This window comes from Peromyscus eremicus, chromosome 15 (genome assembly GCF_949786415.1).
Source record: "Peromyscus eremicus chromosome 15, PerEre_H2_v1, whole genome shotgun sequence".
Lineage (NCBI taxonomy): Eukaryota > Metazoa > Chordata > Mammalia > Rodentia > Cricetidae > Peromyscus > Peromyscus eremicus.
Window position 1 is genome coordinate 58,387,679 of NC_081431.1, and position 60,966 is coordinate 58,448,644.

The 60,966-nt window shown below is 44.6% G+C and overlaps 2 protein-coding genes and 1 non-coding gene across 4 annotated transcripts; all 3 read right to left on the reverse strand.

Annotated features, from left to right (window-relative positions):
- Nucleotides 1–1,737: 1,737 nt before the first annotated feature.
- Nucleotides 1,738–15,320, reverse strand: Rabif (RAB interacting factor). Its single transcript, XM_059280893.1, has 2 exons — nt 15,052–15,320; nt 1,738–2,540 (listed from the first exon to the last, which is right to left on the reverse strand). The coding sequence occupies exons 1-2, from the start codon at nt 15,175–15,177 to the stop codon at nt 2,295–2,297; spliced, it is 372 nt and encodes a 123-aa protein (XP_059136876.1). The 5' UTR covers nt 15,178–15,320; the 3' UTR covers nt 1,738–2,294.
- On the reverse strand, nt 13,091–13,160 carry LOC131925886 (small nucleolar RNA SNORD19). The gene has a single exon (XR_009383385.1). It is a non-coding gene; the product is annotated as a small nucleolar RNA SNORD19 (small nucleolar RNA).
- A 3,194-nt stretch (nt 15,321–18,514) lies between the features above and the next one.
- On the reverse strand, nt 18,515–55,678 carry Klhl12 (kelch like family member 12). 2 transcript variants are annotated; one of them, XM_059280889.1, is made up of 12 exons: nt 55,580–55,678; nt 52,489–52,727; nt 47,809–47,962; nt 44,720–44,937; nt 37,872–38,021; nt 32,846–32,960; nt 24,857–24,963; nt 23,247–23,442; nt 21,134–21,292; nt 20,758–20,856; nt 19,154–19,340; nt 18,515–18,876 (listed from the first exon to the last, which is right to left on the reverse strand). In XM_059280889.1, exons 2-12 carry the CDS (start codon nt 52,681–52,683, stop codon nt 18,750–18,752), a joined length of 1,707 nt encoding a protein of 568 aa, XP_059136872.1. In that variant the 5' UTR covers nt 52,684–52,727; nt 55,580–55,678; the 3' UTR covers nt 18,515–18,749. The 2 variants fall into 2 exon arrangements, with proteins under 2 accessions (XP_059136872.1, XP_059136873.1); XM_059280890.1 differs by having other exon boundaries at nt 52,489–52,689; nt 55,580–55,672.
- Nucleotides 55,679–60,966: the final 5,288 nt, after the last annotated feature.

Below are 60,966 nucleotides of genomic sequence, written 5' to 3' on the forward strand. Positions count from 1 at the left end.
ACACGTTACCACTGGCAAGACCTACCCAATGGAAGTGTGAGTTATGAGAACTCTATACTGATTTTTTTTTTTTTTGAGACAGGGTTTCTCTATGTTGCTTTGGAGCCTTTTCTGGAACTCACTCTATAGCCCAGGCTGGCCTCGAACTCACAGAGATCCTCCTGCCTCTGCCATCCGACTGACGGGACTAAAGGTGTGAGCCGCCACCACCACCTGGCTACTGATTCTTACTTCGATATACAATTAACATGTATTATTTCTGTGGTTTAAAAAGGGGGCGGGAGTTAAAAGCCTAGTTCAGTTTAGGTCTCTGAATTGTGAAGTGAAGGGTCATGTGTCCCTAGAGGCATCTGCTTGTTTTGTTCCTCTGGACCCCAGCGGGTCAGCCTTGGCTGTTTTCCTGAAAACACCATTCTAAGGTGTGCTCACCTCTTTGTCTGGAAAACATGGTCTCTCCTTTGCCGCCAGAGCCCCTTCAGACTGAGTGAAAGCCACCTAAGTGTGCAGGGTGCTGGCAAAACTGCCCAGGGCCTGTACTTTAACAAACTTCAGTGAGGAAGGAACAGCCAGGAAACAGATGCAGAGGGAGTTTCTCTGTGTAACAGCCCAGGCTGTCCTGGAACCTGCTTTTTGTAGACCAGACTGGCCTTGAACTCACAGATATCCACCTGCCTCTGCCTCCCCAATGCTGCTGGTTAAAGGCATGCACCACCACCGCCTCGCTGGAACTTTTGTTTTTTAATTTGTAAAATTTTTACTTATTTGTGTGTGTCTGCTTTTCTGTATGCACCCCACACGTGTGCAGGCAACCGTAGAGGCCAGGGTGCAGATGCCCTTGAACAGGCCTTACAGGCAGCTGTGAACCCCCCGATGGAGGTGCCAGGAATTGAACTCAGGTCCTCTGAAAGAGCAGCGAACACTCTTAACTGCTGAGCCATCTCTCCAACTTCTATTTGTTGTTTTTTGTTTGTTTGAGACAAGCTCTCAAGCAGTACAGGATGGCCTTGAATTTGATATGTAACTGAGGCTGACCTTGATCTGCCTTGACCCCCAGGTTGCCGGTATTATAAGAATAACAGGGTCTCTACTTACTGTACACTCCAATGTTAGGTCCCCAGAGGAAGGGATGACGGCAAAGTATTTGAACTGTTTATACAGAGTCCTTTTAAACTACCGGGTCACTCCAGAAGAGAAATGATAAAATAACCGGAAATCACGTTGAAGTTTTAAGTTGGCCAATGAGGAAAGGTGGTACCAACCCCGTAACAATGGAAATCTCCGTAGAAAGGGTTTGGATCCTGGGTACAGACAGTCCAAGTGAACCAAAATCCCGAAGACCTTACAACCTACATTTATGAATGATGATAGCAGCCATTAAAGAAATCTTCCCTAACAAACCCAGAGGTGACTCGGCTAAGCAATCCTTGGTATATCCTCCACCCTCCACTCCGATTCCAAGAGAGCCTGGTAAACAGGGCTGAGGTCCCTCACGGTTAACAATGGAGGCTGAAGCAGGGAGGCCCCTAAAGAAAAGAGAAACCTAGTCAAGATCAGCGGGAAGAAGGGCCACATTCATCTTCACTACAAATGTCACTATCAACCTGGAACAAAGGGTCTCAAACACAGCATTGAAAACACGTCTAAAGTAATGTGTTTCTCATCAGTGGTTTAAACATTGACATTTGTAAATGTTTTACTTTTAAAAAGAATAAATTGCTATAGACAAGTACAACGAAGTCACTCTCAAATACTTGTATGCTTTATGTCTTTTGAGACGTCTCACATAGCCCAGGCTGGCTTAGAATTCACCATGTAGCTGAGGCTGGCCTTGAACTCCTGATCTTCCTGCTTCCACCTCCCAAGAGGTAGGACTGCAGGTGTGCGCCCATTACACCGGGCTTCTTGAATGAGAAGAAGGTGGAGCTTCAACTATTAGCAAGTGAGCATTTTTTCCTGTTACCATGGCTAAAAAGTTGACCTCTGCTCTTGCCGAGCAGGAAGGGAGCCCTGGACGGCGCCCAGGAGGAGTGCCAAGGACCAGACTACACGTGTAGAGTTCTTCCATGTTCCAAAACGGGGGTGGGGGGTTAGGACAGCTGTGATGCACAGAGGACTAAGTGGGAGGCATGCACTGAGGCTTGAAGGAAGCAGGACGGCCCTCTGCAAGTTCACGGGCAAACAACGGTGCTTATCGTTTGTATTAGTACCGAGAAGGCTGCCAGCACGGCAGCTACCACAGGTTCAGCGTCGGCTCTGGTGGGCAGAGCTTTACAGCCGGCGTGGAGTCCCCTCAGTCACTCGTGGGAGACTCGCTCCAAGGCCACGTAGAAGCTGTTCTTGTCGTCCAGGCAGTGCCAGCCAATGGGTCCGATCTCACAGTCCGCACAGACCAGGAACTTGATGTTGCCCACGTCCTTGGTGAAGCCCACATTCTCAAAGATGAACATGTCATTCACCAGCCAGTGCTCCTGGAGGAGATCACCGTCGGGGTCGCTGCCGTCGGCCAGAGCTGGCTTCTTTCTCATGGAGGGGAGGAACAGCTGCAGGGGGAGAGAAGATAAGAACCGTGAAAGCTGGACTGAGTCCGGTCCCTCTTCACTCCCACTCTCCCTACACGCGACCTGGATGCCTAGCAGCTTTCTGGACTGGGAGAAAAGAAAAAGAGACAGCAGCCAGCACATCAGGTCACACACTCGGATGCTCTTCTGGTGCCTGCCTTGATTGTCACTATTATCACTGTTAGTATTATTTTGAGACGTGTTCTTCCATACCTTTGTTGGTCTGTAATTCATAGATACCCGCCTGCCTCTGCCTCCTGGGTGCTGGGGTTAAAGGCATGCTGCCACCCCACCTGGCTTGCCCTGGTTCTTTGCTTAAATTTCCACTTTCTAGTCTTTACTGACTCAGCTACATGGGCAATAAACCACACGGCACAGGCCAACAGCTTCCGCTCTCAGAGCTGTCCTCTGCCTGCCCCTTCCTTCCCTTGCCGTGACGCTTTTCCAATCGCAGGCCAGACCACATACGAGGGCCTCTTCACTGGCTGCACAACTCTAACAACCCATCCCCAACACACACAGAGGAAACCGAAGAGCTACCACTGCCCAGAACTTCCCATTCATCTTTAATTCTCAGGCTGTCCCATCGTATCCAGTGTTGGGGCTTGTCTGAATCCGGCCCTGCGATGACGTCACTGTGAGACCAGTCAGTGCCCTCTTCTTCCTTTATGACCACCAAGCTCAGCATCAGGTTCTGACGGGAGAGATAACCCGGGGGTTTGCTCTGAGTCTTAAGAGATATGGGAGAGGCACTTGGGCAGGCGGCTTCTCTGCTTCACCGTCCATGGAGTCCAAGGCACGGCGTGAGCTAGCTTCCCCTTAGCTTCATGGCGTATCAGCCACACCTGGCCGCCCTGCTTCCTCAACAAGCAATAAGATGGTTCTGCCTGCAGACTTGGCATGGCTGGCCCCTTGTTGGTATTCAGGAACAACAGTCTCAGGACTGTTTTTTGTTTTTAAATAATTTTTTTTTGTGTTTCAAGACAGGGTTTCTCTGTGTATCCCCGGCTGTCCTGGAACTTGCTTTGTGGACCAGGCTGGCCTTGAACTCATAAATCCTTCTGCTCTTGCCTCCCGAGTGCTGGGATTAAAGGTGTGCACCACCACCACCTGACTTATTTTATTTTTAAAAGAGAGCTTTTAAAGAAGAATCACTGTTGCATAACCAGCACATATTTAAAGTGCACCGTCTGCCACATCTGGGCACATGTACATGCTGAGGAAAATAGCATTCTTAAGATATGAATGTATTCATCACACCTGACAGTTTCCTCATACTATGATCACATTTTCTGAAAAACGTCTTACTAGATTTTATGTGTATGAATGTTTGTCCACATGCATGTATATATGTGCATCACATGTGTGCCTGTTGGATCCCCTGGAACTGGAGTGATAGTTGGTTTAGAGCATCTATGCTGGGAATCAAACCAGGGTCCTCTGTAAGTGCAGCCAGTGCTCTTACCCACTGGGCTCTCTCTCCAGCCCCTAAAAGTGTCTTATTAATTTCTTGTTTGTCTTTCGCCATGAGAATATCTATTTGTTCCTGGATTGGATTTATCTTATTTTTAAAAAAGGAAATCTAATTTTAGAATTTGCTATCCTCAAGATTTTTTTAAACTTTTATTTGTGTATGCATGTGCTTAAGTGTGCATGTTAGGTTTGGGGAGCCTGTGGAAGCCAGAAGAGGGCGTCGGATCACCTGGAACTAGCTACAGGCGACTGTGAGCCACTGGACACGGCTGCTGAGGACTTAGGTTTCCTGGAAGAGCAGCAAGTGCTCTCATAAGAACTGAGTCATCTCTCTGGCTCCTATCCCCAAGATCTTGCAAACGTCAACCTACCTATCTTCTCAGTTCCTAGGAGAGAGCAAGCCTTCGGTGCATGTATGCACATGCACACAAACAGTTGCTTTCATTTCCTGTGTGGGTAGTATGCATATTTTCTACTGCAAAATGCAACGCCAGCAAACCCACAATACTTTTATTTTGAGACAGCGTCTTGCTATAGCCCTAGCTGTTCAAGTCATGATCCTCCTGCCTCACAGCTCCCTGAGTACTTTGATTAATAGGCAAAACATATACATACATACATACATACATATTTCTCTTCTCTCTCTCTCTCTCTCTCCTCTCTTCTCTTCTCTTCTCTCTCTCTCTCTCTCTCTCTCTCTCTCTCTCTCTCTCTCTCTCTCTCTCTCGATAGGTGGGTCTTACTATGTAGATCTGACTGACCTGGAACTCACCACGTAAATTAGGCTAACCTCAAACTCAAGAGGTCTGCCTGCTTATGCATCATGAATGCTGGAATTAATGGTTTGCACCATGCTCAGCTTTTTCTTTTTCCTTATTCTTTCTCCTCCTCCTTCTATTTATTTACGTGTACGAATGTTTTGACTGCACGTATGTATATGCACCATGTGTGTGCCTAGTGCCTGCTGAGGTCAGAAAAGGGCAATGGATCACCTGAAACGGGAGTTCCAGATGACTGTGAGCTAATATGGGTGCTGAGAACCAATCCTGAGTCCTCTGCAGGAGCAATCAATCGATCAAGGACTGGTCACAGTCTGAGTTCATCATCATGTGGACAGAGTGGCAGGGCAACGCACATCAAAGGGGAGAGGAAGCAGAGGAGGTAATCACAAGAAGGGGCAGGACAGGACAACCAAGCACAACACCCACCCCCGACCTCCACCACGACCGTTCAAATACCTCCTTACAGTCTGCGCAGATCCAAACCCATCAGTGGGTTAAACCATCATCAGAGCCCTCCTTGGCTACACTCACAGAACAGACCCTGAGAGACTCCTTATTAATCTCCTAGGTCTCTCTCTCTTTTTTGTTTTTTTGAGACAGGATTTCTCTGTGTAGTCCTGGCTGTCGTCCTGGAACTCGCTCTCACTCTGGGATTGAAGGCCTGGCTCCTAGGAGTCTCTTAATTCAGTCAAATTGACAAGCTTAGTCATCAATCATATCCAGATGTTGTGGGGCTTGCCTTTAATTCTAGCGCTTGCAAGGTAGAGGTGGATGGATGTCTGTAAGTTCAAGGCCAGCCTGGTCTAAAGAGCTAGTTCCGCCAGGGCTGTGGTGGTGGCGCATGCCTTTAATCCCAGCACTCGGGAGGCAGAGGCAGGCGAATCTCTGTGAGTTCAAGGCCAGCCTGGTCTCCAAAGCGAGTTCCAGGAAAGGTGCAAAGCTACACAGAGAAACCCTGTCTTGAAAAACCAAAAAAAAAAAGAGCTAGTTCCAGGATAGCCAAAGCTACATAGAGAGACTATGTCTCAACAAACAAACAAAAAACTTAAAGGTTGCCAAGAAGCTAAAATCTAAAAAAATAAAAGAAAAAGAAAAAACAAACTGCCCATCACATGAAACATTGGCATGTAAATAGGGCACAGCTCATAAACCAAACATCTCACAGTAAAATCCACATTCAGTTAGATAAGCAGATTTTTCCTTAACCTCAAAGAGCAGCCAGCCAACCCAATCTCTTTGTCTGGGAGGGGGGGGGATTAATAATCACATTGTTAATATTAAAACAACACTACTTTACATAGCCGAGATTCATGTTCCATTTGATTGTGTGTGTGTATGTGTTAGTGGTAAGATTACAGACAAGTTACCACTTAAAAAACATATTTTTATTTATGTGTACATATGTGTATGTGTGTCAATGAATGCCACTTGTGTGCATGCCTGTGGAGGTCAGAAGAAGCCCTTGGATCCTTTGGAGCTTCGGTTAGAGGGGGGTGTGAGCTGCCCAGTGTGGGTGCCGATACCAGACTCAGGTCCTCTGGAAGGACAGTAAGTGCTCTTAGCTGCTAAGCCATCTCTCCAGTTCCCCACTTAACTGCCTTCTTTTCTGTGTACAGTCCAGTACGTAAGAATGTTCACATGAGGGGCTGGAGAGATGGCTCAGAGGTTAAGAGCACTGACTGTTCTTCCAGAGGTCCTGAGTTCAATTCCCAGCACCCACATGGTGGCTCACAACCATCTGTAATGAGATCTGGTGCCCTCTTCTGGCCTCTAGACATATATGCAGGCAGAACACTGTATACATAATAAATAAATCTTAAAAAAACAAAACCAAACAAAAAAAAGAATGTTCACATGATTGTGCCGCCACTGCCTACATGTCACCAGAGCCTTCCCGTCTTCCCAAACCGAGACTCTGGTCCCACTGAAGAAGTGTCTCCCTATTCACTCGCCCTCCTTATTCTCCCTTCGCTGGCCTAAAGAAGAAGGTATTTCACATAGGTGGAATCATACTGCATATGTCCTTTTATGGCTGGCTTGTTTCTTTTACTGTCCTCACAAGTTCACATTTAGTTGTTGTTTCTTTAATTTATTTATTATGTATATAGTATGCCTGCAGGCCAGAAGAGGGCACCAGATCTCATTACAGATGGTTGTGAGCCACCATGTGGGTGCTGGGAATTGAACTCAGGACCTCTGGAAGAACAGCAAGTGCTCTTAACCTCTGAGCCATCTCTCCAGCCCCACATTTAGTTTTAAGAAATAACACAAAGGAGCTTGGCATAGTGGCATACACCTTTAGTCTCAGTAGAGGCAGGAGGATCACTTCGAGTTCAAGGTCAGCCAGGGCTACACAGTGATGCCTTCACAGTGAGGCCTTGTTTCAAACAAGGCTGCCAACAGCAGCAGCAGCAACAACAACCACCACCCCAACACACACACAAAACAAAACCCACAAAAGGACTGGAGAGACAGCTTGGCAGTAGCTAAGAATACATGCTATTCTTCTCATCATTCCTTTGGTTCCCAGGACCCACTTCAGGTGACTCAGGACTCCTGTCACTCCAGCTCCAAGTGACCTGGTGCTTGCTCCTGCAATCTGCTAGAACTTATTATATACATGTGCATAACACACACACACACACACACACACACACACACACACACACACAAATAAGCATAAGCTTTTAAGAAATAACCGAGCCCTTTCATCTCAGCACCTGGGTGGGAGGCAGAAGCAGGCAGTTCTCTGTGAGTTGGGGCAGCCTGATCTAGGCAGACAGTTCCAGGACAGTCATGACTACATAGTGAGACCCTGTTGCAAAAGACAAAACCAGAGCAAAAAGAAGTAACACAAGTCCCTGGAGCCTTTACCGTCTCCCCGAAGATAACATCTTAAACAGCTGGGGTAGCTCTCACAGCCAGAGTACAAGAACTGAGTCAATCTGGAGATCTTATCCAGATCCCCCCAGCTTCCTGAGTGTCGCTGTTGCTTTTCCTTTAAGGGCCTGTTGCCCAGGGTGGCCTTGAACTCTGATCCTCTTGCCTCAGCCTCCTGGGTTCCCCCTTTGCTTGTGCTCACTTGCCTGCGTGTTCAGTTCTGTACTATTTGTTCACCTTTACAGTCAGGATAGTGAAGAGCCCTGTCACAAGAGCTCTGCTGCTCCCTCCTAACCACATTCATCAACACCTTGCCCCTCAATCCCATCTGAGGGCAACCAATGAGTCCTTCTTCATTTCTGAAATTCTCTCATTTCAAAAATGTTACACAAGGTCCAGTGTAGTGGCGCACGCCTTTAATCCCAGCACCCAGGAGGCAGAGGCAGATGGGTCTCTGTGTGTTTGAGGCCAGCCAGGCCAGCCAGGGCTACACAGAGAAACCTACCAAAAAAAAAAAAAATCTATCTATCTATCTATCTATCTATCTATCTATCTATCCATCCATCCATCTATCTATCCATCTATCTATCTCAAAAATAAAATAAGTTGTACAGACCTGGGCACAGTGGTGCTCACCTACAGTTCCAGCTACTGGGATGCTGAGGTGGGAGAATCATGAGTTCCAGGCTGGCCTGGGCAAACTCTCAGCTTACAGAGTTGCTTGTCTGGCATGCACAAAATCACCCTATCAACTGAGCTTAGTGGTCCACGCCTGTAATCCCAGCACTTAGGTGAAGGCAGGTAGACTGAGAATTCAAGGTCGTCCCCTCAGCTACACAAGGCGTCAAGGCCAACAGAGTTTACATGAGCCCTGTCTCACATAAGAGAGAAAAAAAAAAAAGGAAAAAAGACCTAGCGGTGTGGTCCTTGACTTTAATCCCAGCACCTGGGAGGCTTAGGCAGGTGGATCTCTGTGAGTCTGAGGTCAGCCTGGGTCTACTAAGTGAGTTCCAGGGCTACATAGAGAAACTCTGTGCCCTACCCACCCCCACCCCCCCAAAAAAGGTGGCCTGGTGATGGTGCATTCCAGCCCTGGAAAGGTCAAGGCAGGGAGGTCTTCAAGACCAGTCTGGGTAACAGAACTGCTGGCCAAACCTTCCAAACACAGTGAGCCTACGTCAAGTGAACGGAGACTGGGGGAGCGAGAGAATGCTGCACCAACGGATTCATCAAAGCTGATCATCATCTTTGGCTTTCTCACCAGCAGAATTCTCTGCAGATCCATTCAAGTTGTCTGGATCAAGCTGGCTGTGGCAGTGTGATCCCCACATTTGGGAGGCAGAGGCAGGAGAATCAGGAGTTGAAGGTCATCCTCCACTACAGAGTCAATGGGAGGCCAGTCCGGGTGACATGAGATGCTATCTCAAGACAAATCCAAAAGAACAGCCTAGTTCATCTGTGTCTACTGCTGAACAGTACTCCATTCCCTCCTGAAGGATGGTTGTGCTGCCCACAGTTTGGTGCTGTGTAGTGCAGCCGCCACACACATTCATTACAGGTCTGACATGAATGTAAGGGTTTTTTTTTTGTTTGTTTGTTTTTGTTTTTTTTTCTTTTCGAGGCAGGGTTTCTCTGTATAGCTTTGTGCCTTTCCTGGAACTCACTCTGTAGCCCAGGCTGGCCTGGAACTCACGAAGATCCGCCTGCCTCTGCCTCCTGAGTGCTGGGATTAAAGGTGTGTGCCACCACTGCCTGGCGAATGTAAGTTTTCACTTCTCTGAGAAAAATGCCCCAGAGTGCTGCTCGTTTGTAAGTACATGTTTAGTTCTATAAGTCTTGGTTACTGCCCTCAGGTTCTCTCCTCCAATATGCTTAACCCAATACTATTTTCTTTTAAATTTTTTTTTTTTTAGATTTTAATTTTTATCTTATGTATGTTGGTGTTTTGTCTACACGTTTGTGCATGCCTGGTGCCAGTGGATGCCAGAAGGCGGCATTGGAGCCCACGGAACTGGAGTCACAAATGGTTGTGAGCCACCACGTGGGTGCTGGGAACTGAACCGGGGTCCTATGCAGGAGCAACAGGTGTCGTAAGAGCTGAGTCTTCTTTCCACTCCACCCCAACACAGTTTATGCTTTCCCTCCTACAAGCCAGTCTTCTGCTCTTCCCCAAACACCTCTCTTCTACAGTATCATCTTCTGTCTAATTTCCAAACTCCACGGACTTTCCCTTTTTCTTTACACAGGGATGAGGCTCTTGGTGAGGAGAACACAGCCATGCTCCAGCAGTCTACACCTGTCAGACCTGGAGAGGAAGAGATGCTCCTCTTGCTCCCAGCTGCCCACCCCCCATTACCTCTGCAAGGTTTCTACCATTTGGGAACCCACCACGCTCCCCTAAGGAAGTTCTGGCCATGCTGCTCTTGCCACTGAAGACTTAGTGGCACCTGGCTCAGCCTTCCTTTTGATCCTGTATCCTCACTTGACCACGAGCCTCCACTCGCACGGGGAGGATTTATTTATCCCCATGGCTAAGGGAAACTTTCAAAGTTTCTAAAACACACTACATTTTTAACTGGGTGTCTCTACTTAGCTTAACCAACAACTTCAGTTAAGATGTTCAGAAATCTGGGTTGGAGACATGTCTCAGCGGCTGCATCACTTACTGCTCTTCCAGAGGATCCAGGTTCGGCTCCCAGGAGCCACACAGTGGTTCACAACCTCCCTAACTCCAGTTCCAGGTGCACACATGTAAGTGTCTCAATCCCCAAATCCCACCTGAAACACTCCAATGTTTGAAACTTTTAGAGCACGGCCAGGACGTGAGTGGAAAATTCCACACCTAATGTCATACCATGGGCAAAATGTTGTGGGCAAAATGCAGGCTCACCAAAAATATATCAAATTATCTTCAGCTTATTGTGGACTGGAGGATTTTTATGATGCAAAAAAAATTCCATGTTTAGACTTGTCTCCCAAACCTAAAATACTTCATTGTGTAATTGAAAAGATTTCCTCCACTGCCCCCCCAACCACCACCACCAAAATCACACCTCTGAAATCTAAAACAGTGTGATCTGAAGTGTGCTGGATAGTTTTTTGTCAACTTGACATAAGCTAGAGTCATCTGGAAAGAGGGAACTTCAATTGAGAAAATGTCTCCCCCACGTCGGCCTGCAGTCAAGTCTGTGGGGGCATTTTCTTGACGATTTATGTGGGAGGGCCCAGCCCACTGTGGGTAATGTCACCCCAGGCCTGGGCTATATAAGACAGCAGGCCGAGCAAAGGATGGGGGAGCAAGCCAGAGGCAGCACTCCTCCATGGCCTCTGCATCACTTCCTGCCTCCAGGTTCTTGCCTCTAGTCCCAGCCATGACTCCCCTCCATGATGAACTGTAAACTATTGCGGTGGAATAAACCTTTCCCTCCCTCCCACACTGCTTTTGGTTGTATTTATCACAGCCACAGCGGTCACACTAGGACAGAAGTCGGTACCAGAACCCGGGCTATTGCTGTGATAAACATGTTGTTTTGGGGAGGACTGTGGAAGCGTTTGGAAGCTTGCGTTGGAAAAGCCATTGAGTGCTCAGACCTTAAATGGGCCGTGCTGTGGGAGCGGCAGAATGCTGAAAGCAAGCCAGTAAGCTCCCTCATGATCTTGGCTTCAGTTCTTTGCTCTGCTTGAGTTTCTGCCTCGGCTTCCCTCAATAATGGACTGTGACCAGGACGTGTAACCCAAATAAGCCCCCTCCTCTCCGAGTGCCTTTTGGTCTGGTCTTTATCATACCGTAGAAAATAAAGCAGGACAGCAACTGGTACTGAGAGTCAGGACTAGTCATCCCACACCAGCTTCAAAGGTAAGAATAATTTATATATGAAACTGATTCTCTGACTAAAAAGAACACACATCACATGCTGAAAACAGTGGAATAAAGGTGCCAATCAGAATACTGAGCAGGATGTGGCTTAACTGGTAGGGTTCTTGCCAAACAGGCATGGAGTCTATCATATGTCATACTCCCAGAAAGCATAAACTGGGGTGGTGGTACATGCCTGTAACCCAGAAGGACTGTAAGTTCAAGGTCATCCTCAGTCACATAGGGAGTTCACAAGGGCTACATGAGACTGTCTTTTTATTATTATTTATTTATTATATATGCAGAAGAGGGTGCCAGATCTCATTACAGATGGTTGTGAGCCACCACGTGGTTGCTGGGAATTGAACTCAGGACCTCTGGAAGAGCAGTCAGTGCTCTTAACCTCTGAGCCATCTCTCCAGCCCAAGACTGTCTTTAAAAAAAAAAAAGACTAATAAAACCATAAAATATTGATCCAGTATATCAATAATAACCTACTATTTACACCAGACTAATAGCTTTTATTCATTAAGTCCAGATATCTCCTAAGCGTTTACTTATGTACACAGTCTAGGTATAGGAGATACATACACATGTGGACAGGACAAGGGCCTGAGTCCAGTGGTGTAAGTAGCCACAGGTACCAGGAGGTGGTCAACTGAGGTAGGTGCTGAGGTGTCAGAACTTTGCGATGTAGGCCCAGGGTTTCTGGACCTTGGAACTCCTGAAAATTTGGGCCAAAGAATTCTTTGCTGTGAGGGCTGGCCTGGGCATCCCAGGATTCTAAGCAGCAACCCTAACTCCCACCTACTATATGTCAGTAGCATCCCTTCTCAGTTTTTACCACCAAAAGTATCTATGTATGTCTCCAGACTTTTTGCTTTGGAGACAAACTCACTCCCAGTTGGAAACCTACTGCCTAAGATTATGAAATGGAAGGCAGAGTCATCACTGGGCTCTACATCACATCAAAGGTGGGGTACATGGTTTGGCTTTCATAGCTTTCCCATTCAGAGACTGTACTAGTGTACCCTACAGAGTGGAATGAGAGTGCTGTGGGCCACCTCTAAGCATTCCCTCCTACGTCCTGCCTCTCTCCAGGTTCACTTAAGAGATGAAAGATCCTGATTTTGTTTCCCCAAGACAGGGTTTCTTAGTGTAGCTTTGGCTGTTCTGGAACTCACTCTGTAAACCAGGCTGGTCTCGAACTCAAGAGATCCACCTGCCTCTGCCTCCTGAGTGCTGGGATTAAAGATGAGCACCACCACTGCCAGGCCAAAAGGACCTTATTTTTAATTTTAAAGATTTGTTTATTTCTCTTTACTTTAGGAGTGTTTTGCCTGCATGTATGCATGTGTATGACATGCATGTCTGGTACCCACAGAGGGCAGAAAAAGGCGTTGGATCCCTTGGAACTAACTGGAACTACAAAGAGTTGTGAGCCACCTGACATGCACTTCAAGTTCAGCCAGTGCTCTTAACCACTGAGCCATCTTTCCAGCCCTGGAAGGGTATCTTTATTTGTTTGCTTCTTTACTTTTTTCTATGTTGAGGTCAGACTTGGACCTTATCAGTCTGCAGTGAAAATCAGACTGCTCAGATATTCTCCTCCAGGAAGGACATCCCTAAGAGAGATGATATCAGCCCTGAGATACCCAGACTGACCTGAGAGCGGGTTCTCAACAATTCCGGGTAATGATCAAAGAGCTACGCTGGAGATTCAGTGGAAGAGTGTGTTACAAACGGTTTGTTCTCTGTAAAGGTACTCTGTTGAGAAACTGTAACATATAATTCAATTTGCTTCTAGTTTCCCTCCTATAAAACATCAATTTAAAACGTATAAAATGGGCTAGAGAGATGGCTCAGTGGTTAAGAGCATTGGCTGCTCTTCCGGAGGTCCTGAGTTCAATTCCCAGCAACCACATGGTGGCTCACAACCATCTGTAATGAGATCTGGTATCCTCTTCTGGCCTGCAGGGATACATGCTGGCAGGATACTGTATGCTTAATAAATAAATAAATCTTAAAAAAAAAAATAAAACATATGAAACAAAAACTTTATATATAAACTATAAAACTCCTTTAAGGAATTTCTTGATTTTTAAAAAAGTTTTATTTAATGAATAGACAGGTTCTCATTATGTATTCCTGTTGGCTCTGAACTCACTGTGTAGCCCTGGGTGCGAGGATCATAGGCACTCACCACCACACACCACTCCCCAACCTTTAAGTTTCTGTCAGTTTACAAAAGCGGGCAAGCTGCCATAAAAGGATACCAGAACTGACCTAAAAACCAGCCTCGGTTCTGTACCACACCAGAGGCACAGAGCTCAGTTTTCACACAGATGCCTGCTCACCATCCTCACTTTTTCAGAATGAGCAAGTGGAAGCTCATGGAGGTTCAGCACCTCTTCCAGTGGTAATAAGTGGTCAGATTAGGATTCAAGGCCACGGTCAGTTCCATCCCTCCACGAGGCCCCTAACTTTATAAAACAAACGGAGAACTCTAATTCCTGCCCTCAGAATTCCTATTAAAATAGAACTACAGAAAATCATCAAAACACACAGGACCAGGGAGACACTACCCCCCCTTTCCTTCTTTAGAAAAAGGATTCTGCTTTTGTAGCAGATGCTACAGTGCATAGCACTTCACCACCAATCCTTCAACCACATGAAATAACACTGGCCCCATCTTCTCACAGACCATTTATATAGTAAGGGTCTGAGTAAAATTACAGTTTGCACTATCCTATAAAGTAGGTATGCTACACACACACACACACACACACACACACAAAAAAAAAAAGCTTAGAAAAAAAAATCTCCTCACTGGCGTGATGGTAAGAAGGTTATTAAAAAAACCTTACTTTAAGGCGGGGTGTAAATGGTGCACGCCCTTAATCCCAGCACTGGGGAGGCAGAACAAGGTGGGTGGATCTGAGTAGAGGCCAGCCTGGTCTACACAGCAAGTTCCAGGCCAGCCAAGGCTGTAACACACACACACAGTCCTACTTGATTTTGGAGCGCCTTTGAGGAGCAGCAAATGAGACAGAAAGTAGGGACTAAAGATGGGTGAGGGCTGCGGTGGGACAGGAATCTAGTCATCCTCAGGTGCCCTGGGGCGACACCGAGCGGCGGCCGGAGATACACCTGCGAGGCGCAGCACGTTGGCCAGAGCTCCAGGAAGCTGGGGGCTGGGGTTCCTCCCTCCCTCAGCTCGCGCAGGGTACCCGAGGCCTGGGGGAAGGTGGGCCGCCCCAGACAGGTGCACCCGCTGAGCCAGGGCTTTGCTGCAGAGAGAGGTGCACGGCGATCAGGCAACCGTGCCCGGCCACTGGGGTCCGAGTCGCCAGCCGCACCCGCGGGGCGGGGCCTCGCGAAGGTGGGCGGGGCTAAGACGCGCGAAGAAGGGCGCGGTCTCCGGAAACCCGGGAGCCCGGACCAGTCTCGAGCCTCGGTCGCTCCGGACAGTAAACCTAGTCAGCTCTACGTATTCCCCTACCTGTCGGCGAGAGAAAAGAGCAGTCCCCGGCTGCAGCACCCGAGAGCCGCAACGCTGGCACAGCACCGCCTTCCGGTTCCGGCCCTCGGCTGACACTAGCTCGTTCTGCAGCTCAGCCGGTTCCATCGCCGCGCCACCACAGCATAGGCCACCACGGCGCACGCGCGGTCTGGGTCCGCTCACCCGGAACTACGCTGGCGCGGCTCCGCAGGGGCGGGGCGCCCGGCGCTCCTCGCTGGACCTCTGCGCAGGCGTCTGGACTCTATTGCGCAGGCGCCTTTATTTCTTTGCCGGCCCGAAGTGTCAGCGTGACTTTGTGACAAACCCTTTTTCTGTGTATCTACCTGGTCACCGCGCCTCCCTTAATAGTGGCCTAGGCAAATCACTATGGCTGCCTTACCACTTAGTTCTGGAACATTTTCATTGCCTCGACAATCCGGCCCAGACCACACCTCAACAAGATTTAGCTATAATACACTCGCTTCCTAAGTAGCAAGCCATGTAGAATGCTGAGGATATTTCGTGTTGGAAAAGTTGCGTGGAGATCTTAAGCCTAGTGTCTAACAGTGGACATTTATGAGGCACCAAAGCGTTTTTTTACAGTGCTTTTGAAAACGTAGTCGTCATCTTTGAGGGTTTGCCCCCAGGCACAGTGCACGAAGAAGGCAAAGATCAGGTTAGTTTGCAGTGTCTACAAAAGTCTACAAACGAACAGGGCGTTCCAAAGCCACGGCTCTTAACTTTCTAACTGATCTTTGTAACCTATTAATTCTAGTTATAGGTTTCCCAAGACCAGAAGGACATCAAAATGAAAAGCAACTAAGCCACCTTATTGTTTAACATGCGCAGCCTTGGCTCGCTTCATTAGTTCCACATTACACGATGGAATTGTGTATTGTGATAATATAGCCCCAGAAGGTCGCAGACTCTAATCTCATAGGACAATAACAAAGTACTGCCAATGAACCATGGATTAGGGAGTAGCTCTGTTTAGGGAGTTAGGTCTTTATCTGTGACTTTTTTTTTTTTTTTTACATTTTTGTGTTTTGCCTGCATGAAGTGTAGCGTGAGTGCTGATGCCCGTGGCGGCCAGAAGAGGGCACCAGATGTCTGGAACTGGAGTTAAGTGTTGTAAGCCGCCATGTGGGTGCTGGGAACCCAGCCTACATCCTCAGAGAACAATCAGGCCCACTGGCCCACCTCTCCAGCCCCCACCAGGTGGCATTTTTATTAGGAATTAGGATTGTCAGGAGAGCAAGACTTCAAAATGAGGTCACATTCTCCAGTGACTGAAGAAAGACTGTAGTGGAAGATCAACATAGTGGAATAAGCCCCTCAGCACCATGGATCTGATGCATGTTAAGAAATTTGAACTTTCTAGTACATGAAATGTGAATCTATGGAACTTGAGGACACAACTTCAATATTGACCAATAATTGGCTGTATATTAAGTACTGCCATGGTCACATCTGAATTTCAGAAAGAGCCGATGACAGAAAAGCTATAGTTCAATAAGCAGGTACAATCCATCTGCCAGACAGGCTGAAGGACTTTATCCTCTTGTCCTGCTTTCCTTTGGCTCTGGGACCAACAGTATTGTGGTTTTAGCTGAGTATGGTAGAGTATGCCTTTAATCCCAGCACTGGGGAGGCAGAGTCAAGTGTATTTCTTCCAGTTCAAGGCCAGCCTGGTCTACACAGGAGTTTCCAGGACAGCCAGAGATACACAGTGAGATGCTGTCTCAAGAAATCTTGCAGTTGTGCGGCAGGCCCTTGCACAGGTGTTTGTATGATCACACGCCATTCAATGAATCAAAGACAACTCCTGGGGTGATGGAAAACCTACAATTCACACAGGTGCTAAAATGTGCTCAAGGCTGTTGCTTCTGTATTCCTTTTGTTTGTCTTTTGGGTTTTCAAGACAGGGTTTCTTTGTGTAGTCCTGGCTGTCCTGGAACTTGCTCTGTAGACCAGGCTGACCTCAAACTCAGAGATCGCCCACTTCTGTCTCCTGAGTGCTGGGACTAAAGGTGTGCGCCACAACCGCCTGGCTCTTTCTCTTTTGTTTTCAAGTAGATTCCAAGTGTGAAAGGGGCCAATAAATCGGGCAAATTCAGGCAAGCACTTCACTGACGTTTCAAATCTACCAAAGCAGCAGCAGAGTTCATTAGCAAGCACAAGGTAAAGAGGTTGGAAGATGAGGCCAGGAGCTGCTCTTTACCCTGTCCTCCAACATGTCTGCTGAAGGCAGAACCAGCCACAAATTCTCTTGAAGCCATTTGAAACAGTCCATTTTTAATATTTTCTTAAAAAAATACAAAGGAAATTAACTCTGTAGGCCACACAATTAGGGGAATGAGGGAAAAGTGGAATTCCAGAGCAAAGGAAAATAAAATGCAACCCAATTTAGGCTACCACATTCCCACACTTACTGCACCAATAATGCAAGGATTTCACTCTATGACACAGAGGAGCCTTGAAGGGCAGCTCGGAAATGTTGGCAGAGGCACGGGAACTAACAAAAGAGTCTCAGTTGTCCTTGATTATTCTGTCCCAGGATGAATACAACCCACTCTCCAGACAGGTTGGGAAATGTAGCGGCAGAGAACTGAATGTAGCACACGCCCCAGCAGTAAGCACTCCTTAGCAGAAGTGTGCCCTTCAGACAACAGGGCAGTGACGGGAACCTCAGCTACCAGGCTGCAGCCACCCACCCCAGCCCCGAATAAATAGTGTGGAAGTGTAGTCACGTGGTAGCACTTGAGTCACCACCAAGCTGCTCTTTCACCCAGTCAAAGACAAACACTGCCACGGCTACACCAGCCTGGCAGGGACTAAGACGGTTGTAAAGTCACAGGTACTTGTTTGCCACAGGTAGATTGAACTCTGCACATTTACAGCATCTCTTATTCTAACTCCCCCCCACACACTGTTAATCTCTCAGTCTCCAGTGCCAAGATGGTACATTAGAAAGACCCTGGGATCAAGTATGTCCTCTCCAGCCTTCCAGTTTACACTTCAGTGATCTTCTGGGTTCACTCACATTCCATTCAGTTCGTGTCACTTTTCAAATCTCTACACCAACCATGTCCCCCTAAGTGAGAATAGCATCAATCTCTCCTCTTGGCCTCTCAAATTTTAACAGTGATCTCTTGGTTTCCTCCAGAAAGGGAACTGTGGTGGCCGGAGCTACCTTTGTATTTAGAAAAGATATTTTTGCTTCTGGGAGTTGGGGGGAGGAAATGACTTTCATTTTACCAAGCTTATGTAGTTGATATCCTTCCAATCACCTAGGATGGACAATGCCCACACCTAGCAGGCCATACTCACCTTAATTCTCTACAATATATGAAGCACAACATAGATACGCGCGCGCACACACACACACACACACACACACACACACACACACCATTCGTCCTCCCAAGCACTTGATAAGTTAGGAACAGGAAGCAAATGCTCCTCAGGTCTCGCACATCCAAAGGTGCACTCTTCCCTTGAGTACCTGTTGTTACCCGCCCTTCGGAGCAACAGTACCACTGCGAAGGAGAGTGTGTTCAAACAAGTACAATCGTCACAGCACTGGTGCCTGTAATCCCCATGCACACAGTGAGATAGAAACATTCCGGAAAGGATCCTTGATTCTCCCACAAACTGTTCCTTGGAGTACTCATTGGCTCCAGCTGGTGTTCAATAAGTTACTTTTCTCGAAGCACGCACACCCCAGCATCGCAACGCTGGGTTCCCATGGAGGCCACTACTTCCCAGCTGTCGATGATAGGGTCGTAACACTCAATGCTACTCAGCAGAGAATTCCCATCGTATCTAAGTGGGAAAAAAAAAAAACGAAAGAAAGAGGTCATCATTCTTTACATACCAGTCCTGTATTTAAAGCAGTTCTGTCCCTGGAGCTGGTAGTACAGCTCAGCAAGGGGGCACCTGCTACCATATGCCAGGTTCAAGTCCCAGCACCCGGGGTAGGAGTGAAAACGGCCCCAGTAGTTGTTCCCCCACAACACACTATGCCTCTTTCCAAAATGGAGATTGAATCAAATGGAATCTCCCCTTGGATACATGGTTCTACTCCTTCCCAAATTCTCACCCTGCAATTGCATAGAGCCTCCCCCGAAGCACTGTGGCCCCTACATAGCACCGTGGAGTGGTCATACTCGTGACGGTTGTCCAGGAATCAGTGCGAATGTTGTAAGCTTCAACAGAAGAGAGGTGGGCTGTGCCATCAAAACCCCCCACCACATAAATATGGTCATTCAGTAGGGCTACTCCAGCACCTGGGGGAAAAGAGAGAGGAGTAGCAAATGAATGGCCTAAGCCTAGCATCTGAACCAGTAACGAAACACGTCACCAACGGCTGAACTGTGGGGAAGATGAGGGACGCAGATGTAAGCAAACCAGGCCTAGAAGAGTGTAATACAGCGAACATTACTGCACGCATTTGGTAAACCCTTTGGCTGGGACTGGAAATTATATCCCAGAGACTGACACAGTTCTCTGTTTGTTTTCAATAACTCACAGTCCATCTCTCCTCAGTCGGCTGAACAGAGCAGTGGGGAAAAGGTGTCAGTAAATGGGGAAGCAGCAGAGGACACGGCCATGGCTCTGCACAGTGTTCGCTCTGTTACATCACAGCCTATTCCCTATCAGGAGCTCTCAAGTGCTGTGGGGATGTACCTCTACGGTGGCGTACTTGCCTAGTACATGCAAGGTCCTGTGTGCAGTTCTCAGAATTAAAAAAAAAAAAAAAAAAAAAAAGGATTTCATTCTTAGGTATTAAGAGATCTTAGGTGATTTATTGCCGTTTATTTATCAGGTGTATGGCACACATCTGCAACCCCAGTCAGTGTGTACTACATACTACATACAGTGAGAGCTTAGCTTAAAAATAAAACATCGATGTGGTGGTGAAACTGGAAGCCAGGGCAGGGAGACCACCTCACAGCAAGTTGTACACCAGCCAGAACTACACAGTAAGACCCTCAAAAGAAAGTCCAGGAAGGCAAGGTGGTGGTGCACACCTTTAATCCCAGCACTAGGGGGCAGAGGCAGGCGGATCTCTGAGTTCAAGGCCAGCCTGGGCTACAGAGCAAGTTCCAGGATAGCCAGGGCTACACAGACAAACCCTGTCTCAGGGAAAAACAAAACAAAACAAAAACCAATTCCAAAGAGTTAAAAAAGCAAAGACACAAAACTCAACACAACAGAAACATTTATTTAAACATGTACTACACATACAACATTATGCTAGATAGACAAGAATGCAAGAATAGAAAAAAATACTAAAGAATGAGTAAGAAATTTCTGTCCTGTCCTCAAATTTATAATCTAGTTCGAAGTTTAAACTATCTTTGTCCTAGTATTTAGAAAAAAGAGGTGAAAGAGAGAGGAATGTGCCTCATGTGTACAGCGAATCTGGTGCAGTGAGAACTACAGTTCTACCCAGACCACCACTGTACACGTCAGGATTGTTGTGTACAGCGAATCTGGTGCAGTGAGAACTACAGTTCTACCCTACCGACACCACAGCCTGTACCCAAACCACCACTGTACACGTCAGGGTTGTTGTGTACAGCGAATCTGGTGCAGTGAGAACTACAGTTCTACCCTACCGACACCACAGCCTGTACCCAAACCACCACTGTACACATCAGGGTTGTTGGCACTTTGATCCCGCCTGAGACTTGGTCTTACCAGAACGTTTGGTGGCCATGGGTGTAACGTTAGTCCAGTGTCCTGTATGGGGATCATATTTCTCAACTGAATTTAATATATTCAAGCCATCATATCCTCCTGAAAGACAGAGCAAAGAATGAACATTCCAGGAAGAAAGGGAGATGCTCAGGCTTGTTTGAACTGGCCTTCTGTGAGTAATTCAACTGAGTCAGTGTAGTTCTTCCAGAGTTCCAACTCAAAGAATACCAAACACTCCACATTTTGCTTACAAGAAAAATAGAATCCTGTTCATGGACAACATATTGGGACAGACCAGAGTTCTTGCTGACGCAAGTGTATGCACTTAACTCTGGTAAATTGATGCCTCTCTCCATCCCACACCCCAGACTCATACCGAGACAGTAGATTATTCCGCTGGCCACTACTAGTCCTGCACCCTCTCGAGCTGTCTGCATATCTCCCAGCATGCTCCACTGATCAATGTTTGGGTCATACCGCTCCATACTTGTATGACGCCTGCTTCCATCAAAGCCTCCAGAGACATAAATCATATCTGCTTGATGAATGAACAAATTAGACTATTAAGAATGAGAAATTTCTAAAAACCACTGTCTCTACCAATTACCCATTACCCATTGTTAAGATGGGGGAGGGGAGACCCACACATGAATGTAATCACAGCTCTGGGGAGGTTCAGGCAGGAGGATCAGGAGTGCAAAGCCATTCTTACATTGTACCTGATCATGTCAATTCCCATTCCTCCCAGGTTCATCCTTCCACCCTCGTGCCCCCTGAAAAAAAATGTAAGGAAAAAAAAAATACACCAGGTACAATTTGTGTTGCCCATATACTCATTGGCAAATGGTCAAATTCCCAGTGGCCAGTCCCTTAAAGAAAATGAGTCCTTTCCCAGCCCTCTGAGAGAAGCCATCAACTGTGAAGAGCTACATTTCAGCACCTTCATTACAAATTTTTCAAAAATTTATTTATTCATTCATTTTTCAAGACAAGGTTTCTCTGTGTAACAGCTCTGGCTGTTCTGGAACTCGAGTGAGTTACTCTGTAGACCAGGCTGGCATCAAACTCACAAGAGACTCACCTGCCTCTGCCTCCCAAATGCTGGGATTAAAGGTGTGCACCACCACTGCCCAACCAAATTTATTTATTTTTATTTTATGTGCATTTGTGTTTTGCCTGTATGTATGTTTGTGTGAGGGTGTTGGATCCTGAAGTTACAGAAGACAGAGGTGAGCTGCCATGTGGGTGCTGGGAATTGAACTCAGGTCCTCTAGAAGAACAGCCAGTGCTCTTAACCACTGAGCCATCTCTCCAGCCCTTTTATCACAAATTTTAAGGACTCTCTTCAATGGTTTCCTGTCTAGATGGTTTCTTTTCTTTTTTGGGGGTGTGTGGGGTGTGGTCAAGTCTATTTTTGACTACAGACTAAGTTTAAGGCCAGCATGAGCTACATGAGATCTTCTCCCAAACAAATAAATTTCTTGGTATTTCTTCCAATTGATTTTGATTATTATTTCTTAAATTTCCCATTACATATATGAATTGTATATGATACTGTATGACACTACCTAAGGACATTATTGTAAAAGTATATTTTGTACTCTGCGCATTCTCCCCTTAGGTGGTAAGTCAGTTAAGTCTCAGAAGCAAGAAACACAGTACAACCAAGACACTTGAAGCCTGATATGGAGGCTGGAGAGATGGCTCAGTTGTTACGAGTGTCCACTACCCTTCCAGGGGACCCAGGTTCGAGTCCCTGCACCTACATGGTGGGTCACAAATGTAACTCCGGTTGCAGGGGATGTGACACCTGTCCTGGCTTCTGGGGCACTGCTGTCATGCGGTGCATACACAAAATGGAGCTACGCACACAAAATAAAGCCTGGTGTGGTGACGGCTCAGGCACGAAGACCACAGGTTTGAGACCAGGGTGGGCTACACAGAGGTATTTAGTGAATCCCGCCTCAATTAAAACAACAACAACAACAAAAACCCAGTGTAAGCCAGAAGGCCAGGGTGTGGTGACACAGAGTGCTGAAATCCCAGCACTAAGTAGGGCTGAGACAGAGGTGGGTGGATTATGAGTTTAAGGTCAATCTGAACTTTATCATATAGTGAAACCGTTTCAAGAGGAAAAAAAGAAAGAAAAACAGAAACAAAATGCAAAAATAACCAAAAAAGAAAAATGGCGTATAATGACATACTTAAAAATACTTAAAAGCATTTGAAGACTACCAAATGGAGTTTATAAAACTATAATCAGTGTCTAGTACCATATGGTACACTAGAACTTGAATAGTCAACTTTAGCCAGTGTTGACATGTCCACAAATAGTGCGTATGTCAGTTACCCTGACATACCTAAAGCAAGAATGAGCATATGAACTCAGATACTTCTCCTCATATGCCACGCTCCTGCCAGACAGTACAAGAGCTAAGAACACAATCAAGCTGAAAGAAGATGAAAACACCATTTGTCATCAGACCTACCTCCCAGTGTGGTAGCTCCAGCAAGGCCTCGTCGCACGTTCATAGGGGCCACAGAATACCAGACTCCATCTTCATCTGCTGTGTAGTCTAGACATTCCACTGAACTGAGGCGGGAGCGGCCATCATACCCGCCAATCACATAGATCCGATCATGTAAGGAAACCGAGGCTACATACCGTCTTTTTCGGGTGATACTCTACAGATTTGGGAGAGAAGAGAAATACAGCATTTCAGCTGGGCAAGTTCCAGCCCCTACCTTTTCTTTCAACACCCTGCCTGTTTTTAATCTTTGCTTCTTCCTTGCCACCAGAAACCTCCTTTTGGCTAAGGTTCATCCCAAAGGGGCTGGAAGGTGACTGCCTACAGAGTGAAATCCTTCTGCCTCACTCCAAGGTTTACAGAAGACTTCATGGCTTCCTGCTGTCTTCTCTCTTTAGGCACTAGCTAAAAGACTGAATATCCTTCCATAGGAAAAGTACTGGCAGATTGCTAATCTGAGAGCCAGGACTGAAATACCCTAAAGAGTACTCTCCTCAGAGATGGTTCTTGTTTACGCAGTACTGAGATACTGAAGGGAGATACAAACTTACCATTTCAGTTCGACTTAACAACCCTGAGTTCAGTCTAGTACAGCATGAGCAATGGCACAAGCTGTTCAGTCTACACTAAGCTGGGTGTGGTGGTGGTATACATGCCTATAATGCCAGCATTTATCAGCCAGCAAGACCCTAGCTCAAAAACAAGCCAGTTGCGGGGCTCACAAGTGTAACCCTGGCACTAAGGAGGCTGAGAAAGGAAGAAAGCCTGTAAGTCTGAGGCCAGCCAGGCTACATAGTGAGACTTTGTCTCAAAAGGGGGTGGTGGTGCTGGAAAGATGGCTCAGAGGTTAAGAGCACTGGCTGCTCTTCCAGAGGTCCCGAGTTCAATTCCCAGTACCCACATGGTGGCTCACAACCATCTGTAATGAGATCTGGTGCACTCATCTGGTACTCTGATCTGGCAAGTGGGTATACATGCAGACAGAACCCTGAGTATAAAATAAATAAATAAGTCTTTAAAAAAAGAAAAAAGACCAGCAAGATGATTTGGTGAGTAAAGGTACTTGCTGCCAAGGCTGATGACCTAAGTTTGATCCCTGAAAGATCTCTGACCACCACACATGCCGTGGCACAGGCATGCTCACATGTGTGAACACACATTAAAAAAAAAAAGTAGTAAGCCGGGCAGTGGTCGTGCCCGCCTTTAATCCCAGCACTCAGAGGCAGAGCTAGGTGGATCTCTGTGAGTTCGAGGCCAGCCTGGACTACCAAGTGAGTTCCAGGACAGGCATCAAAACTATACAGAGAAACCCTGTCTCGAAAATCCAAAAAAAAAAAAAAAAAAAAAAAGTAGTAAGAAATAGTAAAAAACCAAGAAACAACCACTACCACCCAAAGAAAAGCAAGCCAACCATTTATTGGATACCTAACTATACAGACAACATGTCCATAAGGGACATTATGCTGTCTGAAGCTTTTCTACTCTGAAAGCTGATCATTTATGATCTAGTGTCTAGTATCAGGAACCAATGACATTTAAACTCTGCTGAAAATGGTTCCACCATGACTTACTGGCAGAAAGCTCCACTCCTGTGTCTTGGGGTCATATTTCTCTACCACATCAATAGGAGACTGCTGACTTCCGAAGCCCCCAACCACCAGAAGCACTTCATTGGCTCCTAAGGACAAAGGCAGGAAAAGGCAGGTTACTTCATCCTGGCTGGGTAACTACTTACAGGGAAATGTAAGTAGAAAGGTTCAAATAGGTTACGGACGTTGTTTGGTGGCCCTAGGTATGTACCTAGGGCCTCAGTGTTCTACCACTAACCTGTAACCATTCCTACCCCACAACTAACAATTTTTATTTCAAGACAGGGTCTCACTAAGTTGCTCGGGCTGACCTTGGACTCACTCCATGCACAATCAGGCAGGCCTTGAACTTTGCAGCCTTGTCTCAGTTCCCACAGTTACCTTACAAACCTGTGCCACCTGGCCGAGCTAGGATGCCTTAGTATTTGCTTGGAAAATAATCTAAAATAGGGCTGTGTAATATAGGAAGGTATCTATTTTTATTCTGTGTATCCATGTATTTGTGTGTGTGTGTGTGTGTGTGTGTGGTCCTATACTGCTGTCTTTTTTTTTTTCTCGAGACAGGGTTTCTCTGTATCTTTGGAGCCTGTCTGGGAACTCACTCTAGCCCAGGCTGGCCTCGAGTGGATCACAGAGATCCGCCTGCCTCTGCCTCCCGAGTGCTGGGATTACAGGCATGTGCCACCACCGCCCGGCTTGTCTTATTCTTTGGGACAGTCTTAGCTCTGCAATGAGACTGAACAGGCTCCCCAGCAGGCTCGGGCTCCCTCTGCCCACTGCAGCAGCCGGCTCACAGGCCACTGTGCCTGCCGTTCCCACAGAGTGCTGGGAACCACACTCAGTTCTCCGCCTGTGCAGCACCTCAGCAGCTGAGCCACCCCCACTGCCACCTCAGCAAAGCGTTTCTTTCTGAGGCTGTAACTCTGCAGATCTGAATCTCTGAAATGCACTTATCCAGCATAAAATAAAATCCTGGGCCCCAAGACGGCTCCATGAGTAAGGACATTTGCTACTAGCCCTGATGACTTGAGTTCAACCCCCAGAAACTAGTTGGTAAAAAGATAACTGACTCCCACAAGTTGTCCACATGTGCACCCCCAACACACAAAATGTTAAAAAGAACAATGGGCCGGGCGGTGGTGGCGCACGCCTTTAATCCCAGCACTCGGGAGGCAGAGGCGGGCGGATCTCTGTGAGTTCGAGGCCAGCCTGGGCTACCAAGTGAGTTCCAGGAAAAGGCACAAAGCTACACAGAGAAACCCTGTCTTGGAAAAAAAAAAAAAAAAAAAAAAAAAAAAAAAAAAAAAAAAAAACCAACCCCCCCCCCCCGAGCCCCTCCCCCCCAAAAAGAACAAAGGAAGAAAGTCGCTTTATTTTCTTATGGAAAGTAACAGCCTATATATCAAACGTTCCTTCCCCTATCGTCTTATTTCTGGCCATGGCTTGCTTTAAAGGGCAGTCTTGGCAGAGTTCTCCTGGGCATCTACTCTATAAACTCACGAGGAGAACAATTTGTTGTACTGGACAATTCAGTGATTAAGTGGGCTTGTAAACATGATGTTAGGCTGGGGGGTGGTGGTGGCAGTGGCGGCGCACGCCTTTAATCCCAGCACTCCGGAGGCAGAGGTAGGTGAACCTCTGTGAGTTCGAGGCCAGCCTGGTGTACAGAGCGAGTTCCAGGACAGGCAGGGCTACACAGAGAAACCCTGTCTCGGAAAAAAATGAACAACAAACGTCATGTCAGTGTTAGAGGTGACCAGGGACTGATGGAAAGTATCAGGCCTGACAGTTAACCTGTTTTGCTTGGTTCCTCTCCACCCCCACCTCTTTCAATTCCCAAAGAAAGAAAAACCAAGTTTCGCTGTGTTCCACAGGCTGGTCTCCAACTCCTGAACTCAAGTGATTCTCCCACCTCAGCATGTACACCTCACAGCTGGCTAAAACATGTTAAATGACACTATAAGGATATGATCAGAAAAATACAGTAAGTTTTCCATTGATTTTTCAGCCATTACTTATGTTACACTATGTAATTCCCACATTTAAAAACAACACAAACAAACCATATCAGAAGCAGGCAGACCTCTGTGAGTTCAAGGCTAGCCTGGCCTGTCTCAAAAATAAAGAAAACCAATCAAACAACAACAACAAAACGCCCCAACATTCTTTTGATGTGACTTCACTCAGGTAGCTTGTAAAGTATAGAAAACCAAAAGCAGACAGGAAACAGATGTTGTTGCAAACCCTGGAAAATGACAGCAGGGTCTGTCAACCTAAAACAGCTCCATAAATAGTCAAGTTCACAGTAGAATTGGGGCACAGACGTCAGGATGAGTCACTTTAGTTTTTGGTTGAGACAGTTTTGTCACGTCGTCGAGGCTAGTCTAAACTCACCACCCTGCTTCTACCTCTCAAGGTCGGAGACTGTAGGCATGTGTCACCATGCCTACCTACTTAGGTATTTCGTGGATTTACATGGTGAGGAATCTGGATGACTGGGCCTCAAACTCTGCTATAAAGGATGTCACTATTTCCACAGACAGAGTCTGTTTTAAGAACTGTCACTCAGGCTTCAGAGATGGCTTAACTGTTAAAGGCTAGGCTAGGCTCACATCCAAAAAGATAAGACAGCTAACAAGGTAAGCTCTGTTAAATTCCAGTAACAGCCAGCCAGCAAAACCTTTTTCTTGGGGGAGAGGTAGGAAGGAAGGAGATGGACAGGGTCTAGGTATGTAGCTCAGGATGGCCCCAAGCTTGTGATTTTCCTGCTTCAACATCTCAAGCACTGGAAACACAGGTGTACACTACTATGCCGGGTGGTTTTGTTGTTGTTGTTGAGGACAGGTCTCTTGGTGTAGTTCTAGGTGGCCTGGAACTCACTATGTTGACCAGGCTGGTCACAAACTCAGAGAGATCCCCTGCCACCACATCCGGTGTCCGATGATTTTTATCTTTTATTTTTTGGTACTTGGGACTGAACCCAGGGCCCTCACATATGCTGGGCAGGTGCTCTCTCACTGAGCTACATCTCCAGTTGGATTCTTGTTGCTGTTGTTTGTTTGTTTTGGTTTTTTGAGACAGGGTTTCTGTAGCCCTGGCCATCCTGGAACTCTCTCAACAGACGAAGCTGGCCTTGAACTCAGAGATTCCTTTCCCTATGCCTGAGTGCTGGGGTTAAAGGTGTGCGCCACCAGTGCCCGCGGTCATCTCCAGTTATTTCTGAACTTGTATCTTGTGACACAGAGTGTCTGAATTCATTAGGTAGACCAGTGTGGTCTTGAATTTAAATCCTTCCTGCCCCAGCCTCTTGAGTAGCTGTGATTATAGGCCTACACTACCAGGCCAGGCCAGGTTTTTAAATTCTTGATGAGAAAAGCATGTCTAGGACACCTGGCAAGATTTATGTGTAATCTGGTGCATGCCTTTAAAAAATCAAAAGCAATCTAATCAAAAATACCTTCAGCAATTTCCTCAAAGATAAGAATTACATAAAACTAAATCTAATTCCTCAAGGTCAGAGCAACAGGCAGTTTTCTGACAGTTCTGATCTGCAAAATATTTAAAGAAACGAAGAAAATGAACCTCTAGAGAATCTTCTGTGCTTCCTGGCTCATGAAAATCTTCATTGGCTTTAGTTCAATTTAATAAGCAATTAATGAATGTTACTACATTCATTTTATTACATAAAAAACCCATACCAACTATATTCAAAAGCACCCTAGTGAGTGAACTTAACTCCCTTTATGTGGATAAAAACCGGTGGCTTGGAGAAAGAACACTACCCACAGAGCAGGTTTCTAGAGAATTTACAAAATTAGGAAGAGAGGTGAGGGATACAGCTGAGTGGAACAGCACTTGGCCAGCATGCCTAAGGCCCTGGGTTTGATCCCCATCACCACAAAAGAGAAGAATGAAAATAAACCACAATAGAAATATAATAGAAATCAGGAACAGAGGTCAAATGACACAGAACACCTTCTAGTGCCAGTTCTTCCTGTTCAATCACTGCTCATGTACTATTCTAGAAATATTATTACTATTTTTGGGCTGGAGAGATGGCTCAGAGGTTAAGAGTACTGGCTGCTCTTCCAGAGGTCCTGAGTTCAATTCCCAGCAACCACATGGTGGCTCACAACCATCTATAATGGGATCTGATGCCCTCTTCTGGCATGCAGGCATATATGCTGAAAGAACACTCATACACATAAAATACACAAGTCTTCATTATTATTTTGAGCTATAGACTCTAGACTTATTATATTTAAAATAGCAAAGGTAGCCACATGTTTACTGGAATAATGCTGAGGTATGCCAATTAAAGGTGAATTGCTAACTGCCCTTGCATTCCATCTCTGGTGTAATCCTGCTAAAGGCTGGGTCTCTGCTTCTATAAACAAGTATTTAAGAGCATCTGCCTTTTAAGTGCTGAGGATCAAACCTAAGGCATTCGAGGCAAGCACTCCATCACTGAGCTATACACCTAGCACCCCTGTTTTGAAAATGACAGTGTTGTTTTTCCCTTAGATGTGCAGTCAGCACAGCTTGGTGCTTGGTGGCACAGGCTTGTGGTCCAGCTACTTAAGAGGTGGAAGCAGGAGAACTAAGAACTTTAGATCAGATGGGGCTACAGAACAAGATTCTATTTCAAAAAAGAAAAGAAAAAGCTGGGGCCAGTGAGCTGGCCCAGCAGGAAAAGGCATTTACCACCAAGCCTGAGAACCTGAAGTCTGATTCCCAGGACCCATTTGGAGAAAAGAGAACTGACCCTTGCAAGCTGTCCTCTGACATCCACACACGGTGGACTGCCAAAGTGTGTGCACAACAGATAATAAGGAAATGAAAAAAGTCCCAGCTAGGCATACATGACTCAGTGTTTTGCATAGTTCCAAAACACCCCACTGCACGGCTGTACTCTAATCCAGTTAACCATTCATTCCTCTACAGATGGAACTTGGGGTGTATATCTTTTTTTTTTTTTTAAATATCAACAATTTCTGATAAGCATACTCATCCTTACATAATGGAATCAATCCTAATTATCCCCTTGTCTCCATTACACCAAGAACACTTACGATAAAGGCAGTAATTGGTTCATATAATTTTCCCCTTGGCTCAGTAATATGAACATATTTAATATATATATATACAGAATAACTGATAATCTTTTATAAAATACTTTTACATAGTGGCAGCAAGACTCTTTGACAGAGAGATGAGGAGAATAGGGAACAAGAAAATAATAGCTGAGTACTGTGCACCAACCACAATACTAGGTATCTTATCAATGTTCTCATTCAATCCTCCCAACAACCCAGTGAGAAGAATGAACCCTCATTTTAGAGGTAAAAGCACAGGATCAAGTAAGCTTTGTTTCGTTTTTGTTATTTATTTTTTTAAAGATGTATTTATTATATATACAGTGTTCTGTCTGCATGTATGCCTGCAGGCCAGAAGAGAGCGCCAGATCTCATTACAGATGTTTGTGAGGCACCATGTGGTTGCTGGGAATTGAACTCAGGGCCTCTGGAAGAGCAGCCAGTGCTCTTAACTGCTGAGCTCTCTCTCTCTAGCCTCTTGTTTTGTTTTTTTGAGACAAGGTCTACTATGTAGTCCTGGATGCCCTGGAACTCACTGTGCGGACCAGGCTTTGAACTCAGAGATCAACGAGACTCAGCCTCTTGAATACTGGGATTAATGATGTGTACCATGAAACCCATTCAAGGTCAGATAAATTGCTATCACCAATTAGCACATCTGTTTGCTAACAGTACAGCTAACATCGGTAGCACTTATGTGACAATAGCTATCCTAGCCTTTACCTAGATTTCTTCATTTAATCACCATAACTCTCTTAGAGCTATGTTGATTCCCAGTTCACAGCGAAGGCAACTGAAGCACAGGCAGATTGAACTTCCTGTCTAAGGTAAGTAGCAAACTGAAAACTGTTGTAGAATATTACTTGAAGATGTGTTACATTGTTTATGCTGTGGAATATTTGTTTAAAGATGCAAAGATATGTTGCATTCTTTTATGTTGCATTTGTTTAACTCTGTAAAGCTGTGTTACTTTGCCTGTCTAGAATACCTGATTGGTATAAAAAAGAGCTGAATGGCCAATAGCAAGGCAGGAGAGAGGGATAGGTGGGGCTGGCAGGCAGAGAGAATAAATAGGAGGAGAAGAGGACCGAAGAAAGGGAGGAGAGCGAAAAGGAGAGGAGAATGCCAGGGGCCTGCCACCCAGACACACAGCCAGCCACGGATTAAGAAGGAAAGAAAGATATATAGAATAAAGAAGGGAAAAAAAGCCCAGAGGCGAGCTGGAGAGATGGGTCAGAGGTTAAGAGCACTGGCTGCTCTTCCAGAGGCCCTGAGTTCAATTCCCAGCAACCACATGGTGGCTCACAACCATCTATAATGAGATCTGGTGCCCTCTTCTGGCCTGCAGGCATACACACTGGCAGGATACTGTACTCATAACAAACAAACAAACAAACAAACAAACAAACAAATAAATCTTAAAAAAAAAAAAAAAAAAGCCCAGAGGCAAAACATAGTTAAAGAGAAACTGGATAATTTAAGTTAGAAAAGCTGGCTATAAACAAGCCAAGCTCAGGCTGGGCATTCCTAAGAATAAGTCTCTATCAGCTGACTGAGCTCATGGGAGCTCACCAACTCTGGACTAACCTAGGCCCTCTGCATGCGTGTGACAGTTGTGTAGCTTGGTCTGTTTGTGGGGCCCCTAGCAGTGGGATCAGGACCTGTCCCTGGCGCTTGAGCTGGTTTTAGAGAACCCAATCACCAACTGGTTTGCTTCACCCAACCTTGATGCAGGGGGAGGAACTTCGTCCTGCCTTAACTGGATGTGCCATGTTTTGTTGACTCCCATGGGAGGCCCATCCCTTTCTGAATGGAGACGGAGGAGTGGATGGAGGACGGGATAGAAGAGAGGCTGAGGGAGGGAACTGTGGTCAGTATGTAAAATAAATGAAAAAAATTTAATAATTTTTGTTTTTTGGTTTTTCGAGACAAGGTTTCTCTGTGTAGCTTTGCGCCTTTCCTAGAACTCACTTTGTAGACCAGGCTGGCCTCGAACTCACAGAGATCCTCCTGCCTCTGCCTCTCGAGTGCTGGGATTAAAGGTATGCGCCACCAGAACCCGGCTAATAAAATTTTTTTAAAAATCTTGATAAATATCACCTTAAAGTTCAAGACAAGAACATGTAAAATATTAAAATAATAAAACTACTAAAGAAAAAAAAAGAATAAGTCTCTGTGTGTTTACTTGGGAACTGGGTGGCAGGCCCTCAAAGTGATAAAAAAAAAAATCAGGAAATCTGTACCACCAATCTGGCCTCAAAGGTCAGGATTCTACCTATCATATGTGACTGCCGGAAGCCTTGTATTTTCAGGATTTTTTTGTTTGTTTGAGACAGTCTCTCATGCTGGCTTTTTAACTTTCTACATACCCAAGAATGACCTTAATCTTCTGCCTGCCTCTACTTCCCAATTACAGACATTTACCACCACACCCAGTTTATATTGAACCCAGGGCTAGGAAAGCACTCTACCAACTGAACTACAAACCCAGCTCTAAGCCCTTTGTTTAAATGCTCAAACAAAAATTTAATGTCACATAATATATGATAATATACAAAAATGTCTTTCTCTCTACTTTAATCTCCGGCAATTATGTGACATAAAGATACTCTCAGATTATAGGATATAAAAGCTTAAAATGGCAGTGACTTGTCTAAAAAGATTAAAAGCAGGTCTGAAACAAGTCCTGGGGTTGGGGATATAGCTCAGTGGTAGAGCACTTGCCTAGCAAGTGCAAGGCCCTGGGTTCGGTCCTCAGCTCCAGAAAACAAAACAAAACAAAACAAAAAAACCAGACAAGTCCCTTGTCTATATCAAACCATCTGAAAAACGTAGTTGAAAATGTCCCCTCATTCTGCTAGGAACACCAGCTTACCTAGACGGGCTCTTGTCCTGGGTCCTTGCATCTGACTCCGAAGTTCAGGCCTCAGGTGAAATTTCTTTGCTTCATCAACTAGATCCCTGCACTGTAAACTACATCGGATGAAAGGCTGAAATACAGAAGACAGGAGCGAACACACAGAAAATTTATAATACTGTAAGAACAAAATGACATATAGGGCTACATACTGTGTTCTAAGCCATCATGATGTAGAATAAGACAATGTTAAAAAAGACAAGACACATGCTCTCTCTCTCTCTTTTGGAAAAATATGTCTTTTCTGGAATAATTTCCCAAAACCCCTCTCTCCTTCCCTACTCTTGTCCTCCCCTTCTTCCCCCTTTTCATCCTTTCTTTTTGCCAGGGTCTCTGTAGGCCAGGTTGGTCTCAAACTTACAACACAGCCTAGGATAACTTTAAACATCGATGCTCCTGCCTTCACCTCCTGAGTGCTGGGACTATAGGCATGCATTCATCATCAGCCCAGCTCCCATATCTACATCCCACAGTGCTCTATGGGGGTTGGAGAGACAGCTCACTTCGGTAAATTCCCTGCCACAGAAGCACGATGACCTGAGTTCCATCACCAGACCCCACATAAAAGCCAGACATGGTACCCTACACAAGTGACACCCACACTAGCAGAGTGACAAGCGGATCCCTGGGCTTGTTGCCAGCCCAATCAGAAACTCCAGGTCAACCAGTGAGAGACCGTATCTCAAAAACCAAGGCAGATGGTCTATGGAACAGCACCCGAGACTGGCCTCTGGCCTACATGTGCATGCTTATGTACACACACACATACCACACAGAAAACAAAACTCTGTTAATAGCATCTGCTTCCACAGGCTCGCTGGTTCAGAAGATTGGCCCATACAAATGATGTCAGTAACGTCTGCACACTGGCTTCTAGCTGGGATGAGTCCTGTTGAAGGTCAAGGCTCCTGTCAAGGCAGTGATCCGACCTGCTCTTTTCCTTCAGGTTCTGATAACCACTTTTCGACTCAGGCTATTCAGACTGAGAGCTGTTTCTCCAAATTTATACCTTTGTAAACAGCTCCTTTAGATAAGTAAGCCTTCCTTAAACCTGTACCATTTGGAGCACACCATCTGTTTCCTGTTAGGATCTCCAACTCATATAAGATCTTGTTTATAAGCTTGACTCCAAGTTATTTTCAGTAATATATTGGAAAAGAAAATAAATAATAGCAAATATTGTTGTAAGAGACATGACTCTAAAAGCTTTCGCATATGAATACTGGCAACAATGTATGAGGTAGGTGATCTTGCTGCACAGAAAAAAAAAAAAAAAATCTGAGGTCATCTCCTTCAAGGCCACACAGGAATGCTTGATTTAGGATTACAGCCTGATTCTGGCTCCAGAACCTATGTACCAAAGCACAATGTAAAGACCTAGCCAGAAGGGTGGTGTGAAGGTTATCCTCACCATCAACCTGACTGGTTTAGAAAACACACCAGTGGTGTGTCTGTGAGGGTGCTTCCAGAAAGGTTTAACTGAAGAGGTAGGACCTACCCTTAATGTGGGCCACACTATCTCACGGGCTAGGTCCAACCCTAACAAAAAAGGAGAGATGCAGCTGAGCATCAGCACTTGTTCTCGGCTTCCCGACTGAGGATGCACTGTGACCCAGGGCTCCATGCTTTCTGCCAAGCCTTCCGCAGGACGGACTCCACCTTTTCACTGTACCCAGTGCAAACCTGTTCTCCCTGAAGGGGCTTTCGTCAGCTATTTCATCAGAGCAAGAAACTAACACACAGATCTTCTAAGAAAGAAACCATAAGGAGCAGAAAATGAACTGAGTGTGACACTAACTAGCCTGAAATTCTTTTTTTATTGGGGGGGTCCCCCCTATGTTTTATTTGTTTGAGACTGGGTCTCATTTAGCCTAGGCTAGCCTTGAACTATCGATCCTCCTGCCTCCCTCTACCAAGAGTTGAGATTACAAGCCTTCACCACAACAGACCTAGCAAATTTTGTAAAGTGAACAATTAAAAAAACATTTTTTATGATTAATTTCAAAATGACCAGGTCCTGGCCAAGAAGTAACTCAGTTACTGGGCTTTACCTATGTTATAAATCAGTGTTGCCAAAACACAGTTGTGTCAATTTGATAAAACCTATTATCACAGATGGTCGTTGGTGGTACATGCCTTTAATCCCAGCACTCCAGAGGCAGAGCCAGGCGGATCTCTGTGAGTTTAAGGCCAGCCTGGGATATAGAGTGAGATCCAGGACAGGTACCAAAACTACACAGTGAAACCCTATCTCGAAAAACCAAAAAAAAAAAAGGCTATAATTACTTGGTAAGAAAGAACCTCGCCGGGCGGTGGTGGCGCATGCCTTTAATCCCAGCACTCAGGAGGCAGAGCCAGGCGGATCTCTGTGAGTTCAAGGCCAGCCTGGGCTACCAAGTGAATTCCAGGAAAGGTGCAAAACTACACAGAGAAACCCTGTCTCGAAAAACCAAAAAAAAAGAAAAGAAAGAACCTCAATTGAAGAACTGAAGAACAGCCCCCATCAGATTGGATAAGTGTGGGGGTGCCACTTCTGAACAGGTGGTGGTCCTGGGTTGTATGAGAAAGCAGGCTGAGCAATGGAAGCAAGCCAGTAAGCAGTGTTCCTTCATGGTCTCTGCTTCAGCTCCCACCTCCAGGTTCCTGCTCTGAGCTCCTGCCCTGGGTTCCCTTGACGATGGACTCTAACATGCAAGCCAAACAAACCTTGCCTTCCCCAAGTTGTCTGTGGTCACGGTGTTTAGCACAGCAAAAGAAAAGCAAACCAGGTCAGCAGTCCAGATAACACAGATGGTATACACATAAAATGTCAGTGGTCACATCTGAGGAGTAGGTGGCAATTGACTTCAGGGGATCGGCCCCCCAGGAAGCAAAGACTGATGGGTGAATCTCTGATAGGCAAGGCCCCAAGAGCCTCGGCCCCAGAACGTCTCCTGCTACTGCTGTGTCTTTCTTTGCACGTTTGCAGCTGCCATTCTCTGGTATCTGGCCTGGTGTGTGAATGGGCGTGGGAGATCCCCACTGCCCTTAATGTAGTGTGATTATCTCATGGATATACATATACATATCCCATTCTACCGGGCAAATTACCTGTGGATTATTATGGAGATGATTTCCCCCACCCCCACTGACCCTGATAAAACAAGTGCTGCACAAGATAGAAAAACAGAACGAGGAAATGTCACACAGCTAATTTCTCTTGAGGAGCCACATAGACCATGGCTTAGGTTAATAATTAAGAAAACAACTGAGTGCCAGAAGCCCAGCTAACTCAAGTTCTATAAATCTTAATGTTGAGAGATGTGTTTACAAGTTTGTGTGTGCATCAGAGCTGAAACAAAGCCTTAAATGATGACTTAAGGTTAAGATGACTTTGGTAATGGCTTTGAGGTAGAAAATCTTGGAAAACAATGTAAAATTTAGAAAGTCACACTTTTAATAGCAAGGGACTCATTAAGGTCAAGAAACAAGAATAATGACAGCCTGGCTATTGCTGGCTGACGTACCTTTCTTGCTAGGATGGGTTGATGATCAAGGGTGATGAGATTAACTCCTTGGACCCATTACTGCCCTCAGCTTCCTGATATAAAATAAACTGCTGATGAGTGGGTATGCACCCTAAGGATTTAAATAGAGTTGACTGATTCTTTTTTATATATAAAAGTTTAGATTTGTGATTCTTTTAAGATTCCTTATAAGATCTTTTGCAATAAGTAATAAAGTGATAATAATAAATTATTATTATCAAATAATAAATTGATCCCTTCTTTGTAACCTTAAAATGCAGCCTGTCAATAAAAGAACTGGCTGAGAAAAATACCTTGCTTGCTTATATTCTGTTAATCTATAAGAAGTTGCTTGTGGGTTCTTGGGAATAATTTGTTTTTCACCTATAATACGTAAAATGTTTAACCATGGAAGGGATATGGAAAACATGTTGTTTTTTACTTGTACTCATTGTAATCATTCACTTGAAAAATAGTATGTAGTCATGGTGTAATTTTTATATTGCTTGAAAGATTCTACTGGGGTATATAAGCTGTAAGGGAAAAATAAAGACACAGAGAAGGAAAACACCAGGAAAGATGTAGAGGGAAAGTTAGAAGGGAGACATCAAGAGACAAGAGGTAAACTTCAGGGTGGAAAAACAGACCAGAAAAGGAACAGAGTAGAACAGACAACAGTAAGAATAATAAAATGAAGAACTAAGCTTTGGCCTCAGACAAGTCCTCGTGTGTCTGTCTGTCTGTCCACCTGTTCTGCATCTCTTCAGTTTCTCTGACCTGCTGAAGGTTTTGCCATTCATCAGCACCCTAGGTGAGATCCTGACCTGTTGGAGATGTGCAAGTGCACGTGTGTGCGTGTGCGTATGTGTGTGTGTGTGTGTGTGTGCGCGCGCGCGCGCGTGCGTGTATTTTCCTTTTTTGCCAGCCCCAGAGAGTTAAGTTTTACTCCCTCAGCTAGAAAAGTCAAATTGAGTGATTATAGTTTTATAGTTGGCGACTCTGTGGTTCCCCCTCAATATCTGAGCTGCTGGAGGCTGGTCCTTAAGCAGCAGTACATATAAATTATAAAAACATTATCACAGAGAAGTTAAGTTAGAGAAATACTTTTATAAAACAACAGAAAGCTCAATTGCATCAAACTAAGTCAATCAGATTTACTAGAAGTAAAAGCATGATTTGCTAAGCAAAGCAACTCCTGTCTTTTTTTTCAGAGCAATTTATGGCAATTTATGTTTAACAGAGGAGGGAACACAGTTCATTATAAAACAAAAAGACAGCAAAGCACAAAATTAAATTGTGGACTTTCATTTGTGACAGAAGCCTGACTTGCTAAGTAATTAACATTTCTTCTGCCTAGGAAGTCCCCAGCTTTGCCTCTCCAGCACCCCTGCTGCAGGGAAACTACTGGTTTTTGATTAGGCACACTAGGCTGCGGAGTTAGTGGAGGTTCCGGATACCGAGAGCCTCACATGACTTACCTCAGCATCTATCACATCTGTAATGTACCTGGGGGTCAGCAGCGGCATCCGGACATACTGTAAGAGGTCAGGCAAGGACTCCTCTCGCTCCTTCTTGGAATGCTTCACCCAGTTGATGACAGCCTCAAAGACTGGCTCCTCAGAATCCACCTGCAATGAGCAATTGCACACCATGGATTTCTGCCTTCCCAGTTAGGAAGGTTCCCACAAACTACAAACAACCATGCTTACTTTCTCCTTTCTGCTCCCTGTCCTCCATTACTGTTATTTCCCATCTTCCAGAAGTGTGGAGGTTCTGGGAAAAGTCTTTTCAGATACAGGAAGAGAATTACATGCAACTTAAAAAGAACTAAGACAGATAGTATTTAATAAACCATCGGTCACATGTTGGCCTTCCTTTCAGAACTGTATCCATTCTTGAATTTTTTTTTAGTAATTTCTGCAACTTCAGTTGACATGGGAGAGGAAATCTGTTATCTTAATTAAAATTGAAATAATTTGTATTCATAGTTGCCTCTGAAACAGGAATTTCACTTTATCATCAAACATAATGCTGCAGCTTTCAAAGTATGGTCAGTCAGCATTTAAACAACTATTATGTATTAGATTCTGTAGATTCTGTGCTGTTTGTGATATATAGCTTCAGATGTGTGTGTGTGTGTGTGTGTGTGTGTGTGTGTGTACATATACATTTTTGGGGGGTAGGGAGGAACTTAGATTATACATGGCAAATAGATAAGGACACACCCTCTAAAGTCTGTATTATGCCACTAGAAAAGCAATAGGTGTAAGAACAGCTGGGATTTTCCGAAGCAGACACCTCTGTGTCAGCGCTGTGCTCTCTGGGCAGTTTCTGGGCAGGTGTGATCTGAGGCATCTTTCAAAGCGCTGTGACTCAAGAGCAAACAAAAACACCACCTTGCACACCATTCCTCAGAACTGTGGTACTCTGGAAAGCAGACATGTTTTGGCATGCTCCTTCATTTGATGCATGCACTGAACTACTAAGTGCCAAGCACTGCCTTCATTGAAGCTGATCACATAACAGGGATGAATCAAGCACAGTCCTTGTAGGCCAGACCTGGCCTTCATCTTCTTGTCCTTTCAAGTGCTGGGATTATGGGTGAGGACCACCAACTACTAATTACTATACTCTTGCTGTGATTAAAATTATATAGGAAAGTAGCAGAGCTGAGACAAAAATAACAAGGATAAAAGGGTAGATTATTGAATCCACTTTAAACTAAAGAGCAACTATTAATCTCAAGTATTTTACATTGGTATGGATTTTGTGTAATGATACAAATTTAAGGTTAATTTTGTCAGAACACACTCTATACATGTTCCTACTCTTATTTAAGGTATTTTTGTATATTGATACAAACTGAAGGTTATTTTTGTTACACTGTATATATGTTTTGATTCTTATTTAAGGTATTTTACCTATGCAGCTCGTTTAAAAATGTGTAATTAAGAAATACAGTTTAGTAGTCATCTATAATGATCAAACTTGTAGTTATGTTAGGTATTTTTTCAAGGTTAAACACAGATACATTTTTAGATAGACACGTGGTCTTCAAACACTCCAGAGACCTATAGAATATATGGCATTTAAGATGTTTTTAAAACCTAAGGCTTTTCATGACAGTGAGACATGTCTGCTTCTGGTAGCATCAATTTATTTCAAAAAAGGATGATGGGCATTGAAGCATCTCCATATGGAGTTAACTTTTATTGTGGCAAAGTTAGCATTGGGCAAGAAATTGCCCTTGCCTTGACTGCTGACAATATACTGTCTAAATTGGACAAGCAGGACACAAAAGAAGGTGACTGCCAAACTTTGCCAAGACAAGGTAGGACAGTTCTTCAAAATTCCTGCTTCACAGAAAAGTCTGTCAGATATTCTAGGCCTATAGGCTGAAGATGGACACCCCAGTGTTGCAGAGGAACCTTGGATGGCTGTCCAGGCAGTCAGCTGCTTCTGTCCTTTCTACAGTTTTTGAAGTTGTCTGCTCTTTACTTCCTGTTTACTCAGGTAATATTAGACCCTTCTCATGTCTCTGATGGAGTTGAAGACAAGATGGCTATAGTTACAGTTTTCCTTGTTACCAAATTTAGAAAAGAAACTCACAAAAGAAGTATAAACTGTATAAGGCTGAGAAACATAAAAGCTTAAATTATTTATCTAAGAAAATGTTTTAAGGTCTAAAAAGATAGTTTGGGGTTAGGATAGAAAGTGAATTAGGCACCAAACTCTGGACTCACTAAGATAGGATAGATTGGTTTTTCTAAACTTGCCACATACAAATGGACTAGACATTGGGAATGTAATCCTTACTTGATAATTGTTATTATTGCACATAGTTTTACTGTGCCAGAATTAAAACCTTTCCTTTTTATTTAGAAAAAAAGGGGGAAATGTTGGGGTCTATTTAATCACACGGTGAACCCAGAGTTTGCATTTGTGTTAAATAAAATTAATCTTGGGTCAGGAGGCTGAGTTAGCAACTAGTTAGCAGAAAGTAATCATAGAGCATCAGAGGGCATCTGGAAGAGAGAGAGACACACACCAGAAGTAGTAGGGAGGGATTTGGAGTGGCATGACTTCTTTTTTGTTTTGGTGGAGCAGAAGGACATTCTCTTTTGGGAAGACTTCAGTAAGGAGAGAAGGTTAGCTGTTGCTACTCAGCCTCTCTGGGCTAGCAGGTTTTGATCCTAGCCTTCAAATCTCTAGTCTTATTTATAAATAGTATGATAGAGATTCAGGTAAAGCTACCTTTAGCGGCAGCAACAGAGCTGGTATCTGCAGGAACAGAATTCCCACCAGGCTGGGGCCTCAGCAGCCAGGCACTGCCAGGGAAGCAACTGCCAGGAATTGCAATTGCTGGCTGAAATAACATCAGATTAAGATGCAGCCAACTGTGCCAAAGTTAAATAGGCTGAGTAAAAGGCTATTTTTTATTTTTTTATTAAACAGGCTGATAAGTCAGGAAAATCTCCCTGAAGTAGTAAGCTGAAATCTGGTAAACAAGTAGCAAATATCCAGGAAGAATAAAAAAGAGTACTCAAAAAAAAAAAAAAAAAAAGAAGAGTACTCAAAGGGCCAGAAGTGGCAGCACACACTGATAATCCCAGCACTTAGAAGGCTGAGGCAGGAGGGTTGCTACGTAGTGAGTTCAGGTCCAGCTAGAGATGTAGACTAAGATTTTATCTCAAAATCCCCAAGAGCACTCTAAAAAAAAAGTGCACCCAGAAGCTCTGGACCAGCTGTCCTGTCTAACACAGGAGTGGCATTTGCATTTAACTAAAATAAATGGAGTCCAGCATCTTAGCTGTACTAGCTACGTCCCAAAGCCCAACAACCATGTCCAGTGGATATCAGACTAGACAAGGGAATTCAATCCATCTTGAAAGAATTTTCTAATGGACAGCACTGAACAGAGCACAAAGAACTGGCACTTGGGGACATTTTAGCTGTCTCGTCTGATGACAGGAAGAAGGGTGGTGACCGAGGTGGAGGAAAGCACCGGACTGCTGGTCATCATTTGATACTGCTGTCCTGTGTCCAGCAGGGCGGTAACAGAGATGTTTGTAAAACAAACACAAACAAAAACAAAAAAAACTGCTGGGCTGGAGAGATGGCTCAGCGTTTAAGAGCACTGGCTGCTCTTCCTGAGGTCCTGAGTTCAATTCCCAGCAGCCACATGGTGGCTCACAACCATCTGTAATGAGAAATGGTGCCCTCTTCTGGCCTGCAGACAGAATACTGTATACATAATAAATCTAAACAAAACAAAACAAAACAAAACAAAAAAAACCAACAAAAAACTGCTGTGATGACATGGGGAGAACACTCAGAAGGGCTAGGAGGTCGAAGATGAGTTCAAGTCTTCTCTGGTACAATAGGCTAGACTCCGGCTGTGGCAATTCTGGATAAGTACGTGGAAGATCAAGGCAATCCATCTTACTGACGGAAGCTGGGGAGGATGCAGGATAGCCATTATTAAGAAAATTGTCTTTTGTTTAAAAACAAGTAAATTAAAATTGCAGAGAAACTACTCAATGTGCAGAGAAGTTAATGATTCATAACGGGGAAAAATAAGTATTCTTCACAAAGATTTTTCTACTGTGTCAGACAAGGCACCGTCATTTAATGCTTGAGACAGACAGTCCAATGTAGGAAGTGCTAACATTACCGACATTTTATAGAAGAGGAAAAGAAAGGCTGACCAGCAGGTAACACATCACAAATGTTCTAAGTCTCACTGTAAAGCCCAGGCTGTTTTAGGCACTATGATACACTGTTTCCACTGTTTTAAGCACTGTTAGTTTGCTGCATACTCTTTTTTTTTTTGAGAAGTCCAAGAACCCAGACCGGTTTGGAACCAAGAACAACCTTGAATCCCTGAACCTCGTGATACCACCGTTCCCACTGTCAGTTACGGAATTACAGACTAGCAGCACCATACCTGGTGCTACTGTTTTATTTAATAAGAGGAAGTGCTTTTTAGCAAGTGGAAGTCAAGACATCTGGTTCCAATTTGGGGCTGGTTTATAGAACAGGAAAAAAAAAACTTCTGTTGTCATTCCAGAAAAAAACAAAAGCCTGTCCTAATATACGTGGAAGGAAAACTACATAAAAGAATGCTTAAGTTGTTTTTCATACTGGCCTGATTATGGTCAGCTATCTGCTCTTCTGTTCCATCTTATTTTATCCAGATTCTACAAGAGGTCCCAAATGACTGATGTTTGTGCTAATCTCCTGATGAGGACAACTGGAAGCAAACTGGGCACCTGGTGGTGAGCTCACACCTCAGTGGGGGGAAAAGAAGGGCCTTGAGAACACATGGCCTATTTTGGGTGTTGTTAGGAAAGGGTCTCATGTAGCCCAGGCTAGCCTGATACTCACTATTGGCAAAGGAAGGTTTTTAACTGATTCTCTTCCTCCACTCCTAAGGGCTGGAAATAAAGGTCCAACACACCACACCCAGCTTTTAAATTTTTTCCTTTCCTTTTCTTTTGTTGGTTTCTTGAGACAGTTTCTTCTGTAGTCCAGCATAGCTTTGAACTTCCCAGCTCTGCCTCCCGAACAGCAGAGTTATAGATGTGTGGCATCACATCTAGCTGACTGCCTGGACTTGAATCCTGGCTCTATTTAAAATAAAATTTTAAAAAGAGAGTCATAATTTTCTAGCTAACTACTGGCTCCTAAATGTGAAGAATACATTTAGTGGCCATGCCTCTCACCATCTGAACAAGGATACAAGTGCAGCACCATCAGAAGAACAAGACCAGCACATTTTTGACTCAGCAGCATCTCTAAGAGTGTCTCTCTAGGCTGACAGGAAAGTCAAGCTGGGGAATAAACTCCCTCTAGGTGCAAACAATTTGCCAACATGGTCTCAGTGGTTTTGTCTTACAACAGTTGTTAAAGAAAGGTTGGCTAAAATTCAGTAACAGTGTACTTAAAATCTTCTATTTTATAACATAAAAATCCATTTTCTAGCCAATCGGGACAGTGACCATTTGATTCACAAAGTATATCACAGAATTTCTTTTCTCCTATGGTGCTTTTTCTTTTTTCTTTTCTTTTTCTTTCTTTCTTTTTTTTTTTTTTTTTGGAGACAAGGTCTCACTATGTTGCCAAGGCAAGCTCATGATCTTCCTGCCTCAGCAGCCTCTTGAGTACTGGGATTACAGGTATGAAAAAGCATGCCTGGCTGGATTGGCCATGGAATTTCTTTAAGTAGTAAACTGTCCTACAGCATATAAAAGTATTAAACCAATCCTGATACTTTCTAATGTGTCTCATCTAAACCCAGGAACAGAAGCTTGGTAATATATTTCAGTGGAGAAATGAACTCAACAGGTACATATGACACTGGACCTGACTCTGAGTATCTCTCTAGAAGCTCCTAACTAAAGATCTAGTCCACTGGAGATTTAAGCTACAGGCTTCAAAGACAGATCAGCCCTCTACTGGATTCCTCACTCCCATTTTCAGCCTAACTATACCTATATACAACAAACACACACTACTACACAGCCAGTGGGTATAGTATTGCATAGAAATTTACCTAATTTCCAATTTCTGCTTATTTGTTTACCACTGGAATGAATATATTTGATAAAGGGGCAGATTTTTTTCCTTCATAAATATGCAAATAAATTAAAACCTTTGGCACCAATCTGGGTATTTGATTATGAAGCCATAATATGGACACTACATAATATGGAGTAACAATAATATGGACACTCCATAATATGGAGTAATAACAATATGGACATAATATGGACAGTCCACAATATGGAGTAATAATAACAATATGGACATAATATGGACACTCCACAATTTGGAGTAATAATAATAATATGGACATAATATGGACACTCCACAATTTGGAGTAATAATAACAATATGGACATAATATGGACACTCCACAACATGGAGTAATAATAATAATATGGACACTCCACAATTTGGAGTAATAATAACAATATGGACATAATATGGACACTCCACAACATGGAGTAATAATAATAATATGGATATAATACGGTCACTCCACAATTTGGAGTAATAATCAATATGGACATAGTATGGACACTCCACAATGTGGAGTAATAATAATATGGACATAATATGGTCACTCCACAATGTGGAGTAATAATCATATGGACACAGTATGGTCACTCCACAATGTGGAGTAATAATAATATGGACATGGTATGGTCACTCCACAATGTGGAGTAATAATAATATGGACATGGTATGGTCTCTCCATCCAACTCTGTAATGTGTAATGGCCCAGTTTTAAAGCCACCATGACAGCAAGCCAAAGCTGTACCTGGATTTCATCGCACTTGATTAGCTTCTCCACCTCTCCTTGACTCAGGAGAATGAACTCTTCATGCTGCACCACTTCAGGAAAATGCTTCTGGCTAAAAACCTCAGCTGCTTGCATCAGGTCAACGCAATTGTGAGTTTCAGCAAAATCCCTGATACCCAGGCAATTAGAAGGGTCCAACTGACTTTCTAAGAACTCACAGCAGGCTTGTTTCACACCTAGGACAAACACAGGCAGTGAGCAGACTTCAGCATACTTTGCCAACTGTGAAGGGGTCTTACAGTCTTGGATTTTAATATCTTCTTACATGTTATCTATCAGAACACTGGCTCCACACCTTAACACACAAATTAGAAAATTTATGGTCAAGGCATTCAATTTATCTCTGTCTTATGTACTATGTCACTTTTAAAAGTCCTTTATCTCTGCTTCTGCTTCATCTTTAAAATGAGTGTAGCAAGTCTGACCTAGTTTCAAGGACACTCACACCATCAGAAGCTGTAAATTCTTAGCTACTGGAACCAATCTAAAAACAGTACCTAATTTACAATTTTCTGATTTTCTCCTCCATATAAAGTTTTTTGTTTGTTTGTTTTAAGATTTACTTAGTTTTATTTTATGTGTATAAGTACTAGGTCTGCATGTATATAAATGAACCATGGCAATGCGGTGCCCAAGGAGATACTTGTCAGACAGATCCCTTAAAACTGGAGCTACGGGCAGTTGCAAGTCACCATGTGAATGCTGGGAATCGAATCCAGGTTCTCTAGAAGATAAGAGCTCTTAACCACTGAGCCATCCATCTCTCTAATCCCTATACCAAACTTACTTTAAAACTCCAGTGAGGCTGGGTGTGGTGGCACACACTTTAATCCCAGCACATGGGAGGCAGAGGCATGTGGATCTCTGTGAGTTAGAAGCCAGCCTGGTCTACAAACTGAGTTCCAAGACAGCCAGGGGTGTTACATAGAGAAACTCTGTCTCAATAAGCAAACAGACAAACAAGTCCTCCAGTGAAGGAAAACCATCCCACAATTCTCTAACTAGAGAATTCAGTATAGAAACTTGGGATGTAGCTTAACAGAAAAGCAGCTCTGCTAGTGGAGTGTCTCAGCATGCACAAAGCCCTGGGTTCAATCCCTGGCACTGGAAAAAAGAATGTGCAGTGCATGAACTCAATGCTTTTTTGTTTTGTGTTTTGAGGCAAGGTCTTACTATGTAGTCCTTGCTGGCCTGGAGCACATGATATAGATCAGACTGGACTCAAACTCACAATTATCTGTCTGTATCTCTCTCCTGAGTGCTGGGATTAAATGCGTGTGCCACTGCATCTTGCATAAACTTAATTCTTAATTTTATAACTCTGTAAGACATGGTGGTGGGGCTGGAGAGATGGCTCAGAGGTTAAGAGCACTGACTGCTCTTCCAAAGGTCCTGAGTTCAATTCCCAGCAACCACATGGTGACTCACAACCATCTGTAATGAGATCTGTTGCCCTCTTCTGGCCTTCAGGGATACATGCAGACAGAACACTGTATACATAATAAATAAATAAATCTTTAAAAAAAAAAAAAAAAAAAGACATGGTGGTGCACATCTCTAATTCCAGTGCTCAGGAGGAAGAGGCAGGTGGATATGCTTGAGTTCAAGGCCAGCCTGGCCAGCGAGTTCCTGGACATCCACAGTTACACAGTTAAACCCTGTCTCAAAAACCAAAAGCAGCTGGGCGGTGGTGGCGCACACCTTTAATCCCAGCACTCGGGATGCAGAGCCAGGCAGATCTCTGTGAGTTCGAGGCCAGCCTGGACTACCAAGTGAGTCTCAGGAAAGGCGCAAAGCTACACAGAGAAACCCTGTCTTGAAAAACCAAAAAAAACAAAAACAAAAACAAAAGCAAAACCAAACAAGGGTACTGGAGAGATGGCTCAGCCATTAAAAGCACCTGTCACTCTTTTTTTTTGTGGTTTGTTTTTTCAAGACAGGGTAGTTTTGGAGCCTGTCCTGGATATCACTCTGTAGCCCAGGCTGGCCTCGAACTCACAGAGATCTGCCTGCCTCTGCCTCCCGAGTGCTGGGATCAAAGGCATGGGTCACCACCGCCCTTGTCACTCTTAAAGAAATCTAGGTTCGTTCCCAGCATCCAGAACACAGCTCACAATTGCTTGTGACTCCAATTCCAGGGGATCTGACTCCCTCTTCTGATCTCTGTGGCCACCAAAGGTCATACTTTCAAGCATAACAATTACTCACGTAAAAAAAAATTAATAAAAATAAACCTAAATAAATTTTTTAAAAAGATATTTTACATGATTCCAAGACTTAAATATATAATAAGGTTTATAATGACAAGTCCTCTTAGCCTCTCCATGCCCACAGCCATCTAATGACAAGGTAAACAGTATCTCTCCAGGCAATGAATGCTATTAGTTTTTGGGCAAGTCTTACATAAGCACTATGTAGGTATGCATGTATGTATGTATATATTAAGGAAATTCCTGTATTTTCCATTCTTCTGTTTTGTTTGTTTGGTTTAACTATCCTATGTGTATGGGTGCTTTGCCTGCATGTGTATCTGTGTACCATTTTCACGCCTGGTGCCCACAAGAGGGCACCAGATTCCCTGGAATGGAGTTACAAATAGTTGTACAGCACCAACTGGGTGCTGGGACTCAAACACAGGTTGTCCTGAAGAGCAGCCCACGCTCTTAACCACTGAGGCATCTCTTCAGTCCTTTGGTTTGGTTTTAAGACATAGTCTCATTTTATAGACTAAATTGGCTTAAAACTCACACAATCCTCCTGTCTCAGTTCCTAAGTGCTGGGATTACTACTGTTAGCCACCACACCTGGCTCTTCCATATTGTCAAAAGCAGAAAGAGTTTAAACATTTTCTTTTACAAGAGCCAAATATTCATATCTGGAGAGATTCTTCTGCACTGCTCTTAAATACATCTGATCTTTCATGCTCAAAGATTCAAAAGTCATGCTTCTAGACAGGTCTCTGAAAGTCTCTTGATTAATGTTACATCAATGAAAAACACTTCCAGGGCTAATGAGTCATGAACAAGGACACCTTTTATCAACTGTACCTTTCAGCTGAAGTAGACAGGCTGCAGGGAGCAGTTCTTGAACATTCTCCACTGTCACGTGTACTGTTTCTGTGTATACAAAGTCCAACAGAATTTCCATAGTAGAAGCAGTTAAACCTTGAATGTCAACATATGGCTTCCCCTTCTCTGAAAGCTGAAAAGTCATGAGGCAGACAAGAATGGTACTTTTAATTCCACAATCTAAGCCTAAGAGCTTAAAGGAATGCTGGTACTAATTAAATACACATCTTTTAAAAACAATAGTCTGGGGCTGGAGAGCTAGCTTAGTGGTTAAGGGTACTAGTGGCTGCTCTTCCAGAGGACCTGGGTTCAATTCCCAGCACACATGGCATCTCACACTCATCCCTAACACCAGTTTCAGTGGACTGACGTCATTTTCTGACCTCCACAGGCAACAGGCACACACATAAAGCACAGTCATACATGTAGGCAAAACACTCATAAAATAATTTTATAAAAATGTTTAAATCAGGGGGCTGGAGAGATGGCTCAGAGGTTAAGAGCACTGGCTGCTCTTCCAGAGGTCCTGAGTTCAATTCCCAGCAACCACATGGTGACTCACAGCCAACTATAATGAGATCTGGCTCCCTTTTCTGGCCTGCAGGCATACATGGAGGCAGAATGTTGTATACATAATAAATAAATAAATCTTTTTTAAAAATGTTTAAATCATCTATTTTATTTGATTTATTTATAGCAAGTATGGCATATATTTGTAAATCTGCAAATAGAGTGAGCAGTTGACTGTATCCCTAGGAGTGAAGAGTGGAATATCAAATATTTTAGAGACTAATTAACAACCTGATTCCATATTAAAACTAACATAGATGTCTTAGAGAACAGAATACAAAAGTTTCATAAAGCTACCACTAGTGTCCATGTGCCTTGATGATAAAACATTATCTCTCTTCTCCTGCCTACCACCCATATGCTAAGTCGCTGTGGCTGGCCTGGTTTTCAGTGTGCAGCCCAAGCTGCCCTTGAACTTGTAACCACCCTCTTGCCCCAGACTTCTGAGGGCTGAGATTACAAGCGTTTGCCACCATGTGTGGATAAAATAGAAACAGGACTCTGAGGTTTGTAGCTACAACCTCCTCCGAGATTACCACATTCCTCTCATCTGCCCTCAGAGCCCATCAGGATGGAAAAGGGGCATGCAGACCACTGTAAGGGGCTCTTCTGTTAACTGTTTGAGCCTGGGGGAGGGGCAACAGAACTGCAGTGAGCTAGAGATGCTCTAGGCTGGATGTGACATCCTTTATCAAAAGCATGCAAGTCGGGCGGTGGTGGCACAGGCCTTTAATCCCAGCACTCAGGAGGCAGAGGCAGGCAGATCTCTGCGTTTGAGGCCAGCCTGGTCTGCAGAGTGAGTTCCAGGGCAGCCAGGGCTGTTACACAGAAAAACCCTACCTTGAAAAACCGGAAAAAAAAAATCAAAAATCAGCCTATTAGAGCACAACTCAGCTGTTTGGTGGTTTTTCAAAATTTTGAAAAGGCACCTGTGACCTCAGAGCCTTAGGGCAGAGACCGGCAGATCCCACGACTCACTTGTCAACCAAGCAGCAGAGAGCTCAGTGAGAGACCCTGTCTGAAAAAGTAAGGTGGAGAGTTACTAAGGAGGACAAGTGGCAATGGCCTCACAAGGGTGAGCACACTCACACCCGTGTGTTCTCACACACCACTAACTCCTACTACAACACTCTATGTACTTCCATTAGTAATTAAACGGCTTTATCATCTTTGAATTCTCCATCAGCCCAGAGAGTAACAAAAAAATTCTTTACAAAACCAATCCCATACATAAAGAAAAAAAAATCATTAGTGATACATGTTGTCTTTAATACCAGGTAGAGGGAGGCACATCTCCAAGTTCAAGGCCAGCCTGGTCTACAGGAGTTCTAGGACAGGCACAGAGAAGCCTTGTTTAAAACAAAGAAAGAATTGTGTATGAGAAGAAATGAGTTATTTTCCAAGACTACAAATTTCTCAGTGTTGAAAAAAACAGTGCAGACAGACTTTCTGCAAGATGGCAGCAAACAGGACAGACAAATTAGTAGCTGGCAGTCGTAGCCCATTTCATGCTCAGCACTTGTGAACACCCCTTACCCACCCAGCTAAATGCCAATGCTCTGGGGGCAGACATCATGGAGAGCAGTATAGGCTAGAGATCTGTGCTGTTGTATTATTCAAGACAGTTTTTTAAATTAGCCTGGATTAGCCAGAATGACCTGAGAGCTTTCTATTCACCTACCAGCCTTATGACTGAGCAAAGGAGTTCAGAACTAGGCTTTATAGTCACAAGCTGCAGAGGCAGAGCCCATCTGCATGCAGCATTCCAAAGCTCTGTGACCTTGGGCAAGACATTTATTGAGACCCCTCTTCATCTGTAAAATGAAACATCATATTTACTCCCAGGGTGAATGATGAACTTGGCACTGTACCCGGACCCATAAATGTAGTTATTATTATCATACTTCCGCTCCTATCTGGTTCTAGCGACTACTTCTTCACTACGGTGACGGGTACTAACTAAAGAAAATACTGGTGGTTAGAGATGCTTTCTAAAGAGTCTTATCATAGCCAGGCATGGGTGGCCCACACCTATAATCTCTGTACTTGAGGAGGCTGGGGCAGAAAGATGGAGTATTTCCAACCAACTTGGGCCATATAGTGAGATTCTGTCTCAAAGACAGAAGCACACACACCCAACCAGAGGGCTGGAGATGGTTAAAAGTGCTCACTGTTCCTGAAGCACTGCATCAGATGGCTCACACCACTGTAACTCTAGTTCCAGGGGATCAGACATCCTCTGGACTCTAAGGACACCAGCCTGAATATGATGCACATAAAATTCAGTGGTGTTTTGCCCGTATATATTCTGTGTGAGGGTATCGGATCCCCTCGAACTGGAGTTACAGACTGTTGTGAGCTGCCATGTGAGTGCTGGGAACTGAACCCAGGTCCTCTGGAAGAGCAGCCAGTGCTCTTAACCACTGAGCCATCTCTCCAGCCCCCAATTTTTTTTTAAATCTTAAAAACAAACAAAAACCTAAAAAGTCAGCATAATGAAATAATTTATGTCTAAGTTTAAATACATAATAATTATTCATATATCTTAAACTTAAAATATTTATAAAGACTTGTTCAAATATTTTTATTTTTACTTGGTAGAAACTTAAAAACACTTTATTGGAATGAGCTCACAAACAAAAGTATCACACAGCTAGACGAGTCACTCATACACTTGCCTGCTCCCCAATTCTCTCTCTCTCAGTGAGCTTCCAGACAGTCAGGACGGCCATCTGAAGCCGTGGCACTTCCCTTAGGGCTTTATACATTTTGACTCACTATTTCACCACACAGAAAGAAAAATCCATGACATAGTTAAAACTAGAAAACCAATTAGCTTTATATTCTTTCACGACTCACATGCCCTGCATGGGTAGAGGTAGAGGCTAGTGGGTTCTTTCCTTCTACCTTTATGTGAGTTCTGCGGACCAAACTCATGTGTCACATGTGGCTCCTTTACAGGCCTAGCCATCTCAAATGTACATAGACATATAGACACACACACACACACACACACACACACACACAGAGGCCAGAGTTGGTTTTCTCCTTCCAGCATGTGGGTCCCAGGAATTGAAATTGGGTTCATCAGGTCTGGTGGAAAGTGTCTTTACTTGCTGAACCACCTTGCTAGCCCTGTTTTGTTTTGTTTTGTTTTAATTGATTTTGTTTTTGGAGAAAATGTCTCATATAGCCTAGAATGGCCTAAAACTCTGTATGTAGGCAAGGATGGTCTTGAACTTGTAGCTTTCTGTATGCTGGGCAAGCACTTGATCAATTAAACTAGATCCCCTGCCCTTATTTTAGTTTTTATGAGACAGAGTCTCACCATGAGGCCAGCCTTGAACTCCTGATCTTTCTGTTTCCACCTCCCAATGCTGGCATTACAGGCATGTGTGACCACACCCAGCTAACTTAATACTGCATAGGCATTCATTAAACTCCCCTCTTCTCCTCATTTGAAATCTACATTGGTGGAAGGAATACTCATTTCCTACGATTATTGGTAATTTAAAAGAGAAAGCCATTACACATCTTATTTAACTAACACATTATACAAATTCACTAGTTTACCAAACTATTTTTTTTATTGCTAAGTGTTTTTGTTTTGTTTTTGAGATGGGTATTATTCTGTAGCTCACACTGGCCTCAAATTTATGATGATCCTTCTGCTTCCCAAGTGTTGGGATTATAAGTGTGGGCCATTATATCTGGTTTCAAGTTATGTTTGTTTGTTTGTTTGTTTGTTTGTTTGTTTGTTTATTATTTTTATTTATTCATTATTTATTTATTTATTTATTTATTTATTTATTTATTTATTTATTATGAAAGCTTGTTTAGAAGTTCTAACAGGGCAGAGCTCCTACACTCTTGACCAAAGAATGGTCTTCTGCTGGGAAACATCATCTTCTCCGACTGAGCAGCCCCTTCAGAAGACACACAACGAACAGTGAAGAAAGAAAGGGTCACTCACCTGACTGGTCAGACAGACCAGCCAAGTCACCCACATGTGCTATTTTGTTCCTTGAAATGAGAGAACTACAGGGTTCCCTATGTGACTTCACTTATGCAGCGGTGACTTGCACTCACCTCACTAGTGAACATGGCACAGAAATAGTCACTGCAGGCAGCCAGCACAATCCGGTGGGCAGGGAAGTCCTTCTGCTCCACTCTCAATGTCACATCGCAGAGGGTGTTGCTCTTCCTGAGAGAGTTCATTGAGTTGAGGATGGACTTGGCGTGAGTATTTGTCATTATGTCTTTGGGGGCCATAATGCCGCCCATCAAGCACTAGGAAGAAAGAACAAAGGAATCCTTGGGCAATGCAGCTACAAGAGAAAAGAGATCATATTTGAAGTGGGAAACTGAACACACAATTAGCTTTACAAATTAAGGAACTACAAAAGGGCTTCCTTAAACACAAACTTCCACGAGTACAGAGCATTCCCAACACTGGCGGCACTATCACAATCTAGCTAACACCAACCTCAATAAGTTATGTCCTCTTCCTCTGAATTCTACTAGTTCTACATGTTTGCATTCAACCAAGCAAGGATCAAAAGATTCAAAAAGTAAAGTATTGATTTTAAACATGTACAGACTTTTATTATTTTCCGTAAACAATACTATCTTAGTCAGGGTTACTAGTGCTGTGTTAAAATACCATGATCAAAAAAGCAACTTGGGAGTCATGTGTGGTGGCACATGCCTTTAAATCCCCGCACTTGGGAGGTAGGCTGATCTCTTGAGTTCGAGGCCAGCCTAGTTTACAGAGTGAGTTCCAGAACAGCCAGAGTTACACAGAGAAACTCTGTCTCGAAAAACAAAAAGAGCAATTTGGGGAGGAAAGGGTTTATTTGGCTTACATATACTGAGTCACAGTCCACAAGGGAAGAAGAGGTAGGAACTCAAACCAGGTGGGAACTGATACTCCAGGAGATAGGAGCTGATACAGAAGCCGTGGAGGGGTGGCTTACTGGCTTGTTCTTCATGACTTGATCAATTTACTTTCTTTTCTTTTTTTCTTTTTTGGTTTTTCAAGACAGGGTTTCTCTGTGCAGCCCTGGCTATCCTAGAACTCACTCTGTAGACCAGGCTGGCCTTGAACTCACAGAGATTTGCCTGCCTCTCCCTCCACTACCACCACCCAGCTAGCTGGCTCAGTCTACTTTCTTATAGAACACAGGACCTGCCAGCCCAGGGGTGGCACAGTGAGCTAAGCCCTCCCCCATCAATCGCTCATTAAGAAAATGCCCTACCAGCCTGACTGCAGCCTGATCTTCTGTAGATTAAGGTGCCTTCCTCTCAGATGACACTTGTGTCACGCTGACACAAAACTAACCAGCATAAAACAACTTTATTGTTTTAGGTATGAACTGCCTTGGTGTACATGGGAGGATGTTCACGGAGTATATGCAAATACTATACATGTCATTCTACATGCCTTCAGAGCCAGGTGTGGTGGTGCATCCCCTGGAATCCAAGCACTCAGGAGACAGAGACCGACTGCTGCAAGCTGGAGGTCACCCTAGTCTACACAATGAGTTCCAAGCCAGCCAGGACTCCATCTCAAAAAAACCAAACCAAACCACAGACCAGCACACTCAGATTTCTGTATCTGTGGATTCCTGAAGCCAATTCCCCTGGGTATCAGAGAACGGCCAGAATTGCAAAGTTCACTTGTATGCATCCACTGAATAATTATGTATTTGAAAGGCAATGTGAGAAATAATTTCCTGAGTGGACAGACTTTAGTCATGCTATGGGCATGTGATGGAGGTGGTTATGAGAACAATCTTTTACTTGGGATGCAAAACTTTCTGAAATGAACCAAGAAAAGAAACTCTTCTTCCAAAGTTCACAATCATAGTTTCTGAAAAGTAAAACTGAGGTTCTAAGTTCTCATCTTTCGTGTAGTTACATCAAAAGCACTCTCAACCCTCCCGCCAACAACTCTGCAACATCTATTTTACAAAACAAGGGGATGATTCTCTGAAGTAAATGGTTTCTGTTTAAAAGCTTTCCTTTAGTCAACATAGTTTCAATTGTGAGCTGCAAGAAACTCTAGGGATTTGCTGAATTCTCAGTAAGATTATGAAATTTTCCTGGTGTCTTACTACAGAATTCAGCCTGTGATCGGAACTCAAGGTTGGTGTCAAAACTTACAGTAACCTCAAGCTAACAACCTTTCTCCGAGCACAAAGCCTGAGCACATTTGTCTCCTTTCAGAAATGGCATATTCTAGAACTTCTGCTAATATCTGAATAGAGGGGTTCCATTCTGAATGGAGGGAGGGGCATCAAATTCTAGAAGACTAAAATTAAGAGGAAAAAATAATGGAGTTCTTCCCTGCTAACGCCAAGCTTACCATCATCAAATATTAGAGCGACGTAGGTAGGCAAGGAGATAGATATGCTGTAATCGTGGAATGCTGCATCTGTATCTTGGTAACTGTGTCTCCTGGTTAGCAGGAACTTAACGCCAGAACCAAGGAAACCAACCATGCTGCACTAAGCCTTCCATAGTCGGCAGGCACCCCTGTTGCGGAGCATCCGTGAAGCTGTATTTGGGATATTCCCACTTGGTGTGAGAAACCAAGGCACCGGAGTACTTAACAAATTGCCAACAGGTACGTTAAAGAAGGGTCTGCATCCTCAAAAGACTGGCTTCATTACAATGTGTTGAGGTTTCGACACGGGCATCTTGATTTTTTTTTTTTCAAGATTACTGGGGGCGGGGGTGGGGGGAGGAATATCCTTCATGAGGTCCACTATAATTTGGGAGGGAAAGGGTGTCATCTTACCTCCATGCATGAATATATCATGCACCTCCTTAGTTCTCTTTTAAAAAAAACTTTAAAACCCACAACACAGACCCCAGCGCGCTGCTCCCACCTGCCTTCCGAGAAAGCCCACTCCCATCTTTGGAGTGTGTAGCTTTGCTTTGTTAAATAAACTTCTCCTTTAACTGTTTCTCGGCTGAATTCTTTCCTTCCAGGGGAAACCTTCTCCCGGGGCAGGCAGGTGCTGCTCCGGGGAAGCCGAGAAAGGCAGCGCTAACCCTGCGGCGCCCCACCGCGTCTCCTCCCGACCCGGGGGGTCACCAGGGCTGCGGGGGGAAGGCCGCGCCCCGGGCTGAGGGCAGAGGGGGAAGGTCGGGTGTCACGGCCGCACCCACTCACCTGGGCTCCGTGGCCGCCCGAGCGGAGGAGGGGCTGGGCGCGGGGGCTCTCAGGCGGCTCAGCAGCCGGAGCGCCGCCGCCGCCGCCGCCGCCGCCGCCGCCGCCGCCCGCCCGGACCAGCCGCTGCGGAGCGGACCCCGTTCTACTCCAGGCTCCAAGCTCGGCAGCCGCGCGGCGTGATGACGTCACGCCGCGGGAGGGGCGGGGCTCGCCTAGGTTACGTCACGCGAGGGCGGCTCCGAGCCGGGAGGCCCTGCCGACCGGAGGGTTCGGAAAACCGGGAAGAAAGAGTGGAAGGGTGGACAGAGGGGGGCGTGCCGCGCGGGCGCGTGGGCCCGAGGCGAAGGTCCCGAGGCTGGCGGTCCCCACGCGGTACGGCAGGCGGCTGCGTAGGCTGCGTCCCCCTCACGCTCAGCTGGCCCACGCAACTTCAAAATTCTCCAGGTCGGTTGTGAATAATCCATCAGGCTGCCTGTCATAGTCCGGAGGACCTTCAGTGCCCGGGGACCACAAGCCTCTGGGTCCTAAGTGGACCTGTCACCATGAGGCTGTTACTTTTTTCACTCCAAGCCAAGGGGAAAGAACTTGTGGATTGACTGAACTACCAGAAACTGGACAGTGAGGGAAATTGACAAGGACCTTCTCAAAGAGGGCACCGCACCGTAGTCACCTCTGCTGCCCTGACTCACCACCATGTCATGCATTAGTACTGAAGTTGTTAGGAATTTTGCTTCTCATTGATTGAGTTTGCCTTGTGACTGAGAAGGGAAAGATATTCCTTGGTTTAGCTTATATGAATAACCAATTGGATTATTCAGTTTTTCTCTTGTACAACATTTGGTTCTGTTGGTTTTGGTTTTGAGACAGGGTTTCTCTGTGCAGTCCTGGCTGTCCTGTAGACCAGGCTGGCCTTGAACTCACAGAGATCTGCCTGCCTCTGCCTCCCGAGTTCAGGAACTAAAGGCGTGCACCACCATGCCCAGCTATTATTTGGTTCTTAAGGATAATAAAGTGTAGTCAGGTGGGCAGCTTTTTAGTTTTACATAGTGTTTCCTTCGTGTCATATCTTCCTGATCCCAAATTGTTCCCGAACTTTAAGTATGGTGGATGAAGTGCATAACTGACAGAAATTCTATTGAGGGCACTCTGGATTTATTTGTTAAAATGATTAATATAGACATATTTTGGTTGTTTTTTGTAGCCTAGACATTGGACTGTTTGTTATGTCCCCAGGCAAGAGTGCCTCCCCAAACTAATCTGGACCCCAAACTACTAAATGAGATGAATGTAAGGTAGCTAGAACAGGAACCAGTGCCCTCTTCTAACCTCCTTGGTCACCAGGCACATACATGGTGCAATACATACATACATACAGGCAAAACATCTATACACATAAAATGTTTAAATTACAAAAAAAAATATTTCCTAGCTCTCCTGACCTTCTCTGACTGTTTCTGCCTTTACAGATAAGCGTTTCCCTGTGAACACGAATCTTTAAAGGTCTTATTAATAAAAACAAACTTGGGGCCAGGTATTGGGGTGAATGCTGAAAGACCAGAGAGACAGAACAAGCTACAGCCAACCTCACCTCACCAACTCCTCAGCTGATCCTGTTTCCTCAAACTGGAAGCCTCTGAGTCTTCATTGGAATGGATCTCAGCTGAACTGTTACTAAAAGCCTAAAAGCTTAAAAGCCTCTAGTTCCTGGTCCTCATGCCTTATATACCTTTCTGCTTCCTGGCATCACTTACGAGGATTAAAGGTGTGTGTCACCATGCCTGGCTGTTTCCAGTGTGGCTTTGAACTCACAGAGATCTGGATGAATCTCTGCCTCCCAAGTGATAGGGTTAAAGATGTTGGAATTTCTGGCCACATTAAAACCAACAAAAGGTGTATGTGTCACCATTTCCTGGCCTCTATGTGTGTCTAGCGGCTGTTCGGTTCTCTGACCCCAGATAAGTTTATTAGGATACACAATATATTGGAGGACACAATATCACCACATTTCCCGTAGAAAACCTTGCCCTTTTCCTTTCATCTAGGCAAATGCTTTCCTGACAAGCAGAAAAAACATACAAATTATTCAAGAATTTCTTTGAGAGCTGGGCATTACACATGTCAATCCATACTTGGGAGTCGAAAGCAGGAGAGAGCAAATTCAAGGGCAGCCTGGCCTGTATGGGAAATTCTGTCCCAAAGACAATAACCAAAAAAGTTGGGGATGTAGCTAGCATGTGAGAGGCCCAAAAGGGATGGAGGTAGCAGGGTGGAGAGTTTCTTTGGGTCTTAACCATTTATAATAATTTGAGTTACTAAGGCTTCCAGTATGATGCAGGATCTTGTTCTCTGTAGGTAGGACAGGGAAAGGGCCCCTGGCAAAAACTGCAAATCACCCACATACATTGCAATGAAAACAGAGTCTGCAGTTAAAAGGATTAAGAGTTATGATGGCAGAGTCCAGAGTACTCGGGGAGATGAGGAAGAGAGCTTATAGCTGGGATGATGCAGCCAAGCTAAACATGCACCAGGAAGGACAGGGCTTTGGGCCAGGGAAGAGAAGCCAGCTAGTCGTTGTCCCCCACCCTCACACACACACACACCCCAGCCCCCCCACCCCCGCAGCCCTTGAGGAACAGATGTGAGACACGTGTGTCCTTTCCTATACTCTTCCTGCTAATGTTGCTAATTGTAATAGACTAAAATGTAAGTAAAGATGGCTGCTAACAATAGTGTCTACCTAGGGGAGTACTCAGACCACCCCATAGACAAGGCACTCAGTATGAGGTAAGCAAGAAACAGTACAGCTACTTCGTCGGGGCTGTGATGGAGCTAACTCTCTGCCGTGGAAAAGCTATGAATTGGTTGTGTAAATGTAGGGACAAGAAGAACATAGTCTAATTAGCAGCCAGCAAGACACCTGCAAGGTTGAGCACCACAAACTAATAGCACAAGTCAGAAATAGACTAAAAGTGTGGGCAGCTAGAGAACAACGTCATCTCTCTGGTTGGGTCTGGGGCAGGGGAGGGGCATGCATAGAGGGGCCCTCTGCTGACTTGGCCCATTATAGCCCAGAGAATAGCTAAGGTTTTTCGTTTGTTTTGTGGGCTTTTCTTTAAAGATTTATTTTATGTATGAATGTTCTGCTTGCATATATGCCTGTGCGCCCGGCACTATGTGCCTTCCTGGTGCCCAAGGAGATCAGAAGAGGGCATCAGATCCCCTGGGACCAGAGTTATGGATGGTTGTGAGCCACCATGTGGGTGATGAGAATCAAACCTGTTCCTCTGAAAGAACAAATGGTTCCTTTTATTTTTTTTTAAGATTTTTTTTGAAAGATTTATTTGTTTATGAGTGCTCTGTCTGCATGTTCCTTTGCTTGCCAGAGGAGGGCATTGGATCCCATTATAGATGGTTGCTGGGAATTGAGCTCAGGACCTCTAGAAGAGCAGCCAGTGCTCTTAACTGCTGAGCCATCTCTCCAGTCAGAATTAACTAATCTTTTATTATTTCCTCAGCTTTTGTCCAGTTTCTACCATCTCCCTGAGGTGGGGAGGGACTCTAAACAATGGAGTTGGGCAGCTCCTCCCTCTCTTGGAAACCCCTCTCAGTCTTGGGAGTTTCTCTGACTTTTTATGTTTCTCATTTTTCCACTTTTATGCAAAAATTCTTATTAAAGCCTGCTTCTACTTTGTGTACTCCCACATGAGTCCACACATTAATCTCCATTTGCATTAGACAACAATCTTAGAGCACTGTCCCAGGTTGATCGCTGGTGACCCTAAGTGCCCAACATCTTAGGTCACTGGGTCATGAAGCTGGTCAGTGAAAGGTCCATCATTCTCAAAAACCTGCATCATTTCTGAGGTTCTGTTTTTTTGTTTTTTTTTCTGAGACAGGGTTTCTCTGTGTAGCTTTGCGCCTTTCCTGGGACTCACTTGGTAGCCCAAGCTGGCCTCGAACTCACAGAGATCCGCCTGGCTCTGCCTCCCGAGTGCTGGGATTAAAGGCGTGCGCCACCACCGCCCGGCAGAAAATGAATTTTTAAGTGATCTGAGACTTTTTTTTTTTTTTTGAGGCAGGCTCTTACTATGTAGGCATGGTTGACTTGGAATTCACTATGTAGAACAGACTAGCCTAGAACTCAGAGACCTGCTTGCCTCTGCCTTCCAAATGCTGGAATTAAAGGTATGTGTCATCACACCCAGTGATTTACAACATAAAGTGTAAATCAGAATGGTCTGGTTCAGAGCACCAATCCTGGCTCTTTAGACAAAAAGATTGTCCTTCTGAAGGTAAAGGGGTTAAACGCTCCCACTTTCACAACTGAATTTAGGTTCCAGCTCTCTGAGAAGGGCAAACAGGTGTCTTTTCCATCAAAGGGCCATTTATCTACAAGACCCTTACGTTCAGGGTCGGGGAGAGAACACAGAGGGTCTAAGTCAGCCTCACAGCATCTCAAGGACAAACCCAGCAGCCCCTTCTGAGTCACGTCCAAGCTTAAGCAGATGTGTCCAAAAACTGTAAGACTAAACCTCAGCTGATTACAAATATACCAATGTAACTGCTGCTTGCTTAACCACTTATGTAGTTGACCCTGAAACTCCGCTTAGCTGTGCTTAAAAGGAGCCTGCACATCCCTTTCCGGGTCATTGCCATTTTATACAGGTGAACGACCCCATATGCATGTTGATATAATAAATGCTCTCTGTTCTTCCATACTATTTGAGTATGGGGTCTTCCTTCAGCGTTTCCTCAGACCCTACAAAGGCACCTGAGTTGGAAACCATTAATATAGAACTAAAGAGAAAACGGTGGAGGCTGGTGAGATGGCTGAGCAGGTGAGGGAGCTCGCTCCTGCGCCTGATGACCTGGGTTCCATCCCTGAGACCCATGTGATAGAAAGAGAGAACTGACTCCTGTAAGTTATCCTCTGATCTCCACAAACTTGCTATGACATTTGTACACCCTCACATATACACTAACAGGCACATACATATAAAATAAATAAAAATTAGGGCTGTTAAGATGACTTAATATATAAGGGAACCTGCTACAAAGTCTGACAAGATCCGTTTGATCCCTGATAGCCACAGGGTGGACAGAGAACACCGAATATTAGGTCTAAGGTGGCCCCCCAAATGACAGTGCTGGTGACAATGTCCTAAATGGAAGAACTGTGGCCAACTAAACAAAGGAATGTTATTGGGTAAACCGAGGCCTAAGAGCAGGTTTCTGTTTGCCAGGGTATCGCTGCCTGAGGGGCCAGCCTCCAGGCAGCTCAGGGCTCGAAGGGAAATCCATTACGTCTGCATGTACTGGACTTTTCTGTCTGAGGGGGTTAGGGAAAAAGACAGTAATGCACTCTCTTGATGGTTTCCTTTTTTACT

Bases quoted from the DNA above. Each gene is read 5' to 3' on its own strand.
- Rabif (XM_059280893.1), bottom strand. From the start codon at position 15,177: ATGGAACCGGCTGAGCTGCAGAACGAGCTAGTGTCAGCCGAGGGCCGG. The intron at 2,541-15,051 runs GTAGGGGAATAC...CTCCCCCTGCAG, and splicing joins CTCTTTTCTCTCGCCGACAG to CTGTTCCTCCCCTCCATGAG.
- Klhl12 (XM_059280889.1), bottom strand. From the start codon at position 52,683: ATGGGCGGCATTATGGCCCCCAAAGACATAATGACAAATACTCACGCC. The intron at 24,964-32,845 runs GTAAGCTGGTGT...CTTTGTCCTTAG, and splicing joins CAGGACAAGAGCCCGTCTAG to GAGCCAATGAAGTGCTTCTG. The intron at 19,341-20,757 runs GTAAGACCAAGT...CTTTTCCCCCAG, and splicing joins CATGGCCACCAAACGTTCTG to GTGCTGGAGTAGCCCTACTG.